This window comes from Centroberyx affinis, unplaced genomic scaffold, assembly GCF_046629955.1.
Source record: "Centroberyx affinis isolate AG114_WGS23_722 - 3 ecotype Tasmania unplaced genomic scaffold, CSIRO-AGI_Caff_v1 ptg001655l_1, whole genome shotgun sequence".
NCBI classification, from domain to species: domain Eukaryota; kingdom Metazoa; phylum Chordata; class Actinopteri; order Beryciformes; family Berycidae; genus Centroberyx; species Centroberyx affinis.
The window spans coordinates 2014-73106 of NW_027280085.1; the positions used below are offsets into that span (position 1 = coordinate 2014).

General features: G+C 41.4%; 5 protein-coding genes across 8 annotated transcripts; 3 read left to right on the forward strand and 2 right to left on the reverse strand.

Annotated features, from left to right (window-relative positions):
• Positions 1 to 11731: 11731 nt before the first annotated feature.
• Positions 11732 to 18299, reverse strand: LOC139651414 (cyclin-dependent kinase 9). Its single transcript, XM_071528316.1, has 8 exons — positions 18232 to 18299; positions 17977 to 18090; positions 16896 to 16977; positions 16171 to 16261; positions 15121 to 15287; positions 14463 to 14634; positions 13908 to 14056; positions 11732 to 13770 (listed from the first exon to the last, which is right to left on the reverse strand). The coding sequence occupies exons 1-8, from the start codon at positions 18273 to 18275 to the stop codon at positions 13405 to 13407; spliced, it is 1185 nt and encodes a 394-aa protein (XP_071384417.1). The 5' UTR covers positions 18276 to 18299; the 3' UTR covers positions 11732 to 13404.
• Positions 18300 to 19406: 1107 nt separating this feature from the next.
• On the forward strand, positions 19407 to 29862 carry LOC139651412 (folylpolyglutamate synthase, mitochondrial-like). Its single transcript, XM_071528315.1, has 15 exons — positions 19407 to 19556; positions 20649 to 20777; positions 20928 to 20981; positions 21074 to 21138; positions 22148 to 22262; positions 22770 to 22847; positions 23282 to 23343; positions 25395 to 25497; positions 25624 to 25701; positions 25854 to 26001; positions 26241 to 26324; positions 26969 to 27119; positions 27369 to 27444; positions 27588 to 27654; positions 28229 to 29862. Exons 1-15 carry the CDS (start codon positions 19407 to 19409, stop codon positions 28603 to 28605), a joined length of 1737 nt encoding a protein of 578 aa, XP_071384416.1. The 3' UTR covers positions 28606 to 29862.
• Positions 29863 to 31305: 1443 nt separating this feature from the next.
• LOC139651411 (S-phase kinase-associated protein 2-like) lies at positions 31306 to 41592 on the forward strand. Its single transcript, XM_071528314.1, has 10 exons — positions 31306 to 31385; positions 32134 to 32378; positions 32493 to 32604; positions 34298 to 34441; positions 35627 to 35761; positions 35873 to 35971; positions 36092 to 36219; positions 38285 to 38336; positions 38875 to 38982; positions 39852 to 41592. Exons 1-10 carry the CDS (start codon positions 31306 to 31308, stop codon positions 40069 to 40071), a joined length of 1323 nt encoding a protein of 440 aa, XP_071384415.1. The 3' UTR covers positions 40072 to 41592.
• A 1444-nt stretch (positions 41593 to 43036) lies between these two features.
• Positions 43037 to 50466, reverse strand: LOC139651410 (NAD kinase 2, mitochondrial-like). 4 transcript variants are annotated; one of them, XM_071528312.1, is made up of 12 exons: positions 49684 to 50466; positions 49039 to 49127; positions 48850 to 48938; positions 47963 to 48044; positions 47290 to 47373; positions 45873 to 46003; positions 44931 to 45024; positions 44622 to 44717; positions 43744 to 43799; positions 43577 to 43630; positions 43350 to 43473; positions 43037 to 43261 (listed from the first exon to the last, which is right to left on the reverse strand). In XM_071528312.1, exons 1-12 carry the CDS (start codon positions 49912 to 49914, stop codon positions 43123 to 43125), a joined length of 1269 nt encoding a protein of 422 aa, XP_071384413.1. In that variant the 5' UTR covers positions 49915 to 50466; the 3' UTR covers positions 43037 to 43122. The 4 variants fall into 4 exon arrangements, with proteins under 4 accessions (XP_071384413.1, XP_071384412.1, XP_071384411.1 ...); XM_071528311.1 differs by having other exon boundaries at positions 45864 to 46003; XM_071528310.1 differs by having other exon boundaries at positions 44622 to 44765; positions 45864 to 46003.
• A 13387-nt stretch (positions 50467 to 63853) lies between these two features.
• Positions 63854 to 69474, forward strand: LOC139651409 (excitatory amino acid transporter 1-like). Its single transcript, XM_071528309.1, has 9 exons — positions 63854 to 63992; positions 64123 to 64260; positions 66591 to 66795; positions 66922 to 66964; positions 67541 to 67821; positions 67914 to 68147; positions 68250 to 68444; positions 68549 to 68683; positions 69264 to 69474. Exons 1-9 carry the CDS (start codon positions 63854 to 63856, stop codon positions 69472 to 69474), a joined length of 1581 nt encoding a protein of 526 aa, XP_071384410.1.
• The last annotated feature ends 1619 nt before the right edge of the window (positions 69475 to 71093 follow it).

Here is a 71093-nt window from a genome sequence, read left to right on the forward strand (position 1 = left end):
TGAGTATCTGAGAATTTACTGTTGTTCATTCATTCATTCATTCATGTTCTCTGCCCGCTTAGTCCTCTTCAGGGTCACATGGGGGCTGGACCCTATCCCAGCATGCCTTGGGTGGAAGGCATTGAGACACCCTGGAATGGTATCAAACGGAGAAATGAGAAAGGCTTGATGACATCACACGTTGCCTTGGATACAGAAACTCTGCTGTTTCATGGGAAAGCATCGATTGGGTGATGCCACGCTTGATTACATTTTTTGGATGCTTCCCCAGTGTCCTCATTTATCGACGTCACTAACTGTTGCTATGAATTATGGGAAATGTCTCATAAAATTGAATCTAATGAGCACGAAATGTAGATTATGCATTGTGGACACAAATTATGTAGCCTAATGTATTTCTCTTACTTTTCATGCACAGAGTATATGTTTGCATCGTAATACATCATGCTCATTTCAAATTTTTGGATTACAAAATCCATAGACTAACATTTCAGGTATTAGCCAATACTGGAAGATGGCTCCGTTTCATCACTGGCCGCACCATATGCGCACACACACGCGCACACACACACACACACACACACACACACACACACACACACACAGCAGCTGCAGCAGGCACTAGATAAATGATTTTGAAAGACTGGCCCTGGGCATTTGCTTCTTTAATGAATATCGCTCACTACAATCTAAATGCTGACTTCTAGCATCAAAATATTAATATTTACAATATCTCCTTGTTATAGCTGCCCATCCTTCCTCCATGTCTTTTCTCTCTCAGAGAGGTGAAAAAGAGAAAGATGATACTATCTTCTTACTCTCTTTTTTACCAAATCCTGAACCCAGTGCACAGAAATGTCCACAGATCTTTGGAGCAGTGGATGCTTAATCCATAGAAAAGCCCCAATAACCATAAATTTGCTGCGCTTGAGTATCACTGTGTGTAATCAGAAACAGTTTCCAAACTTTTAACCACATTAAGCATTGCAGTTGCAGATTGATTTCTGTATTTAAGGGGAGTATAGAGTTAGAAATGCATTTTTTATGTCAACATTTAAAACATACAGTATGTTTCAGTTCTTCAAATGAGCCACAAAACCTCCAAAAGACCTGGAATAATGTTCAGTAAATCTTTTTCAGACTGAGAAATCTACAATATAAATCATCCACAGACTTCCAAATAACTCTCTAACATGTGAATGCATGATCCTTGCATACCTGCTTTGAATCAGTAGATCCTGCATATGATATGACTGATTATCCATAAGAAAATCATAAGGCCAGAAACAATGTGATGTTAATGTTCAGGCGAGAATAAGAAGAGGGGAATAGGTGAGGTGAGTGTGGAGGGTTACGGGTTTAGTTTAGTTTAATTTAGTGTAGTTTAATTTATTTGGACTTATGAAAACAAACGACAAGTGAAAAGCATATATAAATAATAATAAAACCTAACAATAATACATTAAGAGACTTAAAGAAAGAAGGGGAAAGAAATGTACATGTGCAGGTGAGGTAAAAAGCCCAAGATTAAGTTTCAAACAATGAGAGTTCATTTAAAGTAGAACACAATTACTGAAATATAGTTACATATTAGTATTTAGTAAACGGGTACAACAAATATGAATGAATCATCCAAATCTCCAGGAGCTCCTACGATATGTGTTCATCCCATGGAGATGCGCATAAACCCCAAATAAAAGATACGTTTATCTTCCCCAACAATACCGAACGCGTACATACTGAGCGGTTCAGATGCATTCCCCCAAAATTCTGTCTCTGAAAAGTCACGCCCCCGACAAAAGGCCAGCCGTCCCGCCGGCCACCAAGAGGGCACTCGGGCCGATAAAAATCTGCACTGACATTTCCCTCTCTCTTCTATCTGAAAGAGCCCAGGACTGACATTACAGCCTGAGCGTTTCAAAGGCTCCCAGTCTTTACATTCGGACCAAGGCCCCTCTCTCTCTCTCTGGGGACGCCGGCTTGGGGGGAAAAAAAATCGTATAAAGAAGGAGATGACAAGGAGCGTCTGAGACCTCAGAACGCGTCTCAACAAAGCGGGGGGGGGGGGAGGTCGCAATAAAGAAGGGGAGCTGCGATATAGAAAAAGGCGCGACCTCTGTGACCTTGCTTGTAAACTCAATAATCGCAAAAACCTGTGTCGTCGGATAGGAAACGTCCAAAATAGCCCAGAGGTAAAAAAAAAGGCTTTTTAAAGATTTTAAAGTTTGTATTCAAGGAGGAGTCGAGTGTGGCAGGATTCAGAAACCGGGTCAAGCCGTGTCCACAAAGCAATATGTTTTGATGTGTGTGTGGCAGAGGCTCTAACCTTGCTGTAATAGGTAATACTGACCCCAACACAAAGCTTTACTTTTACCCACATGACACTCAAGACTATATCAGGCTCTCTCTCTGTTCTTCTCTGTTTGCTCCATGCTGCCCCCTGCTGGTAGAACACCAAGGAGCCAATCCAGCTGAGATCACCCTTAAACTTGTCATCGTCCACGTTCATGTCAGCTATTATATGTAAAATCATAAAAATATATGAGATGTTTGACATAATCGGAAACTGGGGGATCTCTTTGCTCATTTTATATTCAGTGAGTTCAAAAAATATATCTGTTGTTGAGTTTTATGCTTATCTCTGTTATTTTTCTACTACTTCAGACCCATCTAGACTGTCACATATCTAATTCCATATATACCAAGTGTGTAATTTAAAGTAGCATTAAATCTTATATGCTGCTTATATGATTAGAAATTTGATCGTCTATCAAATAACCTGCTGACAGACGTCCTAGTCAAACTCATAATCCATCAATGTGAATCAAGCAATTCAATTTATTTATAAAATTCACTTCCGTGTTTCTGCCAGGCAATAACTTTCCAATGGGTTATCTATTTTTTGTTATGGCAGATCTGATTTGAGTTCTTAGTTTAAAGTCAGACTTTTTTCTGAGAATTCTGACTTCAAAGTAAGAACTCAAATACATTATTCACATGTGGGCCTAATCCTCTTCTGTAGGTTTAGAAATGTCATAACTGTCTGATGACTGGCTGTTTGTACAAAATTGAATCAACTCCCAAGCCAAACTCCCACCGAGACACACTGAGGCTCACAACCTCAAACTGATCCTGAGTCTGACCATCGGCCGCAGCCTCGTTGTCGATCTCATTTGCCCTTTACTTCTTAGAAGCTGGGATGACTTCTCGGTGTTAACAAAGTTTGCAAAAAAACAACTTTGTAAACAAGCGTCTTAATTCAATTTCCATGTAAGTCATATTTGTTTGAGTGGTTGGATTTAAAGTTATACATGCATCCATTTTCACAGCCTGTTTCATATTAGCATCACACTACTGGACTTGGCATTGCTTGTCATCCTTCTCTTCCCTAAACAGCTGCAGACATTTACTTGAAAACATAATAAAGCGTATTATTCATATCCTGAGACCTCATGCATTTGAAAATAAAATCATAAAACGCTAACAAAGACAAATTTCCATGAGAACAAACCTATCCACTGCCTTGTATTTAAACCTAAAATGCATGCTGGCGGTGCCTATATTGGCGGTGCCTATGTTTTATACTGTTCATTTAAATCAATGTTGTTGCTGGATTCCTGCATTTAACAGTGTGCATTTATCTTGTCCCTCTTCTTCCCCTTCTTTCATCTCATCTCAACTCAATCCTTCACTCAAATTTTCCCCTCTTCACTCTATACCCCCACTATTCATTCATCTGCTGTATTGCTTTACGGCACAAAGGGAGATTGCTTTATGGCACAAAACAGAAAGTGGGCGCTGTTCTTCTGGTGCAAACAGATCTAATGCTTTCCGAGTTCCTGGCAATGGCAAATGCTAGAACAAGGAAAAGGCAGATGGAAAAATAATTTCCAATATGTTTATCCTTTTTAGTAAAGATGCAATATCGTTTTTTTGCAGCAGGAAACAACAGGGCTTATGGGAAATGTGGTCATTCGCACTGACAATGCCACTGGTGTGAGACAGAGGCTACCAACCGTCTCCACCATGGTCTCATTTGTTTATGGTAATTATACCAAGATATCACAATTATGATTTTGACCATGATAAATCGATGTTTATAATGCTACATGTAGCACCTTTAAGAATAAAGAATAAACCACTGCTTTCTACTAATTTATTAGTCTAAGCCAGTGGTTCTCAACGTGGGGTCCGGGGACCACCAGGGGTCCCTGAAGGGGTTCCAGGGGTCGCCGGGAAATTGATGAATTGTTAAACTTCACCATTATTTCATTTATAAGAAGTTAACACAGTTAGAGAATGTAGAAGAATGACTGTTTTGATCATAGTTTCTCTTTTATCTCTCTACCTACAATACAGATAGACATGGAATTCCGGACAAAATTATATCCAATGGTAAATATATTCTCAGATTTGGGTCTGAGAGACAAAATCTCATCAAATAGAGGTCAGTGGCTCTCATGTGGACTAAATTAGGGGTCCTTTATATGAAAAAGGTTGCGAGTCACTGGTCTAAGCATCGTGTGTTGGTCAGGTGGAGAGACGGGCTGTGGCCCTCTGCCCCCCCCCCCCACACACACAGAGCAGATGGAGCGCTCAATAAGAGTTTATAACAGCAGGGGGCAGCGCAGGGAGAGAGAGACTCGGGCCAAATCCAGGGCAAGAGGAGGAGAGGAAAGAGGGAGGTGAGGACAGAGGCAAGAAACAGAACAAATATGTGAAATATGTTTAAACTATGAAAACGAAAGTGATTGATTACTATTACTGTTCCAAGATCAATCTGAGCATGTCAAATAGTTTGTGCTGTACAAGCAATTTAAAAGACGTGGTGTAATATTTCAGATTTGTCTGAAAGGGCAAAGGTGTAAATAATATATAAAATACAAATCATATATGTATAATGTATACAGGAATATACAGTATAGAATAAAGTCGCCAATGACTTTATTCTATAGATTGACTAGTGAAGTTAGGGGAGACCGGGGTAAGACGAACCAGTGGTTAAGTTCAACCACCCCTGTATCCTAGCAACGGTAAGCAATAAAAGTCATGGAATATTGAGTTGTTGGATAATATTGTTTACAAAACACATTTGCATTTAGTTTGCAGCAATGTCCATTTAAAAAAAAATTGGTTTTGCATCTTTTATTTTCAAGACTTTTCAAATAATGTTACTTGTAATGTCAAATAATATCACATTTAACTCAGGTTGGTTTGCAAAATGACATGCAAGAACATTTTAATACTGTTCTACTGCACTATTAATGTTATGACATAAACTATTGAAAAATAAGCCAAAAAATAGTTTTAATAAAGATGTTTTAAAGTGACAACACTGTATCCAATCTCATTTGACATAGAAATCGTTTATTTGTATTTTATTCAGACTCCAACATGAATAATTCAGCGGCTCAATTTACCCCCTTGCTTGGATCAACCTACCCCCACTCTGGGGCAAATTGAGCCAAGGGACCACTTTTTTTTTTTTTTTGTAGTTTCATTCTTCTTTCATTTCGTTTTGTCAACATCCTGAAATATTCGTGGAAGTATTTGTTCTCTTACTTCTCTCATTTTTCAACATTTTAGTAAAAACTGGCTCATCTTACCCCGCTCTCCCCTATATCGGATTCCAGTGTCTTTAAATAATGTAAAGAGTTATAAGTGATGTTATGAGTTTTTCAGAGTCACTCCATTAAATACCCTTTATACACTGGTTTGACTGGGACCATATTAAACCTGATTCAAGTCTCAGTCCTCTAAGTCCTTGAAGTTTCATGTTAAGTTTGATCTAACTTTATCTTTTGAGTTTTAGCATGTCAAACATACAGTGACTTTCATATTACGACTATAGTTCGTACAGTATGTGCTTGTGTGTTTATCTAAATCTGTGTGAGGGACAACTCACACACACACACACACACACACACACACACACACACAGAGCACCCCAGGAATTTGACAGCTCCAGAGTGTGTGCCCTTTGATTGATGAGCCCCGTTCCCAATGTTTTTTCATCCAAACCAGTGGGAGTCTAACTGCCTCGTGCATTTTAATACCAAACAAAACATTATCCGGAGCAGTCCCACCGCTGACTCCCTCTCCCCTGATTTCATCACTCATCTCTCCGCCGCGCCACATGACTCCAAGAGACGCAGAGAGGGGTGTGTAGAGATGGAGGGATGAGAAAGGAGGGGGGGGGGGGGACCCGAGGATGGAGGGCAGGGGCCGTTAGAGGATGGTAATCTTACACACGGATGCGTGGCTGCGGGGAAATTCCCAGGAGTTTTGTGGAAACGGTGGTCTTATCTGTTATTGGATTAGCATCTTTGAATTTGTTGTGAAGTCTTGACTTTTGGTGTTTAGATTTTGTGTTGTTTCACTTCTGATCGCTGTGAAATGGTAACTGATGCAATATTTATAACCAAAATATGAAAAAAATAAAGAAAAATACCCACATAAGGTGTAAATATGGACATAAACTGGGATGTAATAGAGGATAAATCTGCCTAAACTCAGTTTATCCACATTTTTATTTGCAGTTTACCACCTTTTTAAGCCTGACATGAATCTATATCTGATAAACTCATAGTATGCATTTTATGAAGTAGTATCAAACTGATATGAATTGTGAGAATAAGGTGTTTTAAAGGAGCAAAAGTATGAATTAATGCTTTTCACAGGCTCCAGAATCTCTCAGAAATACTGAATCAATGTAAGCTCTAACTGATTTTTTTCTACAGGCAAAAAAGATAGAAAAGATGATTAACTTGTCCCCTCGTTACCATAATATCTGGCATATTAACCAGTTCTATTTTTGATAGATAACTGTCAGATGCTGCTTGGCTGAAACTGTCACTCTTTCATTTCTTCCAGTTTTTCCTTTATTTTGGGCAGACACCTCATGCTGCGACTCTGCTGGTCGTCTTCTCAACATGGCCTGTCTGCAGTATCAAAACCAGGGAAGTTCTCTCTCTAGGATTTCATTAAGTCAGCGGTTCTCAACGTGGGGTCCGGGGACCACCAGGGGTCCTTGAGGGGGTTCCAAGGGGTCCCCGGGCAAATTGATGAATTGTTAAACTTCAGCATTATTTCATTTACAAGAAGTGAACACAATTAGAGAATGTAGAAGAATGACTGTTTTGATCATAGTTTCTCTGTTCTCTCTCTACCTACAATACAGATAGTGATGGGATTCTGGACAAAATCATATCTAACAAAGGGGGTCTGTGGCTCTAATGTGGACTAAATTAGGGCTCCTTGATAGTACTAAAAAGCCCTAGGTTTTTAGTATTCATGTTTTTTGTTGTGGTGAATACACAGATCGAGTCTCTCTCCCTAAAACCCATCTCACCGCTCCACTTCAAAGCCAGCCTCTCCAACCCTGCAGAAAGGCGTCCGGCGGGAAAAAAAAACGGCATCAGTAACCGTAAGCTGCCATTAGCTCCCGGCAGCTCTCTCTCTCTCGGCAGATGAAGTCCGCCCTCAGGAGTGAAAAGCAGAGGAGAAAAAGGGTCTGGAGAGCCGCTAATGGCTCGATGTGGCCCCCTGACTGTGTTCATTTCAGAGCAACCCGAGCTCATCCTCTCCCTACTGGGCGGGCTAATGCAATTACACCCCCGCATCTGCAGGGGGCTCCCTCTGTCTCTATCCTGCTCCCTGCGTGACTTCATATGTGTTTGCGCGAGCGTGTACGAGTCCGTATGCGCACGCGGGTGTGCGCGCGCGTGCGAGTGCGTCGGTGCGCAGGGGGAGAGGTAGGCAGTGGGATTGGTAGGTCTTACGCTCGCGATTTACGGTTAATCAATCATCGCGCCGCCTTAATGACACCCTGCTGCTTCCCTAATGTCTTCTGGCAGAGGCGGCCCGCCGCTGGCACGGAGCTCACGCAGGCACACATATGGCCGCCTCGAGTGAGTGACAGGACCCCTTTTCGCGCGTGGTGCCCCCGCGCGCGCCGGATGCCATCAGCCGCGTACAGCCGCCGCTGGCTAGGGTTGAAAAGGGGGGGAGTGGGGGGGGGGAGAAAGAGAGTGATGGAGAGAGCACGAGAGTCTCCCTCCCGCCTGCCAGAAGTGAATCTGTCAGGAACGACGCGAGTATAGTGATATGTGAGGAAAGTGTTACCGTGCTTGGCAAACACCTCCCGCCAAAATACAGTGTGAAAGCGAGTTCATTATCTTGTTTCAAAATTAGCATTTGGAATTTGGATGCTGTTGTGAATTAGCTGTGTTTCCTGCAGGCATGAGTGACACCTGTGCTTGCTGTTCGTGTGTATGGGGGTACAGTTATTATGACTCTAAAGCAGTGATTCTCAACCCTTTTCATATGAAGGAGCCCTAATTTAGTCCACATTAGGGCCACGGACCCCTATTTGATGAGATTTTGCCTCTCAGACCCAAATCTGAGAATATTTTTACTGTTAGATATGATTTTGTCCAGAATCCCATGACTATCTGTATTTTAGGTAGAGAGAGATAACAGAGAAACTGTGATCAAAACAGTCATTCTTCTACATTCTCTAACTGTGTTAACTTCTTGTAAATGAAATAATGGAGAAGTTTAACAATTCATCAATTTGCTGGGGACCCCCCTGGAACCCCCTCAAGGACCCCTGGTGGTCCCCACACCCCACGTTGAGAACCACTGGCTTCGACGACCAACAGAGTCGCAACATGAGGTGTCTGCCCAAAATAAAGGAAAAACTGGAAGAAATGAAAGAGTGACAGTTTCAGCCAAGCAGCATCTGACAGTTATCTGTCAAAAATAGAACTGGTTAATATGCCAGATATTATGGTAACGAGGGAACAAGTTCATCATCTTTCTTGCTTTCGCTTGTTTTCCTTTTCTTTTTCCTTTTTTGTTACTTTGAAGAAAAAAAATCAGTTTAACAATTCATCAATTTGCTGGGGACCCCCTGGAACCCCCTCAAGGACCCCTGGTGGTCCCCGGACCACACGTTGAGAACCACTGCTCTAAATGAAGGACGAAACGTTGTGATTTTCAGTTTTCAGAAGCAGAGTTAATTACGACTACAGCATTGAGCACCAACACCTTAACCTACCCCACTACCATCAAAACTGATTACACATGATATCTGTTCATATGTCACTTAAACCTTGGCATCTGTTACAGCATATCATAATATGTTGTAGTCAATATCAGTATCAGTCCACTTCAGTAGCGATTAGTACCGGTCTAGTTGAGACCAACACTTAAAGGTCCAATCTGTAATTGCTTTATGGTAATCCACTACTGGCTTCATTTACATATTTATTTAATGGATTAAAGGCATTTTTTCACTCTAAAATTAATTAAGATGACAATACGTGACAGCAAGTGATGAGCACATGAACTTTTAGGCTGCAAAAGTTTTGTTTTCATTTGTAATATTTGTACATACTGGGCTATTGAATGATGATGAGTTACAAAAACATTATTTTCCATGTAAAATACATACTCTTCAAGAACATATTTGAATGTACACAAAATTTAAATAGTCAATATTGTATTTTAAAGGAGCCTACATGCAGTTTCATTACATTACATCCTGTGTATAAAAACCATGTGGCAACTAGCAAAGACAGCTGACACAGGGGAATAGATCCCACCTGAACTATGTAGCTATAGTATCTAAGGCTGGCTCAGTATGTCAGTTACACCCTCAGATGCTTAGAATGGGCATTAGAGGAAGAAAAGCCCTTAACTCTGAGGGAGCAGGCTGATAACAAGGAAACAACCAGGGAGAGCACATTACTAGAAGAATAGCAGAGAGGAAGGAGCTCCAGGTGTGATAACAACTTCACAGAAAGAAGAGCAGCTATGCAGAGACTGGCTTTATCATCTACTGTATATTCCCTATTGATTTGCATTGTGAACACGATTGTGTGGCACTCGGTCCAGCCACCAAGGAAACTCCATACCATGACAAAGTGAGAGGTCTTAACTAATCATGTCACAGCATATCTTTGGTAGCAGCAAAGTCAGTCACCCAAGTAGTGTGTGATTGTTGGTACAATACAGCTTCTGAACATCTGACCATATGAATGGATGTTTAAATGAACTGATATTCCCCTGTAAGTTTGTTCTGACAAGACTGACTCAAGGACCAACTGATTCAAATTTTTCAAACCTTGTAATTGTGGTGGTGATGTTCACTTTATTTCTTATATTTCGTGCACAGAATTTCTATCCCTATGCAGTTAATAGGAAAACACTTTTTTGCATCACTAATGCATAACATAAGTGTCTTCTCTAGCCTGCGTGTATGATGATTATGAATAAATCGCAAGTATGATCATAATCGTGGCATCTGTGTTTCTTTTAAATATCATTCGAGTATCTTAATCATTGTCATCAACCCATGACATATAGAAATATGAGAACATGTAACAGTTAATGAGAAGTAATAGAAATCCACACAGCAGAACAAAAGTATCAAAGTACAAAACATACAGAAAACCTGTTCAGATGTGTGTGTGTGTGTGTGTGTGTGTGTGGATCTCAGTTACAAAGAATTCGGGGCTTTTGGCTCCACTTTCCTCTGAACAAATGCAAAGTATGCGGCCCTGCGATGTCCTAGAGAGGAAATCTAGATTGAGGGCCCTTGTGAATCTCAAACCTCCCAAACTGCCATGGCACTTGGCCCCTAAACAAACCCCCTGAGCCGGGTTCACAACCTCGGCCCGTGCTTAAAACACCACGCCGTCATCTCGCATCTTTTGGGGCCCCTCTCACTCCGCACAGATGATCAATACTGCCGTCTCCATGGCGAGGAGCTGGGAAAAAGTCCCATTTGCATGCAGGCGGCTGCGACCGGGGAAGGGCCCCCCCCCATCTGTCCGCCGGAGCGCTTCCTAATTTATGTTGGTTGTTGGTTGTCGTCGTTGTCACATCCAGCTACCCCCCCCCCTCTCCCCCCTCTCCCCCCTCCTCAGTAGAAGTGACAGCGGAGTAGCTCTGGAACTAAAAGAGCAATCCATCATCTGTTTAGAGCTCCAGTTTGACACACAGGCTGGGAGGAATAAAAAAAAAAAACGATGGGCCCGAGGTGATCCATGTGACATTATGTGCAACTTAACAGATACATGCATATTGACAAATGAGTCTACAAGCCTGCTGTTCATATGGTTTTCAAATGTTTTCACTGCTGCGGATTTAGTAGGATGGGAGAATTAAGGCTTTGTTTCATTGCAACAAGGATTCTCTATTTTCTCTAGTCCTTCATACAAAATACATGATTTCTGCTTCTAAAATCAGTTCAATACTCCTTCAAAGTTCCATGGAATTTGGCCATAGTGGCGCGTACCTTTAATTAATGCGGTTTCTGTCACTTAGAAATGGTATTCAGTGTAATTATTTCTCTTTCATGAGTGGGGAGAAGGCAAATCAGCACTAGACGTTTCTGTGACTAGTCATTTGTGAATGACAGATGACACACCGCCCCTGAACGTGTTTTAAACATTCGCTACGCCTGCTAATAGGGATAAAGAGCTAAAATATGCGGACAGAATGTCTAAAGCTTTTCCCTTCGTTTTATTCTCGCTAGAACTCGAGCAGGTATTTTCCTATGAGATTTGTTAAGGGTGGTGACAAGTAGTGATGTAGTGCAAGTACTGTATGTCTCCTATTTAATAGGATACTGCCATCTACTGGTGGGAGTTCATCAGTGTTTCACACACTCCAGAAGAGTCTCATGTATCTACAGGGCGTCCAATATACCCACAACAGTGACACGCTTGTCTCTGGCTTCAGTGAAGTTTATTTTCCTATCAGATGTAGAATACAAAAATAGTAGACACCATTATGATCATACAAAGGAAATATGAAAAAAAAAAAAAAAAAAAAAAAATCAGCCACATTACAAAACCTGAAGACAGTTTTAACTGACTGTTGTGTAGGGCACAGTACTTTTCAATGAATAATTCCAGGTACCTGGTGTTTTAAACTTTTGGACATTTGTCCATGGTGTCCTCAGCTGCATATCAACAAGCTGGATTTTCCACTGAGTTTTACCCAACTTAAAGTATTAGTTTCATTCCCAATTCCAGAGCCAGAACTAACAAGTCGATCTAAACGATCTAAAGTCACTGAACTTGAGTCTTGCGCTTACTTTTTAGGATGTGCATCCCATATGCTCCGTTTCATAGTAATCCAAAAATCACTATGTGAATGAAGAACAATTTAAAGAACTTTAAAGAACACCTTCAAACTTACAAAACATTGGTCCAGTGTGCGAGGCTGAAATCACCACTCCATGTTATGCAAATGCAACAGTATTAAATAGAGATGCATCAATGATTTTTGACTGCTGATGATAATTCTGAGCATTATGGTCAAGTTTTTATAACATGTTACATGTGAAATTCTCAGATACCCTTATTTAGTCAGGTTTTATCTCACAGCAGTACTGGTATCGGTGTATCCTTCACTTTAAATCCTGTTATATCAATGGATAGAGGATTAGGATGCAGGCTCGGAAAAGAGGCAAAACGTTTATTTTCTACCCAAAGACACAAGTTTTCTTATATTTTTAGCCTCTGCAGACAACACTCATATTCATGCCTGGCAGGCAGACTTCAGTGTTAACGTAGCAGGTGGGCAAATGGCTAGGCTGAAAACTCATGAATATCAATTCAAGCCAGAATATTCACAACTACCGATTACTGCTTTTTAATAAGGAGCTGGAGTATGAATATTTGTCTCTGCTTCAGTAACTTCACTAGAAGGAAGCGAAGGAGAGTCAGAATGGTATATTTCGGTATGTAGCTGAACAGCAGGGTGGCACAGTGAGCAGGGAGACCATCCACCACCCAAAGGCCCCTAGTTCAAACCCCTGTCATCCACCCTGCTGAAGCTTCCTCCAGCAACACTGAATCCCTACCAGCTCCAGGCTGCTGTTCTGTAGCTGAGCCTGACCTCTGACCCCCCCGTGGAGGAGAAATGTGAGGAGAGAATTTCCCTACAGGGTGCAATAAAATATCACATCACTGTTATCATTATTACCTGCTAGAAAAAAAACAAAAACTGTGCATAACACTGAAATACTGACTGCACATGTGCTCCAAATTCTATGGTCCTCTCCTCGTTTAACCCGGAGCAACATCCGTCCTCTTTCGGACAGGATCGGCCGTGCAAACAAACATACAAGCGGCCAAACAAAAACAAATGAGGGGAACACGCTATTGAAACAGTCCTAAGTCCAAGCTCTAGCAGAACACTCTGAGTGGCCAGAGCAACAAAACAGAGCAGAGCAAGGTAGGAACAGTGAACAAAAAGCCTGTAGAGACGTCCCCGCTCCAAACAGAAATGAACGCCACAGCTCCCCCTCCACATCAGGCCGGCTGGATGACAGAGTTTGTCATTTGTGGCGGAGCAAATGTCTGTTGGTCTTTCCTTCCCGTTCCGCTAAAACACGCGATCGAACTCCGTCTGACTCGTGGTGGCCGGGTTTCTGTTCTGGTTGGGCTGCTGCTGGGGCATGTGGCCTCTCCGGCGGGGCGGGGCCAGATACTCGAACATGGAGGTGTTGTGGGTGGAGAGCATGTTCTTCAGGTCGGACGGCATGGGGTCGGACCAGAAGAAGTCGTGGTTGAGCGCGTCGTCGCTGTCCGTGCGCTGCGACGGGTCCAGGACCAGGAGCTTGTCGATCAGGTCCAGGGCGTAGGGGTCTTTGACGTAGGCTTTGAGGCGATCCTTCACTTTCCGCTTCTGGCCTTTAGGCAACTCCATTTTCTGGTAGAGCTCGTATTTCTTGTCCACACCGGGCCAAACCTGACAGAAGGAGAACACGGTTCAGGATACATTTAAGCATGAACACAAATCAAGATGTAAATTTTTAAAAAGGATGCATTTCTAAGCACAGAGTCATTTCTGAGGTAAAGTAATGCAACTTCAACTTCAAATCTTACCTCAGCGGTGATGGAACCACAAAGCTGGCTGATCAGAGTAAGCTGGTGCTGCTCTGTGTTCCCCTGCATGATGGGACTTCTGGTCCACATCTCCGCCATGATACAGCCTGCGCCCCACAGGTCAATGGGGGGGCCATAGTCTCGCTCGCCTACCAAAAAAAAAAAAAAAACAGGCTTTATTAGGGACCACATGCACAAGGGTTGATCTAGAAACATCTAAAACAATGGTCCCAAAAATGGGGTCTGGGGACACAGAGAATATACAGTGGCTGGCAGAAACAAAGTCTGGGAACAGGTAAAGACCAAAGACTGTATATATACCAAGGCGTTCAAATGTTATCATCTTTAAAGTTACTGCCAATTTTACATGCATTTAGAGGTTTGCGTCCTTGATTACTCACAATCATTTCTATTCTACAAGTGCAATGGAAAGAGTGGTCAAAAAGAGCCTGCAATCTGCAACCAGGACAGACCACATTGAGCTAACAGACCACGGTCATTCTGCCAGGCTCCATGTGAAATGAGCTGCCGGGCCGAGGCCAAGTCGTCTCTTACCTAGCAGCAGCTCTGGCGGTCGGTACCAGAGCGTGACCACGCGGTTGGTGTAGCGGTTACCCTGGCTGTTTTTAGCCAGGCTGAAGGCGCGCGCCAAGCCGAAGTCGGCCAGCTTCAGCACGCCGTCTCTGGTGATGAGCACGTTGGCTGCCTTCATGTCCCGGTGGAGGATCTGGGCCAAGAGAGGGGCGGCAAGTCAATTTATTCTGCTTTAAAGAAACTGACGTGAGCTCAAATACAAGTGCTGCTTTATGGTGCATCAAGGTTCAAAAGTAGAAGCTCCCTGGTGTCCGAGGGATCTTAAACAATTCCGTATTTGAAGGTTTAAAATCTTCTATAGAGGTGATTTGGGAGCGAGAGGAAAAACCTGTCTCGTTAAATCTGGGATGCCGACTTGATGTTGAGTAGGAGATGCAGTGTGCCACCAAACGGAGCCATATTCTGGCAAATCCCAAATAATTAACACTTATTTCAGTTGTGAGTAAAACAGATGGCGTCCTTCTGCACCAATGAGAACAACTGAATAGAGTTCAGCCAGTTCAGTGTGAGCTTTCTCCTTGCACAAGCCACAAGCTAGAGCATCAATGCCGTCTTAAATCTATCAAAGACCAAAAAAGAAAGTAATTCCAGTGGGCCGTCACCTTGGGTAATGCCTCACCTTGTTTCTGTGGATGTAGTAGAGTCCGTTGAGCAGCATCTGCATCACCTTCTTGATCTCTGCCAAGGTGAACTTGACGTTGGCGTTGCTCAGCAGCCCGGCCAGGTCGTGCTCACAGAAGTCAAACACCAGGTAGATGCTGCCTTTGTATCTGTTGAACTGAGTGGCTGGCGGAAGGATAGAGGGGAGATGAATGAAGGAACGGGTCTACAGACTAAACCGATGAGAGACATGTACACACATTCACAAGTCGAGAGTTTTTAAAATAAAAACAGATTACAACTTCAATGCATTTTTTAAGTAGAGAATATATACATGGTTAGAATTTATATCAGTATATCAATGTGTATAGCAGTGTTAGTGCTTAAAGAGTTTGCATGGTTGATGAACTGCAGTAAATAAAAGGCTGAAAAAATCACCCTATTCTGAGGACTGCACACACATACTAATGACTGACACTGTCTTAACCTCAATGTTTACACTTCCTTTGTTAGTTTATGCATATAAATGACCCTTGGCAGTGAGAAGTCTGATGAAGGTCCAATTGACCAAAGTGTCACATTTAACTCTAGTAGCATGTCTGCAACAATATATTGGATTGCTTTTGTGATTTCTTGGTTTCTCTGAAAATTAAGAGTGTCAAAAGTTAGAAAAACCATCCTAACATTTTTTGGCACTCAGTTTTGATATTATTTGGTTAAACCTAAAAAGCACAGAATACAAAGATTGCGCTCGGTTCGATTTTTGAATCAGTAGAGTCAAAACTAAGGAGAAAGTAGACTGAAGTGTCTGGTTAAAAAGTAATTTAATCATTGTGTTCGTGCAACAATGCATAACAGCGTACTTTGATCTGAAAGTTGTACATGGCAAGCAAAATGCATGCAGGTAGGAGGGTGTAGACACACACACACACACACACACACACACGTAAAAGCCCCTCGCAAACAAATCACAAACGAGTGGGCCAGAGCAGTGATTAAGAAATACAAAGACACACAAATAAATTGACTGCTGTAGCAAGGTCACAGATTGGAGAGTTGTGACACCAACCTTTGGTTCGGCAGATCTCAATCAGATTCACCACATTCTCATGTTTCAGCAGCTGGAGGATCTTGATCTCTCTCAGAGCTGTGATCGGGAACTGGAACGAAACAGCCAGAAGGCAAAGTCTATCAGTGACAATACACTAGGGCTGGACGATATGGTTGAAGTCAATATCAGGATAATCATAAGGATTTTTTTTCGATATCGATATAGATGACGATATGGCTCACATAAGCGAAATCACGTTAAATAATCAAATTAATGTTCATCATATTGAACCGCATAGTAATGTTTGGTGTGATGTCAAACTAAACTGAAATTTTCACATAATATTCCTACCATACTTCATTTTGTCTGAGTTTCTAAATAAAATTAGCTTGTTCTCATCAGTTCAGACAGCAGAATTGTGCGTCTCGATATCCCAAAATCACCACAATATAATCCCACTGAAAGACGATAAACCATAATATTGAATTATCGTCCAGCCCTGCTATACACTAACACAAATTCAGCATTTTGTTAACACTTATCCTTGTGTCAGCAAAATTACGTATTGGGATAATTTTCACAGGGTATGGGTGGGGGGTGTAACATTGGCAGTAGGGACGCACCGATATGTCACACACTTCTAGAAAAAAAGGTCACAAAAATGCCATTTCCACAATCTGACGAATATCGGCAGTAAAGTGCATCCATAATTTGCCCATGAACATTTCTGAATGGTCTCTTACCCCTTCTTTCTCATTTTCCATCAAGACCTTCTTCAATGCCACCTTCTTCCCAGTCGTTCTGTGCTTTGCTTTGAACACTTCCCTGTAGGACAGAAATGCATCACAAAAGATAGCATTTAATAAAGCGGTTAGCCTCTGCGGTATTAAGCTAAATATGTTAGTAAATATTCTTGTGACTGAGTAGCAGATTTTGAGCATCCACAGTTAGAGATAAGAAGAAACTATATAAGCTATAGTGTAAACTACTTAAGTAAACAATTGCTATTTAAACTAATTATGTACATTTCCACTTCGATATATGCTGTATGTGGATTGGAAGTGATACTGCATTTACACTTTGGTATGAGTGTGGCCAAATGTGTCTCCTAAAGTGGTTTGGGCAATCATACCTTGTACAATGACTTAAGACTATTCAGTCCTCATTTTGACAATGTAAGCCACTGAATACATAATCAAAACTGACCGTCTTACTTATCAGCAAACCACTTTATTAGGTACACCTATCATCTGTTGCTATGGTCCATTTATCATAAAGGCCAACAGCTTGTGTGTTGTGAGATGCCCCTATGCACACTACTGCTTTAAAGAGAGCTTTTAGTGGAGCATTTGTGGCCTTTCTGTTAGCTTGAACAAGTCTGCCCATTCCCTCGCTGTCTGGAGGAGCAGCTATTCTTGTTAACGAGCAGGTGTGCTTAATGTGGCCGGTGAGTGTACACTGACTGACGTCACGTTATCTGGGCTAGTTGTGCCCATAAGACTAGGAAGAAGCAACTGGCTAACCAGTTTTATAGGATGAAATGTTACCAAAATGTGCTACTTGGTAGTTTAAGTTAGAACCTAACGATTTGAAAGTATTAAGTTATGTTTTCTAGGTATTTATGTTTGTGTGTTCAGGTATGTGAGGGGGAAGAGAGATTATGAGAGGATGTGTTTGTCTATGTCTTTGTTTACTTATTCCTCGTTATCAGCTATGCTAATGTTAGCTGCAGTGAACCCAAACCTAGCTAATGCTGGTTGTACGAACACACAACACGCATTCGTGAATATTTTCACACGTTCAGGTGTTTAATAAACTGCTCACCCAAAGGTCCCCTGGCCTATTTTGGCCAGTTTTTCGTATTTGGAGAACTCGTCACAGAAAGGAAATTCAACTCCATCGTAGTATTTGGACATTATGGCGGCCTCCCGGTCGGGCCTAAAGAGAAGACACTTTTAAGACTTCATTCGAAACCATGACATTTGCGTGAAATTACGGTTGTATACAGAACATGACACTAGATGATTAAATCAATGAAAAACACAAGGTTTATAAATATATATGTATATATATTCATACTTTTCAGCCCCGCCGCTGGCGTTGCTAGTTTTCTCTCGCTGCATCCTTGTAGCTCTCCACGGTGTGCTGCCTTCACGTGCACCTCTCAAGCCCCTTTGACTGGTCGGCGTCTTCAGGTGATTTTGGTTGAAATACAAACAAAATAGACCCTGTAACAAAAGTAGTTCTGTGGTGTCATTTTAGAAATAAAGCGACACAAAGTGTGCTGCAGCACACTGAATAAGATAAAATGTGTGTCAGCTATTAAATTGGTGTTTTAATTAATTCAATAAAACAATGTGTAACAACTACAAGTTCAAACAAAGAGTGCAAATAGAAACAGACAACACTAATTATGTATAATAATAATAATAATAATAATAATAACAATAATAATAATAACAATAATAATAACAATAATACATTACTTTTGCCATACGTTTTTGACAGCTTCTATGTGCTCTCTCCCGTAGTCACCTCTTGATAACATATTGTCAAAGAAAAAAATCATTATTATATCCTGTCATTATGATGTTTCCCGGGTGTGTTTACCACTTTGTCGGGTCGTACTTCATAGGTCCTTGGGTCCTACATGTGGGTAAATTACGATACTTACAATAATTAAGCGTAAATAGTGATATTTCCGACAGCACTTGAAGGCAGCAATAACACTCGTGCGAATGATGGAAAACAGAAGAAAGACAGCGCCTTCTGGCGACCTGGAGGAATAATATCAACTACAAAAGTGATCATCATAGGCAAGCAACCACCGATCTAAACAAAATCAGTAATATTTTCAGAAGAAAAAACATCAATTTATGCCTTTTCTATCCTCATATAATACGTCAGTTTTGTACTACTTACTGTGATGTGCACTATGAATTTATCTCATTAGGACTTTCTTTATGTTGATACTAAAAATAGAAGTGCTGATGATACTCTGAAATTATTGTTGGGCAAATATCACACTCAGAAATCTAAAGCAAATATCTCATTCGTATCTTTCTTATTGGCAGTGTAGGTATAGTGTGTATATTGTATTTTGTAAGGTAACATTAAAAAACAAAAAGTTGAATACCACTTGCCAGAGGCTCTGCCACTTGCAGGAGGCAGGAGGAGGCGTGTCGTGACGTCATCACGCCTCTGACAGGAACCGCCCATATTTGGCTGCGCCTTCCCGTTACAGCACGAGCCCCATGATGGTGTGCTTGGCGCGCTTGTGGCAGCGGGGCTCCGTGTTTGCCGCGCGGCTCCGAAAGCAGGACTGGACGCCGAAGCTGAGCAACCTGTCAGTCACATACTACAGCACCAAGACTGCGCCTCAGATACCAGGCATGGAGTACCAGGTACACGACGCTGCTGACTGCCAGCTGCTCCACAGGCTGCTCGGGATGCTAGCGAGCTAGCTAGGCTCCGGCGCTAGTTTGACAAGTTTATAACATAACCCAAGAGTTAGTGCACAGTTCCCAGATGGATGGAAACATGGCTGACCGGGCCACATGTCGCTGCACAAACTTCAGTTCAGTCGGCAGGTTGGCCGGTGGTGTCTGGTGTCAAGTACTATGCTAAGTTAGTTGGTGGGCTGTTACATCAGAAGCTGACTGTACGGACAGTCACATCACACTTGAAGCCCACTTCTCTCCTAGCACGTTATCAAAGTTCAAGTTCAGTCTGTTAACACGTGGTCTGAGAGCTAGTAGGTCAATTAAACCAAAATGTTTCTGAAGTAAAGTTCACCGTAGTAGCTCAGAAGCCAAGTCAGGACAACGTAGCAGCTGTCAAATTGGTCTCATCTCTTCTATGCTGTCGTGTTTTTCTGTCAGAGTGACAAAGCGCCTGCTCAGTTCTTGTATAAACTGTTATGTTTGCCTTTGTACGTTATGGGAGTTGTTGGCAGTAGAATTCGTTTAAGAGCTCGACTTCTGTCGTTTGGTTTAATCAAGACAAGCGTGTTACTGTCACGAGACCCTGGCTTTACTTAACTTGTTACAACCTGTTACTGAACATCCAAATGAAAATGGTAACAGTGCCAGCCTCGTTAATGTCATGGCTGAAGATTTATACGAATATGTCCAAGACTATTAAAATGATCTCATCTCTTGCGTGTTATTATTATTATTTTTTTTGACTGACTTGACCCCACTTCATTCTTGCATAACAGGTTATCTTTCTGTCAAACCTTATGTGAGTTATGGGCAATGAAAAAACTATTATACTTTCAGACGGCCACAGTCATGTTTGCTGAACATGCAAACCCATGCAAATGAAAATGGTAACAGTGCCCGTCTTGTTAATGTTATGGTTGACTTGTGTGTTGTACAGTAATGTGCCAAAGCCTGTTAAAGTGCATTCTGATGCAATACCAAGTCTGTCTGCAGCCATGTTGCAGGTCAAGCATGCTGCGATCCTCAACATTGTACTCTTTGGTTTTGACACAGGATGCGATTTGCACTCTGAACACGCTACAGACCAATGCCAGCGCCCTGGAGCAGGTCCGACGGGAGCGGGGGAACCCTCAGCTCCAGCTCCAGGCCATGAGGGGCTTCCTCGAGCGGGCCGGCCTCACAGTGAGTTTGTTATGGCAGCTGTGATATTTGTTCAAGCATCAGCTATATTACGTAAGAGTATTGCTGGTCACTGTTGTGACAGATGGGGTTGTTATTGTCTTTAGTCTTATCTGAAGTGTGTGTGTGTGTGTGTGTGTGTGTGCGCCAAAGGTTGAGGAGCTCGATCACCTCAATATCATTCATGTGACGGGAACAAAGGGCAAGGTGAGTGTTATAAGTGCTATTGTGATTGTAATTGTCACAGCAGCTGTATGAGGGTGGCACCTAAGAATTTGTTGTCATTGTCAATCTTTCAGGGGTCAACATGTGCTTTCACAGAGCAAATATTGAGAAGTTATGGCTTCCGTACAGGATTTTACAGGTAAAACTGCATTATTATATTTAGTATTTGTGCAGCACATAAAAATGTTCAAGATGCCCCAGATTCTTCAATTTACATGGTGACATCTAAGTCAAGTTTATTTCCACAACAGTACTGATGTTTAATTTGATAAGCTTAATCGGTTTGATATCGCACTGAAGAATACAGAGAGAAGCTGCAATTTCTGATGTCAGTTTTGGGTAAAAAGAGAATAAGATTAGTTTTGCAGCTGGGATTCATTTTTGCCTTTGACCCAAACGATGGGGGAGAAACAGCCAATTTAGATAAAGGAATATATTACATTTGTGTTAAGACAAGAGGTCAGAAGATTAAACATGATGTAATTGCACCTTTGAACAACCTGTCTTCTGCCATATGCTGAACTGGACTATTCAGCAACAGCACATCACCTGCCTCACAAGTCCAAACCACTCTAGGAAAATAGCTTGTAAGATATTTGGGAGCCTGGTTATCGATAATCTCATGCACATTGTGGAGCCTAAGGTGGCTCGCTCCGTTTCCCACAGGTTTAGTTTAGTTTTTTTGGGAAATGGCGTTTGCCTACATCTTCTTGAGGGCCGATACCCAACACCACCCCTGACTAGTCTATTTTGAGAGGCCTGAAGCTTCTTCTTTAACAGCATAGACGGCCCTTCATACCATGACAACCTGGCGTAATCAAAGTGACATCGAGCCACACTGTTTGCTAAGGCAGTCCTTTTTCCAACAGATGAGACCTCCTAGCTGAAAACCTTGTTCTGGCATTGACCTTCCCTAGAACCTTCATGGCCATACTCTCCAGCCCATACTAATTGTTCTGTCGCCCGTTCCCACCCTTAATCCCCCCCCCCAAACAGGATTATTGCCTGAGAGCCATGTAATATTTAAGAGCTTATTTCTGTGCAGTCGCGTGATTACTTTTTATCTTTTTATATGAATGCAACATAAGTAAAATGTGGCTAAACAGACCTTTTTGTTTTGATTTCTAACAAGTCCTCCTCGTTTGCAGCTCCCCACATTTGGTACAAGTAAGGGAGAGGATTCGAATCAACGGGCAGCCCATTGGGAAAGAGCTCTTCACAAAGTATTTCTGGCAGGTTTACGGGCGGCTGGATGAAACAAAGGTAGGTCATGTGAAAATGCACAGAGATATATTTTTTTAAACACAATACCTTCTCATTTTTATAAAGTTTGTTGTTGCTTTAAATGAAAATGGAAGAAAACGCTTCATGCTAGGAATTAAACTAACTCATTCACTATACTCACACAGTTTAATGGTTCAATTGAGTCATTTTTTCTAGTCAAAAACAAATGCCAGCCATCCCAAAAGGTGATTTCACTGGCATTTTACTTAATCCTCAAACATACTATTTTCATGAATGGCCTGAATTTAACTTCCCACTGCTGTCTAGTGTCTGTGCCTCAGGTTGTCAGATTGATAAATTGAGTCCAGTGAAAAAGTGTGACCTCATGTCATTAGACGGAGCATGTGCCTCATGTGACATTGTTCAAATTACTATCACCCCGTGTCCCTCGTGACCGCTCATATATTTTGGCCACATTGCTGCTCGGTTGCCTTAATTGTTTGATCAAAACCTTACTGCCACTTTCTGACCTTTGACCCCCCTCAGGATGCCCATGGGGGGACGATGCCCGCCTACTTCCGTTTCCTCACCATCTTGGCCTTCCACGTGTTTCTTCAGGAGAAGGTACATCGGCAGGCTTGTGTTGTGATTTTCAGTCTTTCATCACTTGCTTCACTGTAGAGCTCGATGTAGCTTCAGTTAACCGGGAGCGCTACTGTCCAATACACACACACACACACAGGGCCAAAGCTTGAAACCAAACACTGATTAAAACACGTCCTTTCAACACAATAACAAAGCAAACAGTTAAATTCCTTTATTGTCCCAAAGGGAAATTGGTTATGCAGTCAGGTTAACAAAAGGTAGAAACGACATGGAACAAACTCTGTATAAAAGCAGAACAGATAAAAAAAACAGAAGCAACCACAATGGTTATGCAGTCTCACTTAAGTCCACCTGAAGAACTGGGTTATGGATTTTGTTTACTAAGACAAAGAGCACACCATTTCACCAGTTGGTCTTATTTTTAAAAACCTTTCTGTCTTCCTGTGATTTAGGTAGATTTAGCTGTCATTGAAGTTGGGATCGGTGGAGCGTACGACTGCACTAACATTATAAGGTAAGATTCCCCCTTTAAATGTGGACCTCAGTACATAGCTGCTGTTGATTGTTATAATCACTTACGGCCTCACATTGTGAATTTGAGTTGTTGTCCTTTATGTTCTTGGTCAGATATTTTATTCACACTCAGCTTAGACTTGTCCTCAAATGACTTCAGACTCGACTCAGACTCCAGATTAGTGACTTGTGAACAATGAGCCTCTGTAAAAGACGCGTGTTGATGCATTGTATAAAAAAGACTCTTATCAACCCCCCACAGATACATGATGGTCACTTTGTGCTAGTACAGTAAAAGTCTTACTTATTTCCCCTTTAACATACAGGCTTCATCATGTGCTTTACTGTTACCAACTCTTCACATAGTGTGGAACAGCTGGCTGTCTATTTCATTCTCTTTTTCCATTATTCTTTTGCAGACAGACTAAATGTAACACACATTTTTTATGATTTGTAATATAATGTATCTGTATTTTTTTCCTTATTTATACTTGCATACAGTTCAACAGATGTTAACACAAGATATACAGAAATAATAGTAAGCATTTCAGGACATACTCTTCTTTTTGTTACACTGTCGGTTGCTCAGTCCCAAAATGATACCTACTCTCTATAAACTCACTATAGAGTACCATAGACACACTAATAGTAATACTATAGGAATATTATAGTGATTTTTCACACTGTTCTCAGGCTGTATTTTAGCCTGCCTGTTTTTTTCTCTGGGCTTGACTGCTCTGTAGCCTAGTTTCTGTGCCCATGAATGAATATATAGCCTAAAGTAACCTTTTTATTAGTTTTTCCTGATTGAAGCCACAGACTGAAATGAAAAAATGTGGTGTGTGACTGCCACGCCTTCTCAAAGTGCCCAGCTAGTCGCAGCTTATCACAAATTGCGTGTTGTTTTGCTTGTCCAACTCCAGTTAAAATAATCTTCTAGGGCTGGGTATCGTTAAATTGTTCAACATTTATATCTTAAAATGACATCTCATTACGGGATAGAGTATATGATTTTCTTTGTAACATTTATGCACCCTGTTGGCTTTTCTCTATAGAATGAGACCATGCTGAGTTGGTTGAACATTAACAAAAATGACTTTTCATTTTATGAATCTGGCATTCTGAAGCTTTTGATACCATTTGCTACCCTAAGATCAATGCTGATACCAACCATCTGCACTGTATCATTTAGTAACTTTTCCTTTCTATCCTATAAACCTTTAATACATAAACACCATTTAGTGGATACTTTATCCAAAACAATAACGGGTGTTGGAAATCTGGGCGTCTGATCAAGGATCCATCAAGTTATCAGTTTGGCCAAAAGTTTACTATCCTGTTGTACAAATTAAATTACTTGAAGGTTGAAGCTCACGTTAATCAGTTTGCCCGCTCAATGCTCCTTTCTCCAACATAATATCCCCATGCTGAGCCCCTTGGCCAAAGTCCAAAACTCTACTGACTACTGTACCGTGCCTAAAACACTTTGAGTTCCACTGCACAATCACAAACATGTTGAACAGTAACACCGTTTTATCCCGCAATGCAACTCCATTAACAAAGAGAACTCTATTTTTTCTAAAGACTCCCCCTGATTGGTTGTAAGCAGGAAGCTGGGTTGAATGCAAATCTCCAGGGACAGCTTATAGGCTTCACAGGCCTGGTGGTAAATTCAGGAGATACTTTTTCTCCAGTCCAGGACTATCTTGTTAATATCGGCTGAGGAGCCAGTCTTGCTGTACCAAATGGGGAAAAGAAGTTAGTTAAATATTATCTGCTCAGGTTAATGTCTGCAGGTAGGAGCTGGTGAAAACTCCTGCATTTTTGAGGTTCTTTTATTCACATTAATTAGCTTGTGACACTAAATGAAATGTAGATGCATATAAATACTTTTGGAGAATCATGATGATCTCTGGGAAGTGCAGTGCAGTTTTAAAATGAAGTATCTAAACTGAAATGTGCTGTTGCATGACCCAAAACCATGTATAGGCTTTATTACAACCCTTCTAACAATGTTTTTTTTGGTTCCCTCTGTCTGTCTGTCACTGGCAGGAGGCCGTGGGTGTGTGGCATCTCATCTCTGGGCATAGACCACACTCAGATTCTTGGGGACACCATTGAAAAGATCGCCTGGCAAAAAGGTGGCATCTTCAAGGTGTGTTGGCAGTGTGTCCAAAAAATACTCCTTGTCACCCTTTTGTATTTATTGCTCTGCTTGTTCAAATTCCTCTGTAAAAGTCTGCCATCCCCTTGGCTGCTAGTCATGTACATGTGTTTTCAGCCTGGGGTTCCTGCCTTCACCGTCAAGCAGCCAGAGGGTCCGGTGGCTGTGCTCAAAGAGAGGGCCAAAGAGATAAGGGTGAGTAACCATGCAAAATAGTAAACAGTAAACAGTTTTTGCTCTTATAATGACATGGATTAGTTGGATAGAATTGGCTTAATTACAAAGCTTTAGAACATAGCCCCCAGCTACTCTGTATTATTTTAACACCACCTTACCTGTTCTTTCAGTGCCCCCTGTGGGTGTGTCCAGAGCTGGAGGACTACCAGGTGGACTGTGGACCTTTGCGTCTGGGCCTGGCAGGGCAGCATCAGCGCTCCAACGCCACTCTGGCCCTCCAGCTGAGTCACACCTGGCTGCAGAGACGATGCCTACCAGGTGGGATGGGAAGGCCTTAACAATATGCAACTTTTTGCCTTGTGGCAGGAAGTGTATTGTTAGTCAAAGCCAAAGCTATACTTCTGCATATTGACCAGTCTGGCCGAGACACTTCTCCCCTCTGCTCCTCTTCCAAAATGAAAGTGTTCTGAGGAGGCAGCTAGAATGGCACAATGACGCCACCGCCATGTTGACGCCAACACAACATAATAAGCAGTGTCATCATCTTCTCCCAACAGACAAAAGCTTTCCCTCCGCCAATGTTGAGAGTGCAGCGGTGCCTCAGGCCGCTCGCTTCAAGCCGAGCCCCATCATGGTGAAAGGTGAGTCCTGAAGAAGAACGCCTTTTGTGTACATTCAACTGTTCTAATCTCATAGGCTGTGAAGTTCAAAACAAAGTCAGAAATGTACTGCCAATGCCAGATGGATGACATGCCCACACTACTAATGTTCTGTTGAATGATGTAAAATGGCTCCGATTTTTTAGGCATTTCGACCGCTTTCTTGATATAGAAGTTGAAACCTTTTTTTTTGTTGTTTGTTAAACAGTGACTGGCCGAACACCAATGACATGTAGAACGTTTATCGGCCAGTTGATCGGTGCATCCCTATTTTTAATGTCCCTTTTAAAATAGCCATGCAATAAAGGCTTTTTCAGTATTTTAATAATAAGTAATAAGGAAGAAAATTCACTGCTATCGATGTTAAAAAGCTCTCAACCTAATTTTGCTCATGTCGGTATGCTCAGGAAAAGCTTTCCCCACTGCCCGCACTTTGCTTTGAGAAAAACCACAACACAAAACCACAACCACCTCATCCAGTAGTTTGTAATACATTTAGAGCCAAGACGCTAGTGGTAATTGAGGTATTTGTGAACCAGGGTTTAGAAAAATATATTGTTTACACATCGTTTCATTTATTGTCATGAAGGTGAATGGGACAATATACATTTGTCTTTGGTCTCCAGGGCTGGCGGACACAGAGTGGCCTGGAAGGACCCAGACGCTGAGACACGGTACAGTCACCTACTTCCTGGATGGAGCTCACACCACCCGCAGCATGCAGGCCTGCGTACACTGGTTCAGAGACACCGCAGCACAGCATGAAAGAAAAGCAAAGTAAGCGGCCCGCTTTGTCTACACTCTTTACTGTAATTAACCTTCTCTGGTGTTTATACCTGTACACATGATGAAATTTCAAGTGTAAATGGGGCATTTAACGGATATGATTGGCGATGCTAGAGCACTTCCACACTGAATGCCGGCCCTAGCCTTAGCTATCCAAACACTTTTATAGATGGGACTACACACTCACTGCAATCAGCTAAACACGCACCCCTATATGCAACTGTTGTCTTTCTGTCATAGTGGACCTGTGGCCAGAGTTTTGCTCTTCAATGCCACAGGAGAGAGAGACTCAGCGGCCATGCTGAAACTACTGGTGGTGAGTATGAAAACTGCTTTCAGCAATAAACAGAAATATGCTATTGTCTGAGTAACTAGTAGGTAAAATCACTGTTGTACCATAAGACTTGTTCTCTTTGCGTTTTGCATTAGGTTTCCATTTTATGTTTTTCCCTTTTTCAGCCATGCCATTTTGATTTTGCTGTGTTCTGCCCCAACATCACTGAAGCCATCGCGTCATGTAATGCAGGTGAGATTATTGTATCAAATCTGTCTGGTAGGAATGTGCTGTGCTAGAAAACAGCAGGGCTGGACCCATATATGGGGCTGATATTGGCTTTTATTAAAAATTGGTTAGGCAGTGTCATCCAACTCCAATATGATGGATTTTCTGTCTTTTTTATTTTGTAATGTATTAATAGTTCACTGGTTGTCTATGGGTAGTCAAATTGAAAGCTATTGAATATCAGTACAGAATATTGGCTACTAGCAGCTTCAATCTAAAAATATCGGCCTTCAAAACCCCATATTGGTTGAACCCTACATCAAAGGCTTGTTAAACCATGAAAATCTGGTCAATAACCTCTTAATGAATATCTGAATTGTTTGATATGGCATGCCTTTATAGATATAATCCAGCACTTCAAGTTGTAAATTGTGTATATCAGAGGAATCTTATCTGTGATTTCTTGTTTCTGCGATAACAATGGTGCATTTGCCTTATCACAACAATGTTATAAGTCACTGAACTTTTGTAACACTATAATCTCATTTCTCAACCTCTCCCCCACACACACACACACACACACACACACCGCTCTCAGACCAGCAGAATTTTAACGTGTCGGTGGAGAACATGCTGACCCGCTGCCTGGACAACGAGAGGAGCTGGCGTCTGCACAACTGCATGGGGGACAAGCCCGGCGCCCAGCTGCTCATCCGGGACAGCCTGCCGCTGGTGCCCGAGAGCAAAATGGACACCCTGGTCTTCCCCTGCATCCTCAGCGCCCTCCAGTGGATCACCCAGGGAAGGGACTCTGTCCTGGCGGACCCGGCCAAGAGAGTCATCCCGGTCAAACCCAGCGTGACGGCCAAAGCGGCCCCGCTCCGCGAGGCCACCGAGGTTCACGTCCTCATCACCGGAAGCCTCCACCTCGTGGGCGGGGTGCTCAAACACCTCGACCCCTCCTCCGCCAAGTAAACGGACCACGCTTTGGGAATTTGTGGGTTTGAATGGGTTAAGTAATGGCTGAGTTCTGTGCTTATTTATATGTACACATCTTCCTCGAGGGGAAAAATGCGTATTTCTCCCGGGATAGATCGTTTCTCGTGGTACTCGCTTATTGGACGGTCATCGGTTGCTGTGTCTCCTGGGGGAGGGATTTGTTGCGTAACCCCAGGTCTCGGTAGCCTCGCTGTTAATGATTTACGCCAGGATCCAGCTAGTTTAGGCCAAGACGGCTGCGGGGCTTCCGCAGGCCCGCAGCTCCACCCAGAGCCTTACGGACGATCGCACTAACTCATCAAAGTCTTAAAGTCTTTACTTGAAGCCGAATCTGTTTACATGAACTGCGGAGCGTACGTCAGCGTACCTCCCAGTGTGACCCGGGTGAGCCAATTGAAATTGTGTGTGCTTCAGTAGAGTGCTGTGCTTTAAAAAAAATGTTTTCCTTGGTTGACAGAAGGCCACAACGACACATCATCGATGCCATTTGATGATGAGTAAGATTTACATTTATACAGAAAACGGCAGAGAAATGTGCATCAGTGAATGCCGCATTGACTTCAGATATGCATTTGCTTTGGTTTTTACGTATCAACGTGGAACACTCAACTATTAGAGAACTTTTTTTACATGAATTTTTTGTAATGAAAGCCATTTTGCACAGTTTGTACTTTATTTTGTGAGTATATGACAATTTGCTTCATGAATATTTGACAGTGCTGTGCTTCATACACAGCATACTCATCTGTTGGTTGTAGATGTGTAAATATTCTTACACAAAGAATTGATGTTAGCATCAGATATAAATCATTTTAAATTAAAGTCATGATCTAATTAGATTTGCACTTAAATTATATTCTATTTAAACGGCAATAATTAATTAAACAGCATTCATTAAAATTTGCATTAACTGAATGCAATGCATAAATCCAAATTAGCACACTGCTTTTTGTCACCAGTAATGGTAATCCTTGAAAATGAATTCAAATCCCCATACAGTTGTAAAGTGTAGTTTATGTATGAAAGGAAGATGTTGAAAATGTGTAAAAGACACTAAGTCTGTGTTATGTGTGTGTGTGTGTGTCAAGGAGTAGGATGCTTATCTGAGAGTGTTTGTCTTCTCTGCTTGTGAAATATCTTTGTCATAGTGGTAAATCCAGTGAAGCTAGCAGGAAGTTCCTTGTCACCTCCGTTCACCCTGTAGCCTCAAATGAGCTTTGTAATTTAATAAAAGTACATGTACATTCTTTTCATGTTCATGTGTGTTTGTGTTTTGCTACCGAATCAAGCCACAAACAGCAGTGACTTCTTACTTTTGTCTTACACATAGTCTTAAGATGAGAGATCTTTATCAATCTCAGATCCTATACATGAGGTGCTTTATGAATATAGGCTCGTAAATTTAGTCAGCTTTCAAAAATGATGAAATGAAACGTTTCTAATTATCAAAATGCAGAAAACAAACATCTAAGAGAATTTATATAAAAAACTGGTGCTTAAGGTTTTGCACAGTACTGTACATTGTTTTATTTTTTGTCTGACAGTGTATGATGGATATTTGTGTTGATATGGCAGCAGTTTTAAAATTATTTCACCAGAAATTCTTGAACATCAGGAGTAACACCCGAGGCCTCTATGATTTCTCATTCTGACCAATGTCATGTTGTACTCCAGAACATGCCATTTCAAGTCCTTGAGTTTCACCAGACAGACAAGAAACTGAGAGTAATTGAGAACTCCTTGAAGTTAATGTTCAAGTGAGAGTGTGAACCCTGCTGTGACTGATGATATTTTATCATCATCATGATCAATTTGGAGACATGAGCAATGAGGTTTTAACAGCATTTTGGAGCATAAGAATGAGCATATGAAAAACAAAATTGTAGAACTATAAAGAGGTGAGGGGCTTTTGAAATTTCCATTTAAAAAAAGCTATACATCTGCAACTGAACGGGAAACCCTGCTCCCTTCACACTACATTCAACTTATCCCCGATACGTTCCATTAATAAACTCTATTAAAAATGGCAGTTTGAAACCTTGCTGACCGGCAAAGGTACATACCCCATAAAATACGACAAAACACCTTTTCTGAATCTTTGGGAACCACTCTTCAATTCGGCATACATACAACCCACCAAGCAGCGCTTCTTTCGGCAACATTTCAACTTTTAGAATTGTTTGCCTCTTATTCCCACAGTCGTCCTCCACCAAAATACACGAAGGGCGCTAGCGAGCATTGTGAACCACTTTTAAACATTGAGATTTTATTTAAGTAGTATCTGCTTGGTGGGTTATATGTATGCCGAATTGAAAAGTGGCGCCTATAGATTCGTAAAAGGCCTTATATCATATACTATCAAGTATGTAGGTTTGTCGATACGCGAGGCCATATTAAATTGCTAGATTTTTAAACTTAGTTTGGCGTGACGTTCTCTCTACAACACCCAATTTCAAGTATGCTCATGTATTCATTGTTCTTCGGACTAGTAGTAATTCGTTCGGGAATCAAATACTTTAGCACTTTGTTTTATTCATGTATTTTCAAATAATAACTGTTCATTTGTGGTGATGGGCATACAGTAAAAAAGCCTAACTATCTCTACTGTAACCTCATATTGGAATCAACCTGCTGGTAGATCTGAGTTTGGTTTGAGTGAGAGAACACGTAGCAGGCATGCGCCAGTGTGACGTAGGCACGGCACGCCCCCGGATGAAACGCAGAGATAGGGCGTCCCGCCGCTGCCAGAGAGCAAGGCGCTGAGTTTAAAGAGTCCCGCTTGGAGCTCTGTAGCGAAAACAGTCATTTGTTTCATTTGTCTTTACTTTTATTTACTTTAATTCTGCACGGAACTGGAGGAGATGTCACAAGAAAGGTATGGTTTGGATTGTTTGTCTTTTACCTGGATAGCTTAGAAAGTGCCATCCATGTTGATATGGGACAACACACCACACTACCGACTTCTGTTGTGTAGCGAAATCCATCAGTTAACGTAATCTCTCTAAACCCATTTCAAATGAATCGCAAATTCATAGTCTTGTAGTCGAGATTTCAACCCGTCTATTAATCATTACTGCTGATTACTTGGCGGATTCGTTGAAACTCGACATAGAGATTCCGCGCTTTCCTCTGTGGCCTGTGTTTATCTGTATATGTCCCCCTTCCTGGTTCAGTGTAGAGTAAACTACCGAATTAAACTGTTAACCCGACAGCAACCCTGTACGCATTTTTTGTTAGAACTAGAAATGAAAAGGAATATCTATATCTTTTTCCAGTTAGAAATTGCGCGGTCACCTCACGAGCGGCTGCTTCAATATGGCGGGCACAGTTGACTAGTTTAGTTTTGTGGCTCGTGCGTAAGCTTGAAGGAAGCTAGCTATCTTCCCACTATTAGCCCAAATAACTGCCTTATTGTTTTGGAGGGAGGCAATATCCAATAATTTCGTATACTATAAAGTGTGCGGGTGTTTTTTTTTTTTTACCGGTGTCTCCTCCGTCTAGCAGGCCGCTACAGGAGCTGCCCTGTATCAGTCTCCAGGGCTCCATGTGGTCCCAGTCCCGGAGCATCAAGCGCAAGTCGCGGGGCTGCCTCGGGGAGAGCCTGGCCACGGAGAGCACCCCCACCGAGCTCATCCAGCAGTGGTCCCCGCGACACAAGCACCAGAGGGTGGCCTGCAAGGGGAAGGAGAACGAGGGGGGCCAGTTCGTGCTCGCCAGGCGGTCCAGGAGGAAGAGGGAGGCCATATCAGGTATTCATGAACCAAATGAGCATGGTTCACCTCTTTTAAACGGTGGCAGAATGTACTTTAAGAACTGTATTTCTTTGCTGATTTTTTTTTTCCCCTTGGTGTTTTCCTCGCCAGGCCTGTCGTGGGACCACCTGCCCGATGAGCTGCTTCTCCGGATCCTGTTCTACCTCCCTCTGCAGGACCTGCTCAGGATGTCCCTGATCTGCAAGCGCTGGCATCGTTTAGTGTAAGCTTTGAATGACTACACTGCACCAGTTATTTGAACTTGCTTTAAAGCAGTGGTTCTCAACCTTTTTCATATCAAGGACCCCTAATTTAGTCCACATTAGGGCCACGGACCCCCATTTGATGAGATTTTGTCTCTCAGACCCAAATCTGAGAATATTTTTATTGTCAGATGTGATTTTGTCCAGAATTCCATGACTATCTGTATTGTGGGTAGAGAGATAACAGAGAAACTATGATCAAAATGGACAAAATAATGAAGTTTAACAATTGATCAATTTGCCGGGGACCCCCTTGAATGCCCTCAAGGACCCCTGTTGGTCCCCGGACCCCACATTGAGAACCACTGCTTTAAAGGATGGATGATGGCAACAATCTAAAACATCAGTGTGGTAAACGTCAGGTTTTGGTTGTCAGTCCCTCAGAATCAAAGAGCGAGGGCTTCTTTCTAGAGCCGCCATTTTGCACCGAGAGAAAGTTCAACAATCATACAGGGAGAAATCCATCGTAGAAGAGGAGAGAGGCCAATTTCTCCACTGATAGTAGCTTCAATAGACCAGAATGCAATGCATTCACAAGTGAAGTCGCATGTCAAGTGCAAGACAGTCTTCATTTGAACCGCCACATCATGGCATTGTTCTCTCTCCTCTCTCACTTTTTCTCAACTGGGAAAAACTGACCACGCTATCACTCTCTCCACCTACACATATACAGCACAGAGAGCCCTCTTCTCTGGGGTAATATATTGATATTGTGATATGAGACTAGATATCGTCTTATATTTTGGATATCGTAATATCATGATATGGCATAAGTGTGTTTTCCTGGTTTTAAAGGCTGCATTACAGTAAAGTGATGTAATTCTGAACTTACCAGACTGTTCTAGCTGTTCTATTATTTGCCTTTACCCACTTAGTCATTATATCCACATTACTGATGATTATTTATGAAATCTCATTGTGTAAATATTTTGTGAAAGCACCAATAGTCATCCCTACAATATTGTTGCAATATCGATATCGAGGTATTTGGTCGAAAATATAGTGATATTTGATTTTGTCCATATCGCCCAGCCCTATTTCAAGCTACTTACAGTCAGTTAGTGTAGAGAGTGATACAGATCCTCTCCAATGGTGGAAGGAACGCGAAATTGTCTTTCCAGCACTGAGCCACCTGGCAAAGAAGCATCTTTGCATACCAGCCACCAGTTCCCCTTCCGAAAGGGTTTTCAGTTGCAGTATATTTTAAAACAGGGAAGGAAACCCTGTCTTTACATTTTATTTTGACCACAGTCTCGTTTTAATAAAAGTGCTTGAGACATCTCACATGTGGCTTTGACTTACAACTGAATATTTAGCCCACTTCCTGGAAAATACAGAGATATATATCGTGTATCGCTATTCAGCCTAAAAATACAGAGATATGATTTTTGGTCCATATCGCCCAGCCCTACTCTGGGGGATGTGGAAAGGCATTCTGGGTACTGTAGGAAATCACTAACAAGTAGAAGTAGACGAGGCAGGTTGAGGGGAAAGTAGATGCACCGAAAAGTAGATTCCAACACTTCCCACACAAACTGATGATTTATATCAGTGGAGGAGAATTCTTCAGTCCTCCTCCACTGATCCATTATCCACTGATCCACTTTCTCCATTACATTATGCGTCTAACAAGCGGCCCCGTGTGCCCGACAGGTTTGACGAGTCTCTGTGGCACAGTGTGGATCTGGAGGGGCTGACCCACACGGCTCCTGCTCTGGAGCAGCTGCTGGCAGCCGGGGTGCGAAGACTGCGATGCCCCCGCGCCTTCATCGAAGAGCTGCAGTTTGCAGGCCCAAGGTGAGTCTGGACTACCTTCCACCTAGTGATGCTGGGTTCAGGCTTCATTCTGTACGACCCAGGGAATGAACAGGTGAAGTCTTGTGTGCTTTACGAACCAGTAATCTCTTAAAATAACCTTACATTTGAATTAATTTACATGAATTCTCCCCTTAGTTCATGCAAAATCCCCTTAAAATGAATTAAGGGAGTTATTAATGGAGGGGACCCCATCAAAACCACCTTAAACACCCCTTAATTTTTGACTCCTGTCTAATTTATTCAGGGAGGCAGGAACTTTCAATTAATAATTTGTTAATACCCTGTAAAACAAGCACAAAAGGCATGAAAAATCCCTTAATTAATAGTGTTCCTCAATCAACCCATGACTAAATCCCTTATAAACCCATGACACTAACCTTACTTTTTTAAAGCTGTGTTATTTTTAATGGAGAAACTAAGGACATTTCAGGGATCAAATGAAGGGGTTTAGTTTTGTAGTGGTGGCAGTGAATATGCTTTTTTTTTTTTTTTTTTTTTTTAAAGATCAACATAAATGTAACTACCGCTCAGAAATGTCAAAGGATAATAATGATTGTAGCCCATTTACATGTAGTTAACATTTCCCCAAATCATTTTGCAATGCAACGTTTACTAAATTTTCATAGTTTTTACAACACAAAGTTTCACTATGAAACCAAACCCCTTCATTTTATCCCTGAAATGTCCTTCATTTCTCCATTACATAAACATTAAGTATCCATTAACAATAACACAGCTTTAAAAAAGTAAGTTAGTATCATGGGTTTATAAGGGATTTATTCATGGGCTGATTGACAGAGACACTAGTAATTAAGGGATTTTTCATGCCTTTTGTGCAGGTTTACAGGGTTATTAAGTAGAAATTAATGGAAAAGTTCCTGTCTCCCTGCATTTTACATTCAATTAGAAAGTAAGGAGTCAAAATTAAGAGGAAGTTTAAGGAGGTTTCAATGGGATCTCCTCCATGATTGACAGGAATCGCAGCGTAACATAACGCAGCGCTGAGATGAAAACACTCAACTCAGCACAATGAAATAAGGGGGAGAACAGAAACTTTGACCAAACCAAGTGTGTGGAAGTTGTTTCTTATACTGTACAAGAACGGCAGCAAATGAAGACGATCCCTGATCTCTCCCGACTGTGTTCTTCCGCTCCCTCCCTCAGCCCGGCGCGGGTCGTTCAGATGGACCTCTCCAGCTGCACCATCAGCACCTCCGCCCTGGAGAGCGTCATGAGCCGCTGCACGCTGCTGGAGTGCCTCGGCCTGGAGGGCATGCAGCTCTCCGACCACATCGTCCAGTGAGTCTCGCCGTTCGCTCTGTAAATTGTACATACCGCAGGCATTTAAGGGGTTTTGAGTTTGAAAAGAAACACTCTGATTCGTTGTCTGTGTCTCCGTCTGTCCCACAGTTCTCTAGCTAAGAATCCAAACCTGGTGCAGCTGAACCTGAGCGGCTGCTCCGGCTTCTCCGCCGACTCCATCGGTGAGATGCTCAAGTCCCTCTCCCGGTAAGTCGCGTTTCTTTTTTTCTTCTGTGGCAATCCAAATAATAATCCAGGGTTTTATACATCCCCCCCCGCCCCATCTCTGGAATGTACTGACACAGAGCGTGCTCGTCTCTCACCCAGGATAGAGCAGCTGAACATATCGTGGTGTGACTTCAGTAACGATCATGTGAAGGAGGTCGTGGGTAATCTCCACAGCAGCGTGACGCACCTCAACCTCAGCGGTTACAGACAGAACCTCACTCTAGAAGGTGAGTAGGGGTTTTGGTATCAAATCAATTGTGATTCTTCAATTGTGTCTTGTTTCTAACGCCGGGTTCAGACCGCAAGCGTAAGCGCCGCGAAGCGCCGCGAAGCGGAGCCAGTTTCCTTTCGGCGCCCATGTTAACCGATTTGACCGTTCAGACCGGGCGCGCCGCGCCGCGCCTCGGCGCGGAGCTCCGCGGCCGGCTCGCGATCTGGAGCGCCAGTTTCGGCGTCTGGTCTATTTTCTCCGCGAGCCGCGGCGCGCATTTCACAGGAAAACGCCATAGAAAACACTATAGATGGTCATATCTCCATTATATCACCACAGAATCACAAATATATTAAATGATCAACTTACCAGGGTCTTCACTGTTGTTGTTGATGCATCAATCTGCACTGATGCAAGTTTTAAATGCAACACATTGTAGGATGATGATCTATCTGGTTTTGAATTATCACTTGTCTTTTGAAAATTGCGTCTGTTATTGAGTTACCACAAAAGTAAACAAGGATACATGTTTAAGTTTGTTTATTTACAGGCTACTTAATTTATATATGTAGGCTAATTATTTAAAGAGATAGAGAGAGGGGGAGAGGGAGAGATCTAGGTCCCCTAGGCTTTCCTAATTATTGCCTGATCACAAGTCACGACTCTTGCTGAGAAAACAAACAAATAAACGTGACAGCTTTGATATGAGGGAGTTTGTGAAGAAAGGGGGAAATTAAGAAGATGGAAAATATAAAGTTCATCCCTGATGTGGAAAAGTCCAGTGAGCTGTCAGCAGTGTTTCTACAAGGACAGCAGTGAACAGATGAAGCTTTGGTGGCTGTTGGAACACAGTGTGAGCAGCTACAGCCTGTTTCCACGGGGTTTTCTCCTCCTGTAGAGCAGAATCGCTTGGTGACCGGCGCGGAGAAATGCGCGTCTGGTGTGAACAGCCAGGCTCCTGCTCGCACGTAAATTGACGCTTCGCGGCGCTTCGCGGCGCTTACGCTTGCGGTCTGAACCCGGCGTAATGTGGAAATGTGTTGTAGGGTGTGCTTATGCATTAGTCGTATTTACAGTTGTAACCGACTTCAGACGACTGACAAAAGCCTATTCACCTCTAGGGACAATATAGTAGGACATGCCAGTCGCCTTTTGGCCTTCTGCAACCAACTGGGAGACAAAACACCTGTGAAATCCATCGTTATGTGTGTGATGTAATGCATTTTCAAAATTGGATAGGATTTTTAATGTCTTCTAGTGTGTCCACAACCTATTGTACATTCATCAGCTATAGTTAACACATTAACATTTTAACTGACGGTTTGAAAAAGTCACTTGATTTGTTGCTAGTCGCTTGTGGTAAAGAAAGTCGCCATGGGGATCTGAAAAGTCGCTAAATCTAACAACAAAGCTGCCAGGCTGGCAACAGTGAAGCAAGGGTTAATGTCTTTTGCCACAAGGTGGCGCCAGATAATTCGATTAGAAATCAAAATGGACCAGACTTCTCGACTGCCGAGTGATATATGATTAGATGTGAAAGAGGTAACAGACCTCAGAATATGTTGATTGGCTAATCAGAATTGAGTATTCGACATGTAATAATTGAGAAACAATGGGGGGGTGGCAGTTCACAAGTCATTATATTGATATAAATACAGGAGAAAAATAATTAGGTCGAACTTAGAAATTGGATTCTCCAAGAGACTCCTGGAAACATTTTGAGACCAGACAGATCTTCACACTAATCTCTTTGGACGGATAAAGACCGTCTTTGTTTATCTTTCTTTATCTGTCCTAAGATTTGCAATTAGGGCCCATCAAATTTGGAACAATTTACCTGAAGAAATATGATTAGCAAATCCATTTAACGTGTGTGAGTGACTAACAAGTGACAGTCATGAAATCAATGCGACAGCCCTGGGCATTCAGGGTGTGGCTCAACCATGTGGTGTGATAGTACTAAACACGCTGTAGAGAACATACTGTATTTAAACTCAGGCTTTAGACCGTTCAGACTGTCTTTGTCAGCTCACATCTGTATTGTGATTGATCTCTAACGGCCTGACATTGTCTCTTTACAGATGTGAAGGTGCTGGTGGCGAGATGCCCTAATATAGAAACTCTGGATTTAAGGTACGTTCCTGTTTGGAGCGCCTCATGGATGTTTGACTAGTTATTTATCAGAGGTTTTCCCATTGAGATTAAAAGTTTGTCTGACAAACAGAGAGAGTCCGAAACATTCATAAGCTGCTTGTAATTATGATTTTATAATGGGTTATAGCTATATTTCAGTGATGATATTATGCATCAGTAAGCGTCATGCATTCTTATAAGCATGGGTATGATGCAGTTTGATTACATATTTATTGTAGAATTGATCAATACTACACTGGTTGTTTGTTGGAAGACCTTAACTTGAATTGATTCTAATGTGATATTTTCATCAGATTCTACAAAAGTGTGCATGAATATGTTTTTATTATTATTATCCAGGGTTTCCATGGAGAGTTTCAGTGTCCCATGTTGGTCTAAATGCTGTTTCAGAGGCTTTTCCACCCTGACAAGAATACAATTCTGGGGAAAACAGTGAATGCTTGAAATGTTTTGGAATTTTTTGGCATGAAATTGATCACATTTAAAGATATTGAAAACTGGTTCATGTGTGTTGCAGTGACAGCGCTATGCTGATGGCTGATAGTTTCCCCATCATCGCACAGCTGAAGAAGCTACTGCACCTGTCCTTGAGTCGCTGCTACCAGATTCACCCAGCTGCCCTCGCGTAAGTTCCTCCCTCGCTGTCCAACACACACCATCCTACGGAAGAGGATTAGGGCCACGTGTGAAAAATTTGAGTTCTGAGTTTAAAGTCAGAATTCTTACTTTTTTCCCCCTCAGACTTTTTACTTTTTCCCCCTCAGAATTCTCACTTTTTCCCCTCAGAATTCTCACTTTTCCCCTCAGAATTCTCACTTTTTCCCCTCAGAATTCTCACTTTTTTCCCCTCAGAATTCTCACTTTTTCCCCTCAGAATTCTCACTTTTTTCCCCTCAGAATTCTCACTTTTTTCCCCTCAGAATTCTCACTTTTTCCCCTCAGAATTCTTACTTTTCCCCTCAGAATTCTCACTTTTTCCCCTCAGAATTCTCACTTTTTTCCCCTCAGAATTCTCACTTTTTTCCCCTCAGAATTCTCACTTTTCCCCTCAGAATTCTTCCTTTTTTCCCCTCAGAATCCTGACTCTTTTTTTCTCAAAACTCTGACTTTTCCCCCTCGGAATTCTGACCTTTTCTCAAAATTCTGACCTTTCCTCAGAATTCCGACCGTTTCTCAAAACTCTGACTTTTCCCCCTCAGAATTCTGACCTTTTCTCAAAATTCTGACATTTCCTCAGAATTCTGACTTTTTTTTCTCAGAATTCTTTTTCCCCTCAATTCTTTCTTTTCCCCCCCCTCAGAATTCTGACTTTTTTTTCTCAGATCAAATTTTTTCCTCAGAATTCTGACTTTAAACTCTGAACTCAAATACATCTTTCACATGTGGCCCTAATCCTCTTTTTCCGTACCATCTATACCAAAAACAGCGTACCCTTATTTGCCGTGTTTTCACTTCACCTCTTCACCCAGTACGTCCTATTCTTCTCATTCCCAGTGACTTCAGCGAGACGTTCCCCGCCCTGCGGCTGCTGGACGTGTTCGGGCTCGTGCACGAAACCCACCTGCGCTCGCTGAAGAAGGGCGTGCCTCGCATCTCCATCAACTCGCGGCCCTTCTCCACGGTGGCCCGGCCCACGCCCGCGCCCTGCGACCGCCTCGTATACAACGAACGCGCCATGTGGGGCGCGAGGTGTCGGCTGAGGTTCAAGTCGTAGTGTAGTCGCCGCGGTTTTTATCATGAGTTCCAAATATCTTGCAGTATTTCGACGCGCGTAAATGTTTTCGTGACTGTTGGCCATCGACAGAGACGTGTTCCGGCGACTCCTGCTGCTACCGAAGATGTTTTATTTTGCGTTGGTTGGCATTAATGGTACAAAAGGTCCGACAGCGGACAGGTCCTTTTTTTTTTAAGTTTTCGAAATTTAAATGTGGAGATTTACGGAAGAGGGTTAGGGCCACGTGTGGAAAATGTATTTGAGTTCTGAATTTAAAGTCAAAATTCAGAGGGAAAAAAGTCAGAATTCTGAGAATTCTGACTTTAAACTCAGAACTCAAATACTCAGATACTCCCTTTTTGGCACTAATCCTCTTCCGTAGCTTTTGATGTAGTTCTTGTTGAAATGTATCGACAGAAGCTTTCTGTGGATTGGTGTCATATTGTAGGTTCTAAAAAAATTTGTTAATTTAATTATTTTGTAGGGGGAAAAAAAATGGCAGAAACTTGAATTTACCATCTGATGTAAGATGTGTACAGAAATGTGGTGGGACACTGATAATTCCTCAACACCAATGTGTCACCAATGTTGCACCTTTTTAATTATTGTCCTACATTTTCATAATTCTGATAGGAAAATCTGCTGTTCTCAATCATCATCTGTAATAATGGCTTCCCATTAGAGAGATCAGTTAATTTCAGTCGATCAGTAATGCTGTGAAGTGGAGCTTTAATGTAAAATGACGTGTCTAAATCTTTGAATTTCCAACCAGGTATAGATATGAATGTTATACCACATTTTAGATGGTGTGAAAGAGACACTACATTTGTCAACCAGGCTTAAAAATTGTCAGACTGTGTTGACGTCAGTGGATTAAATTAATCTTTTTAATAGATTAAGGTTGCAGAAATGTGTTTCCATCCAGTTTAGGATTATTCAGTATCAATTTTACCTTGCATACCCCAACTAGACTAGTACCGTATTGTATTGAAAAATTAAGAGTTTCTGTTACAGTGAGCTCTATTATGTCAGGGGTTTACATCTGTGAAGTGTAGATCTGTAGTGGGGTCGGTGCTGTATTGTGCTGTTTGGTTGAAATATCAAACAGACAGACTGGACTTGAATTGAACAAGAGTTCCTCTCGAGTACTGTTCATTTCCCTTTAAATAAAAGTCGTTCAGTCTTACTGTACAGCTCTGCATCTTTGAAAGCAAACCATTCACATATGAAATACGAAAAAGAAAATTTTTTATATTGGTAGTGTCTTTTGTTTATCTGAGCATGTTTTACATTTTCAATCTCTTGATGTTAAAATCCTCCATATTAACACCATGAACCTGAGACTTGGCACTGATGTTAGCTCACATTCCTGTGTGAAGTTCTTGGAAAATCTTGATGTTTTCATTCACTGATGAATTTGTTGTTTATGTTTTATTATTGGAATGTACTGCTGTATTAATACATCCAGTGTTGTGTTGTATTACATGTCAAGGAGGTGGAGTAAAAACACAAAAGCATTTCTTTGTGATGCCACTTTTATCTGATCCAAAAACACAAAAAATAGAGCAACATATTTGACAGAAAAAGTCGCCACATAAACAGGGGGTTTCGTGAGACATCCTTCTTTTGGCACTCTGTATATTCCACTTTCTGATCACTTTGTAAACTAGTCCTTGATAAATGAACAGCTTCTGGTTCAGAGTAAAGGGTAGGGGGGGCATTAGAGGTGCACTGACACAATGCTTTACTGATTAAGTTCATTACAAATTACAAATCTCTAAAAAAATATAAAATTGGGGGGGGGGGGGGGATTATTTGCCGAGAATGCTATATCTTAAAGTTGTGTTCGAATCAAACTGCATCCTTCCTTCTACTTTTGAATATGAGTAACAAAAATCATTTTGGCATCACCGAAGAGCATTGCTCACGCATTTGGCTCTTCGTGTTGGCGGGCTTCACTGATTCAGAAATATGTGGTTTACTATTTTGTTCATACCACCTACAGCAAAACAGTCTTTGATTTTCACTCGAGGCCAAAACAAACTGTAGCGTCTGTTTCGGGGATATTAAACAGGCCCAGGCACATGCTGATTGGCTTTCAGTAGCACTTCCAAAGCTGATCTTCCTGTCTTGCAAGAGAGTTACAAGACAGACTTCAAACATTTAGCAAAACATTCTTTTGGTATGGAGTTCTCCGGTTTGTAGTGCACGTCATTCTTTCCTCTCCGACTCATCTTTTGTTACACCAGAATGGCTCAAAACGCTAGCAAAAATATCATAAGCTATGTTCCAAAAATATCTTTTAGTCAACAAACGGGCTATTACAAATAACAGCCATTGTGCTTTCAGTTCGCCGTCTACATTGCTTCCAGAACAAATTGGCACCGTGACTTTATGAAAATTACCATCACCTTCAATCAGTTTCTATGATTATATCTCCTAAGAGATGTGCATTGTCAAGGCAAAGTATTCATTTCCATTGGCAGCAGGTCAGTAGAAGTCACTATTCTGACTGAAGGGGAACAAAGTCTAACCTGAAATGGATACATATTTACAATAACTTAAATATAAATATGCTTTCCATTAATATATCTCTTTTTGCCTGATCTTTCTTCTGCAAAATAGTCAACAAATACCGACAAATACCATGAAACCTTCCCAAAAAAATAACTTGAGAAACGTCTCATGACTTGTAAAGTAATACAGCATGGTCATGGTCATAGTCATTAACAAATACATGAAATGCTGCCCAAGCTTTTACATTTCTAATGGAAACAAACTGCAGATAGTGAGATGATAATAATAATAATAATAAGCCCCACAAAAAAAAAAAAAAAAAAAAAACTATAGTAGTAATACTCGTGTGATTTGGTAAATAGCAATGCACAAAGTCATACCTTTCCTTCAGGTATATAAAATGCATAAGGAAAAATATACAACAGTCATGGATGTTAAACACACGAGTGCTTCCCTTTTCCCGAAATCCCTTTTAAACGACTTTACTGGTGCGGGAAACCGGTGAGTTTTTTTGGGGCGGAGGGTCCTGTGCTGTCAGTTTTCCAGGACCACCGTCCGGAGCTGATCCTCCTCGCTCATGCTGATCGCGGCGATGGCCCCGTCGTTGAACTCGAACGAGGTCCCGCCGTCCACCACCATGCAGGCGTCCCAGCACCGGGAGCGCACGCACACCCTGCGGGAGTAGGACGCGTTTTTTTTTTTTAAAAACGGACACAGCCGCTGGGACAGGTGTTAACGGACATTTTGGAATCTCGACTCACTTGGTGGCGAAGCCTCTTTGGCGGCTGCTGGAGAAGACTCTGTTGACGATGGGCTCCCTGACGCTGAAGAACAGCCGCCTGTCTTCCGGACTGAACACCAGAGACTCGTTGTATTCGTCAGTAACTGAACACAGACAAGAGAATACGGAACATCAGTTCAAAGGAACCCACCTGGAATAAATGCACAAGTCACAAGAAACAACAAAAAGCAGGATTACGGAACTCACCTTTTTCAATAAATTCACGACTAAGTGGGATATCGAGACCGGTTTGTGCCTTTCCTGAGAGAAGAGATGTTTTGTGAGTGTCAGTGGTATCAGGTGGCAGCTTTAGGAGACAAACTACACCTCAACACCAAACATGACATGGGCAGCCATGTACATACAGTACATACCAATTTTTAGAACGTCCTCCACCGCTTGTTCGGCGAGTTTGTTGATATTATACGACCTGTGGGCACCAAGAGAAAAAAGACGAGTGAGGAAATAGTAACCATCAGAGCGAAACGCTTTGCTCAATGGGAATAAAATTTAGCTTTTTCTATTCATTTTAATATCAAATAATCAAGCAAACTTTTTCCAATCAACCGACCAATTTTCCGATGGCATTACGCCGACTCTAAATCTCTCTCTAAAAAAAAAGTGCACTGAAATCCTTTAAAGTTCTAGAAGGGTTCTTAAATACATATTTTTCTATGTTCAAGTTTCATCTAGAATTTACTCATATCGATTGGTAAAGGCATTGTGAAATGACGACACTATCTATTTTGCTTTTTGGCGACACTATCCATAGTTGGTATCCAACACGAAATTATTCAATTCTCTCACAGCTTTGTCAAATTCAATTCAGGCAACCATTATATAAATGTAGATACACACAGACAATAACCTGATTGCTATGATTCTCCCTACTGAGGAAAACTATTAATGATTTAAGATTAGGCTATAAGTTTTTAAACAAGTAACAGAGGCTATTTAAACAAATTAACCAGCTCCACATCTGTCTCAGCCTGTATTTAAACTTTGATAAAATCTATTACAATTCCCATAATGGAGTATGTAGGAATGATTTAAGATTTTGACTATGGAAATTTGATTAATAACATTCGAATAACTCTTCAAACTACAACAAAATAGACAACAAAATAGTTGTAAACTGATGGTCCGTGGTGTTTATTCTGCTTGGGAGACCCACAAAGTCTCAAACCTAGCAGACACACTAGCATCACATCACAGTTTCTGTTGCATATACGCCGTATGTCGTGAGGTGTACCAGGCTTTAGATCCCGTCCCTGTGCAGATGCTGAGGCCCGAGCTCTTCTGCTTCTCCCATGGGCCATCATCCACTGAGATCTCATAGTAGGAAGCCCTATGGAGCGAGAGGGTGAGATGGGGTTTGAAGGATTTACACGTCACCCTGTGTGATGGACAGAGATCCGCTGATGAGTGCTGGAGAGATGTGGCGGTGAAAGGGCTGGGGGGGGGGGGGGGGGGGGGGGTTAATGAGGGGTACAACACGCACACACGGACAGGTCAACACACACAGGTGGGTTTAGATGGGAGTTACGTGCAACAAGGGTACCTGGAGGACAGAGACTCTCCGATGAAGATTTCATTCAGGCTCCTGACAGGGAGCAGGCTAGGCTTGGAGAAGCTGTCGTTTGGTGTTCCTGCCCCTGAGAAAGACAGCTGGGTTAATAGAAGAACTGGTAGTGAACAAATACATGAAGTTACAGATAAGTCCAGTTAAGTGTGTTGGGTCCAGATTAGGGTTCAACCGATGCAGGTTTTTAAAGGCTAATACCGATATTTTTGGACCGAAGCTTGCCGAAAGCCAAAACTTTGGCTTTGTAAAAAAAAACACTGGGACACTAACTCTTCATTGAACCCCAGGATAAAAATAATAATAAAACTACTACTACTACTAATAATAATAATAACTTATTCATATATACTTGTATAGAATCTAGGCTTGGGCGATATCTGAAATTTAACAGCGCGATACTTTCCCACCAAAATATTGCGATATACGGTATTATATATATTTAGATACTTTTTTTTCAGTTTTTTCCCCTATTTATTTTTGAGGGGTATTTCATTTTATTTCTTCCAAATTACATCATATTTCTAAGCGATAATAATAATAACAATTATGAACAGTGTAGAAATTTTATCTTACTATTAAAACATTGGAGGAAAACGGCCATTTGGCATAATATCGAATATCAGCCCAAGCCTAATGGAATCTAAATAATTTCAGGTTAAGGGCTTCCAACACTACAATACTGATCAAATCTACAATAAATACGTAATCAATCAAACTGCATCATATCAGAGGTGGACGACGCTGACTGAACCGGATCAAATTTCGAAGAAAAGGCCGATATATCAGCCCCCATATATCGGTCTAACCCTAATCCAGAAACTTCAGCTGAAGCAACAGGAAAACAGACAGGAGGACGGAGACAGACAGAAGGACGGAGACGGCTACACAGGACGGGTGGTGGAGGCGTACTCCGCTGGCTGTCCATGGTGGTGATGCGGTGGGCCTGGTTGTGCTGCTCCAGGCTCAGCTGCTGCTCGTGCAGGTCCACCGGCGTGGGGTTGATCCCCGTCCCCTCCAGGTGCAGACGGATCCTCTGGCGCCACAGCCACCTGGACGAGGAGGAGGAGGGGGGGAGGGGAGAAGAGGAGGGGAGGAGAGGGAGATGTTCATTAAAACCCCCTGGCTTTCCACAGAAAAAAACAAAATCAGAATCCGTGGGTCATCTGTTAAAAAGTCTACGGTGAGAAAAAGAGGGTTTCTAGAATATTCTGCAGGCTTATGTAACAAAGTTAAACATATTTCATGAAATTGTTTTTTAATGAATCCTCCTATGTTATGTTTTTTTTTTTTTTTTTATGGATCAATCATGTGATTACTGTACAATAACATAAACTATCCTAACATGATCAACTTGTTGCTTAATGTGTAAAAGTATAATAAAAATTAATACAAAATAATATTAAGGTACTTATTATTTTATTCATTTTTAAAGCTACCAGGAATATAGATTTTATATATAGATTTTAAAATTGAAAAAAACAAAACAGAATTGAAGTAGTCATACAATGTAATTCAGTGGTTCTCAACGTGGGGTCAGGGGACCATCAGGGGTCCTTCAGTGAATTCCAGGGGGTCCCCAGCAAATTGATGAATTTGTTAAACTTTCATTTCAGCATTATTTCATTTATAAGAAGTGAACACAATTAGAGAATGTAGAAGAATGACTGTTTTGATCATAGTTTGACTGATATCTCTCTGTCTACAATACAGACAGTCATGGAAAATCATATCTGACAATAAAACTATTGTCAGATACGTGGCAGGTCCGTGGCCCAAATATGGACTAAATTAGGGTCCTTGATATGGAAAAGGTTGAGAATCACTGATGTAATTCAGGTTGATATGAATCAAATATGGCAAACTACATAATACATTTACCCTCAAATGTATTTTAATGCAACTCAAAAGGACCCACTTCTAACTGTAAGCATCAAAGGAACTTTATCCAATAAAATGGATAAGTGGACATAAAACAGTGAAATAACCTTTAGATCAGCTATAAAACTGCACCATCTATGCTGTACACCTTTCCCTAATATTGATTGTGAATACCGAGTCAAAACCGGTTAAGAAGCTCAGATTTCTATCTAGGGCCGTCGATAAAGAATTTATTATTTTTCCATAGTGCGATGCATTTTCAGCGACGCAATCTTGTCTTTTGAGGCATGTAGAGAGAGAGGGAGAGAGATAACAGAAACCCAGGCATGACTGTGCTCTGAATCGGTTCTTCTTATCTGACAGTTGACCAGCAGGAAAGCTAAACTCCACGGGCGGCTTCGCTCCTCTTTCCACATAAACAAGAAGAACTCGCTTTAGTAAAAAGGTAAATACGCACCTGAACTCACCACGACTGAGTTTCTCCAGTGCCTCTGGGAAGGCGTGTGTGTAGCGGACAGGCAGGCACAGGTGACCCTCTGACCTGCATGTGAAAGGGAGGAATCTAATGAATTCAGCTGGCTGGAAGAGGGCGTTCAAATCGGAAACAACATGGAGCTCCAGCAATTCCTGAAATTTCTCCACAAGTCCTTCAGCAAAAGACACTGCAATGGAATGTAGTCGTAATAATAATGTTTTTGTGTATGGTTCTTTTTAAGGAAACCAAACATTAAACTCAATACATTAAAACAAGAAGGCATCAAAAGATAAAATATAAGTATAAAGGGTAAAAAAAAAAATCTAATAGTAAAAATAATAGGATGAAAGGCATCACATAAAAGCAAAAGTTTCAAGAAGTGATTTAAAACACGAGTGGTTCTCAAACTATTTTTAGGTTATATAAACAGTTGCTTACACTTATGACTCATGATTATGAACATATACAAGACGTTTCTGGATGTCTTTGGGAATTTGTCATTTCCAAGACTTTTCCGTGACAGGAGTGCTGACAGATGCCTCCCTCATGTTTTCCCCCCTGCTACTTTGTAAATAGGAAAATCAGCTGATCCATTTGTCCTTTATCCATTTAACCATTCAAGCCCTTCCCCACACAGCATGCAGTGTGTTTTTACCTCTCAGGGTCTGTGTTAACTCCAACAACTGGTTTGTCCTTGCTGAAAACCTTACTAGCAACAAGTAGCATTGTCCCGTCACCTGACAAAACAAACTGCCGTTAGAGGACTCGTATTGTGCATTTCCATTTTGTTGCCTGAGGCTTTTGTTCATGTGACTTTACGCCCACTGCATAGTGAGGAGGTCCTGCTCATTCTGCACATCATGTCTGCACACAACAGCTAATAAGGACTATTCTTCTGTTATTCATTCAAGGAAAAATTGTCTTTTTACTGAGCAAGGGAATTGTGATAATAATCCAAAAAATACTGCTCCTCCCCCTTCTAGGCTACTACAACTAATAATAATTATAATAGCCCATATTCTCAAATACAACTTTTCTTGGTAGTTGGGAGGGACCAGACATGATAGGTCTCATATTTCTAATAACAGAGATATGAAACAATATTACAAGTAGAAAAGGCTGAAATACAAAAATTAGTAGGGCTGGGTGATATGGTTGAAATCAGTATCACGATAATCATAAGGATTTTTCTCAATATCAAGATATATATCACAATATGGTTCATGTATGCAAAATCACGTTAAATAATCAAATTAATGTTCATCTCATTGAACCGAATGGTAATGTTAGGTGTGATGTCAAACAAAACAGAAATATTCAAATAATATTCCTACCATACCTCATTTTATGAGAGTTTTTAAGTAAAATTTGCTTGTCATCATCAATTCAGACAGCAGAAATGTGTGTCACGATATTAAAATATCTTCATATCATCACGATATGATTCCACTGAAAGATGATAAACGATAATATTGAATTATTGCCCAGCCCTAAAAATTAGCAACCCTCAAATTAGCAACAATCTGACCCAGGAATCCCTACCTCCAGCAGAGATAATGGTATCTGCCCATCGCACCACTTCTTCATCATACTCTCCTCTCTTCACGACTCGCACCTCGATGCCTTCTCTCCTGCAAATACAGAACCACAGAATAGTCTTCCACAAACTGTATTCCAGCAGTATGCAAACCCCCCCCCCCCTGCAAGCTCTCGGGAATGACTATATCTTACTGCAGGCTCTTCACAATGTGCTCCACGTTGCGAGTGTGGATGTTGTGTCTCTCCAGAAGGCCGCTGTAGCTGGAGCCCTTCATAGCGAGCTGCAAAACACACACACACACACACACACACACACACCATGAACTGATAAATTAGGTGAAAGGGAACACTAGTGTTTGTTGTTTCTTTAGCCTGGGGGAAACAACCAAAAGCTAAACTACTAAAGCTAGGAATGGGACACTATATCGAAATTCAATATATCGCAACACAAAAATGTGACAATATATACCGTGGGGCAGAAAAATGAATCGCGATATTAGCTCCATTGTATTCTACTGTAGCAATAACAAATGAGACGGCTTGCCCATCACAATTTCACAAGCTCTCCATCCAAATTATATTATTTACACTTTGTAATTACATTTTTAAAATGTTGTTTACATTCTAGCAAGCCAATGTCAGCACTAGAAAGATGTGTCTCAGAAAAAAACATAATTCTGCTCAGTCATACTTTGTTGTTATTTAACTTTTTATTCGTTACATCGTATCGTGGTTGTATCGAATCGTGAACCGCATATCGTATCGTGAGATAAACATATTGTCCCCTTCCTAACTAAAGCCTGTGTGTACGTGTCACAAGTATGTCTGAAATCTTACCAGCTGTTTTAAATCCTCCTCAGAAAGCCCTGCGTATCGGTACCGCTGCTGTTCAAACTCATATCTTGTCGTCTTCGTCACCACCGCTACTTTCTCTGGTTTGAATCCAGCATCTGGCCGTGATGTAATATTTCTCACCGATGCACGGAGCGGTACAACGGAGCTTCCATAAAACAGCGAGACCGCTCGACTCCCGAGGCACAGAAAGTTCACCACGCAGCGACGACTCATTCTTGTAAATAAGGGCAAAACTATAAAAAAAAAAATAAAAAAAAAATCAATCCGTTGGCTAGTGAGAAGTCTCGGAGGGTCGTTTACGGTGCTCCTGTTATGTAATTGGCATGTTGGTTTATGACAGCCGGCTGGCCAGATGCAGTAGGGTCCATTCACTCGACTCGTTGGATCGAGATGCTGCTAGTCACACACCCAGCTGTCAAGGAAGGTCACCAGGTCCACTCACTCTTTCCCTTCTCCGGCAAATTACCTATCAGTTTACAACTCAGTGGGACTACTTTCTGTTTCAAGCCCGTGTATTTCCTCGGACGCTTACCAAAACGGCAAGAACAAATTAGCAGTTATCTAACTAGTTGGCAAACCTTACTTGGTTAGGTGAAGAGCTACCAGCTTAGCTTACAAAGCTAAACTTAGCTAGCAGCTTGCTCACAAGTGGTGACTGGCCGAGCCTCCGCCGCTGAGCACAATCACATTATCCAACTGGATTTACTCTTACACCCGTCAAGACGAAACTTAAGTCAAACCTGCCACTTCCCAGCGGGTTTTAAATACAAGGTAAGAGGCATGGGGAGGTAACTTGAAGAATAAACGACAACACGGGAGTATGGCACGTATCCTCGTTGTACGTAAGCGACGTAAGGCACGTATACTCTCATCTGATTGGCTACGTAAAACGTGGCTGTCAACGCGAAGGGGCGCATCTCTGACGTTTTGTTTTGGCTGGACCTGCGGTATATGCTGCGTTCAGGCACACGCGAAAGACGGGATATGACAACTTCTTAAAAACAATACTTGAAAATCCTGTTCATCTCAATTGCAAGTGGTAAACACTACTAGAAGTAGTTTATACAAGCTTGCAGTTGCAAGAAATATGACAGTTCAAAGCCATGGCGTCGGTTGAAGGAAGAACTGGTTACATACAGTGGTTAAAGGCCACCACATTCAAATGATGGGACTGCTATAAATGTCAAGGCCTGAATATCACCATCATGTGGGATGTTTTTAAATAGTCTGTCCACATCAAGCGTAACCAATATGGTGTCCTTGGTGAGGGGGTCAAGGGATCCCGTTATGGGAACCATATGGCCTGTACCTTTTATATAAGACAGGAGCTGTCCAGATAGAGGTTTAATAATATAACCAATAAAACTGGAGATGTAGAGGTCAGCAAATCTATCACGGGCATGCATGAGGATTTGTGAAACTGTTTTAAATCTTAGGAAGAGATCAAAACACGGAAGTCCTTGGACAGCAAAGACATTATATTCATGTTTGGTGATTTCTCCTGGTGAAAATAAAAAAATACAAACAAATACAAACATCTATCTGTCTGTTTCACAGTTTGAATAAATAGAAAGATACTCTGTTATTCTATATTTGCTTTGGCAAAAAGTTCATGATCATTCCAAGTCACAGTAAGTTTAGTTATTCAAAAATAAGCGCACTGAAACAAGAGTATTTGTATAAAAATATATATCTAAAAGAATAATAACTTAATAGTGCTTTGCCTGCCTAATCTTTCTCTCTGTTCGTAAACATTTACCAATACACAGGATCTGATGTTGCAATCCTTTGTGCCATAATCCAACGTGAACATTCATATAGAAGCCACATTAAAATGACAAAAGATGCACTGACCCACAGATGCTCACTATAGAGGACACCAGGCTCTGCTGTCATACATCTACAGGATCATCACCATTCACTAGTTAACTAATCTAAATGTTACAGTATTGAGTGTGTGAGTCCCATCACAGATCTTTTGTTGTACACTTAGGTTGATCCCTACTTCCCAAGATTACTCAGTGATTTAAACTCAGTATTGATTTCAGAAAGTTGATGAGAGGCAAAAGAAAGTTCTGGCAAGTTTCTACCGCAGAAAGTAGTAAGAAGACACTCCAATAACCTATAGGCTTATTATTATTATTATTATAACCAGTAGTTTCACAAACTAGAACAATTTGCCCTGATCTGGTCCTCATTTTCATTACTTTTTTTTTTTCTTTTTTGCATTTATTGACAGATTTATGTACAAATAATAAAGCAAGAATAACAAAGCATAATAACTGGGTAAGACACGATTGAAGAAAATAAATAAATATCAATAAAATAAATTATCATTAAATAAATAAGGAATAATAATAGAATACATTGGTTATAATAACTTCTGTAGACATAGGCTTGCCTGGCCTCTATTTGAAGAAACATTTTAATTAGTGTCTATTATTTGAAAGTAGTAAAATTACATAAAATATTTTTTTATACGCAGTGCAATAAAAACACCCCCAGTCCTCAGCTTTGTTTCTGAGCTTTAAGAAGTCCTAATAAACATGTTGAGGTATAATGAGGCAGCAGATGGACGTGGGGCTATATAGTTTATAGTTTATAGTTTCAGGTTATCAGGTCCAGTTTTAGTTGGATCAGTTGGTTCAAAATGCAGCTGCCAGGCTATTAACTAGAACTAGCCGTAGGTCCCATATTACCCCTGTTCTTGCATCACTCTACTGGCTTCCCGTAAAATACAGAATAAACTACAAGATCCTGTTGAGAACATATAAGGCCCTGCATGACCTTGCCCCCAGTTACATTTCTGATCTCCTCGTTCCTCATTCCACTTCTCGACCACTTCGTTCCTCAAATCTCGGCCTTTTCTTTCCATCCCCCGCTCCAACTGCAAGACGAAAGGTGACCGTGCCTTTGCAGTTTTAGCCCCAACCCTCTGGAATCAACTTCCCCAATCTGTCAGATTTGCTGAATCTTTGAACTGTTTTAAGCGGCTTCTAAAAACCCATCTTTATAGGCAAGCCTTTTTAGAGATCACTATCCCTGTCGTATGTTTTTGTTCGTTCTACTTTGGTCTGTTTCTCATTGTGCTGTGTTTTATATTGTAATTTATTTAGCTTTATTTATTTATTTGTTTATATTTTTTGTGTGTGTGTGTGTGAAGCACTTTGTAACTGTGTGTTTTAAAAAGTGCTATATAAATAAAGCCTTACTTACTTACTTACTTATATGTAATTTGGATATCAATAAAATTACATTTCATGCTTGTTGTTGACTCACTGGTTGCAGATTAATCCGTGCATACATTTTAGCCAGTGATAGTGCTGTTAACATGGAGGAGAATGACTTGTTCTCACTTTATTCTGCTTTATTCTGCTCAATTTTGGTTTTAAAACACAATAGGTACACGTATAAGGTGTGAATCAGTGTGTGTGTGTGTGTGTCCTCTCCTGAGTATGAGATGAAGAAGATGGCAGGGCTGGAGCAAGCTGCTTCTCTGAGCATGCTCAGTTCAAGCAGCAGAGATCTTCCACTGTGTTGAATCCAGTATTGTTGAAAAGGGCAAAGGCTTTTTGCAGGCTTTGTGCATGTATGTATTTACATATAGGAATGGACCTATGTAAGCATGTATGTATACCTACACTGATATGAAACATATATTACTATTCCTTCATATTATTTGTGTCATAACAGTTAACTGTATTGTATCTTCCTTGAAATGAACAGCATTATCTCAGCATTATGTCTTGAATGTAAAATGTACTGAATCTGAGGTTGTGTTATGTACAGTATCATGTGTATGTGCTGTAACACTGTATTCACCATGTCTGTGCACCATGGCCACCAGGACAAATATACATATACATATATACATATATATGTACATTTATTGTATTTGATGATGAAAGTGATTCTGAGCCTTTATATGGCCCAAGGCAACGCTCCCTGTCTTATGGCTCCTTTGAGATATTGAGCCTCTAGTGCTTTTCTTCATTTTCACCACATAGTGTCATCAATGTCATTCTGTACACCAGAGGCAACTTTCCTCTTACAGAACACTGCTTCTAGATGGAAGAAAGAAACTCATTCTTTCCTATAGGATTCACCACATGAAACTTGGTGGTCAATAGTAATAACATTAACCTATTATTATTATTATTATTTATTTTGTATTATAGCCTAGATGTGAAATAGTAAATACTGTTTATTACAATAAGATGTAGCTACACACCTCCACCTCCACAATTGATGCCTTACATTTATTAAAATATTAGGTTTTTCAACAAATTGGATTAAAGTGAATGGAATATTTAAAAAAAAGCTATTAACCTCACATTATTTAAAAAAATAAATATTCCATGACGACTACTACTACGACCAGTCAGTCTGGAAAACGGACTCTTAGACAAATTAGATAGAGTGGCTTCATTTAGGGAGTTGTAAATATCTTAAGAGAGAGAAAGAGAGAAATATTTATATTCCAAGGATTTCAAGATAACCAGTGGAGAGTCAGACTTCCAGTTAGCCAAAACAAATGAATATGGGATGTCAAGTTCAGAGGCATCATCCAAAGCAAGCTCTACTGTCCTGTAAGGCAGCGTCATTAAGACTGCAGGCCGGGGTGGTGTGCATGGTGTGACCCCAGAGGTTCAGGCCTGTCTCTCTGCAGGGAATACAGTTTACTGGGCATTTAGTGGGCCATCAAAACCACCACAGAGGCTGTAGAGAAGGCCTCAGGATGGCACTAGACATATCACTCTGAAGCCAGAGACGGATCAAGCTCAGCCGGGTCTCCTGAGCGAGCTTGTCTGATTTGAAAAGAAACCCCATAATCCCAGGTTACATCACTCATCATGTAAGATAAGATAAGATAAGATAAGATAAGAGTAGAGAAAATATGTACTATTCCAATGTATTGATTATCATGAGCTCATCATGTGCTTTCATGTACTTTCCATGCGAGGGTTTTTGACTGTCATGCATAGACAATGGAATGGGAATGGGAATGGTGCAGTTCTCTCACAAGGGTCAGACTAACCAGGCTTATATCTTCAAGGACAGCCACCTGCATCTGGATGTAATGGAATTGAAAAGAAGGCGGAACACAAGTCAACAACTGTATAGTAGGTGCTGTTTGCAGGAATACTAGTCAAAATTGACGAGACATCTGGGACTATGGTTGCCACGGGAACAACACATGCATTTATCTCTCTCAGGTCTTGAACAAACCTCCGTGAATCTGGTCTATTAGGCTTTAGAATTTGCATCATAGACGTGTGACAAGGGCTAGAAGTTGGCACTATGACATTCTGTTGTAACAAAGATTTAATTACTGGCCTTATACCTTCTAACGCCTGAGGTGAAATATTGTACTGTCGCATACAAGGTAACTCTGCATCTGGTTTTAAAGTAACTCTATGTGGTGGTGCCGAATTAACAAAGCCGGTTTGATTAGCATGTTTAGACCAAAGTGTGGCAGACACAGTAGATAATACGATGGAGGAGTATAGCAAGGTTGAGGAGCTGGTGTCTGCTTTTCAAATGTTACTGACACGGTGTGTGGTGTAACTGATAAGACACAACTTCCATCTGTCAGAATAACTAATTTCCCTTGGGGTAAGTTAGCTGATGTGGTAACTGCATTGTTCTGCATACGTTTAACCATTATGCCCAATTCACATTCATGGCCTAAAGCCACCACTAATGTGACACTAGGTACAGAGTCACTCACAACATAAAGTGCCGACTGTTCCCCTCAGGACCAAAATAGATTTTGCCTGTCAGCTGTAAATCAGTTTGTAGGGACACATGAAGTTCTACCATTTGAATGTACTCTGTGTCCACTGCTCCTTTAAAGAATGCTGCTGTGCAATGCAATTTAGTGAGCGGGCGATATTGTAACAAATCTGGGCCTAGTGCTTGGTTGAGTTTGGATATAGCCTGGATAGTTGCAAGAGGAAATAGACTCACATCCAAAAACACATCTTCCGGGATAGACCAATTACAATCCGTACATTACACAATGTACACTACAATACAATTTATAATACAATATACAATATGACATACAACACCAGGGGTGTGAGTGTTATGAATAATATAAATGCTAAATGACAAATGATATGGTATTGCACAGTAGGTAAGTGGTAATATGATATAAGTAGTCAACACTGACGGCACAGTGGTAGGTCAGTGATGATGCAATAACAGTACAACAGTCCAACAACTGGACAATAACTACAGTGTCTTTTGGTTAGAGGTTTGCCCAAAAATTCTCCATTGACTCTCACTTCAACACATCAACCCAGTCTGATGTCTCCAAGTGTGTAGCGTGTGTAGACTATTATGTTACCTATGATAACTTTAACTGTATTGCTTTACCACTGAGTCCCCATTCATTGTCAATGCCGCCCCCTAGCGGCACAAAGTCAACGTTACAGTGTGACTAACTAACGAACTAACGAACTAACGAACGAACGAACGGACGGAGACCGATCCATAGTCCCCCCTTTGGTGGGGGACAATGACCAAGCTAAAATTAAGTGTAACGATTGTGCGTATGACGGACATCCCGAGCCGATTCGTTTTGATGTTAGTATTTTACCAACTTCACACCCATGGTGCATCCAATCCAAAATTATCGCTACAAACAATCCGGTAAAAACGATGCTGATAGGAGAACTGTCTGAGGACTCTTGTAATATCACTATGTCTCTACATGATTTCTACTCAGCCTCTGTCTTACCTGGCCAGTGCCAACACTGGGATCCTAATGTTACACGTCATCGTCGTTCGATGCGCACATATTCCTGTCTTTGTCCTTTAATGGCTTCAAAAGGTCTATATTGGCTATGTAATCAAACTGTATATTCCACTCTTGTCCCGCCATGGGCAGGAAGATGTGCTCTAGTCTCTATAGTAATGCCATTCCGTCCATGGGATAATGACACCAATCAAATTGACAATTCTCGTGTTAAACGTAGTCCTCGTAGTCTTCCCACCTCACCAGCTGCGTTCAAACTGGTTCCTGTAGGTAACACTGATGTGTTAGGGACACACACTCAGACTAGATGGAACAGAGTAATTAGCGTCGTCGTACCACAATATGGCATTTTGGCCGCGCTGGCTCAAATAAGGGATTTGTCCTATGCGGTGGTTGACTTTGCTAATATCACCTATGATGCGATCGGTAAACTTAACACTGAGGTTAAGGGCAATCGCATGATGACCCTTCAAAATAGAGCTGCACTGGATTACCTCATGGCTGCTCATGTGTACTATTATTGGCCCAGAGTGTTGCACTGACATCCCCGATGAGACCAAAGCTGTAAGTAACGATCTGGAAAGACTCAAGAACATTATTGCAGATCTGCAGGATCATAAGCCCACATCATGGGATCCTCTGGCTTCCCTGGTTGGTTCTTTTGTGTCAACAATCATCATCTATGTAGTCTATGGTCTGGTTTTCCTACTATGTATTATTGCATTTTTCTCCTGTGTTAAGAAGATCTGTTCCACATGGGGTAGCTCCATTGGTAGCTCTGTCAGTAACTGCTGTAACCACTCCACACAGCCACACTACCATGATGGTGGCTATTCTAACTCCTAAACCCGTGGCTGACAATTTTGTTAATATGACTAATGACCAAGACTATGTTGACTATGATGGTGATGATGATGATTACACTCTCATGACAATGCTACGGTTTGTGCTATGTTTCCAACTACTGTGCATTCACTCTATTGAAAATTGACACCTTAAGGGTTTTTGTCCTGAATGTGGATTTATTAAGTTTAGATGTCCACTTGGTCTTTTACTCGTCCTTAGTCAATTGGGGGAGGAGATGTTTGGCCAGTGTGTACATCTTTATGTCTGTTGACCTCCATTTTGTTCATTACCTCCGCCAAGGAGGTTATGTTTTCGGTGCCGTTTGTTTGTTTGTTTGTTTGTTTGTTTGTTTGTTTGTCTGTTTGCAGGATTACGGAAAAATTACTGGCCCGATTTTCATGAAATTTCGTGGAAGGGTGTAGCATGGGCCAAGGAAGAACCCATTCAATTTTGGAGCGGATCCGGATCCGACTCACGAACAAGCAATAATAGCATGAACCTTGGCGGAGGTCTGCGCTCTCCGAGTGCCCTTCTAGTTTATTTTGTTTTAAATTTAACTTCAGTTGCTTGGCTGACATATGGAACTCATAAGACATATTGGGGAAGAGATTATCTGTAACCATATATCTTTATATATCTCATTTGTTTTTTGTGTATCACAACCTATATACTCATCAATATACTATCAAGATAAATTTGTAATCAGTCTGGTGTTTCTCCATTGGACACTGGGTCTGGACTTAAACAGGAGCCTACTTGTCAGAGTTTTTTTAAATTCAAATATATATTATATATATATATATTCAAATTTATATTACAGTGCTATCAATTCTGTATGAGAAAACCTCTCAGAGTGCTCTCACAATTACATTTTCCATCTTTCGCATCTGCGTCCTTGAGCAAGACACTGAACCTGTGCCTGTGTGATCACTGTAAGTCACTCTGGAAAAAATTAAAATAAAATGTAAACTATCATTGCTGACAGGCCATATTCATTAATATCGCTCACCTTTCATTCACATTGCTCATGCCAAACACCCTTCATATACTGCTGGAAAGATCTGGTGAATGATTGTTCGACAAATGACAGATGGCATTTTGGTCTGAATCATATGATAAAACTTCAAAGAATAGGAAAACTTTTTCAGGATTATTGGTCGGGTAATGTGTGGTCATGTACAATATATAGACTATATATAGACTAAGCCAAAAAGAGACAAATGTTGTTCACATCAGCACTCATATTCTCCTGCAGTCTTTGTGAATACAGGACCTGGATCTGAAGAATAAACAAAGAGCCTCAAAAAGACCAAACTCACCTGTGATTGGTAGTTGACAGATTCAGATATTTCATATGCACAGATTTTGTGTTCAGTGTTACCCTCGTAGTCATTCGTTCATTTTTAAGAACTTTGCAACATTATTTGTAACCTGACATTTTACAATCTGTCAAACTTAAAAGAGCAAGATACTTCTCGGTGTAAAATTAATTTTATACAAGGTCATCATTACATAATGTGTATAATTTACATTTTGGGGAATTTGGGTGACATTTTTAAATAGAACCACTAACAATGAGTGTAACACGAGAATAAACTTAAGTTCAGAGCCCTCGTCCCTTGACAGTGGATGTAAAAAAATTATTCCTGTGCCCTAGAATGATCCTGTAAGATAGAAAAAAATGAGAGAGTTTAGAGAGAGGTACAAAGGAAGGAAGAGAAAAGTGGTACAAGAGTGGTGATCAAGATGCTGTAGGGAAAGTGGCCAGTAGTGGCAGAGCACTGGGCATGGGACCACGACCTGGAGGTGTGGGGGTGTATGGGGGTGTAGGACAATGGTCTGGAGGTATATAATAATAAAAGATTAAACGTTATTTATATAGCACCTTTCTTAACAGTGTTACAAAGTGCTTCACAAACCAAAAAATCAAAATACAGCAGTAAAACTGAATAAAAACACTAAAGAAGGATCAGAAAACAGAATAAAAAAAAGTAAAATATAAGCAAAAGAGGACATGAATTTAACAAGAGTACCATACCATACCAGAGTAAAGTACATTGCAGCAGGGAAAAAAGGGAAAATAAAATCATGTACAACAATATTTAAGTCATCAAAAGATAAAAAGAACCACACTTTTGAGATCTTCTTGAGTTAGAAGAAACAAGACTGAACAACATTCTTAACTTGATAATTAAAACAGCAGCAAATAACACCCCTAGATTTCTAGCAGCCTACTTAAACCTGGGGTAGGCAACTTATTTTTTGGGTAGCTAAAATGCTATAGCTAGAATGGCTCGCTTGCTAAACCTTGCATCTTCCATAAGCTTAAAGGTGCAGTGTAAGGGTGTCAATCAAATGGAGGCGTATAAGTAGGGAGGAATTTAAAAAATGAGGTTGTGTTCTGATAGGATTTCCACCCTTCTTATGTGGGAAAGTAGTTTTTAATCCCTCCCCAGCAAAACCTCTTGGCTCAGGAAAAATCAGCTGATAGGCTTGTTTCAGTGTAGAGACAACTTCTTGCAGTTTCATGTTGTTTTTTACACCCAACTATAACTAAAAAAATGTAATGAGAAATACCATATTTTAGTTGGCTAAAACTATATTCAACCTGGGCCTTAAAGTGAGCTAGAATACGAGAATTTGTGGGACATACAACTGGGTGTCATCTGTATAAGAGTGAGAAAGTATAGGCTATCATATCTGCAAATGACATGACCCAAAGGGAACATGTATATTAAGAACAGTAGGGGGCCAAGAATTGACCCTTGAGGACCACCACAAGTAAACTGAGCTATAGAGGATGAGGCATTTAACAACAGGAAAGGTTCTATTAGAGAGGTAGGAACATAATAGATCAAGAGCAGAGCCCTTGAGTCCAACTCATGTTTCAAGATAGAATGGTGTGGCCAACAGTATCAAAAGCAGCACTCAAATCTAACAGGACCATCATTTGGATCATTTGTGTGACCTTAACAAGAGCAGTCTTAGTACTATGGAGAGCTCTGAAAGCTGATTGATAATTTGGAGATGGGTCTGTAAGAAGGAGGGGATCTAAATTAGGTTTATACAGTAAGGGCTGGACTATGGCATGTTTAAAACAAGAGGGAAAGATGCCGGTGGCCAAGGAACTATTAATAATCGATAAAATACAAGGACTAACGGTTGCAAGTATCCCTTTTAGAAATGTTATAGGAATAAAACGAATAAAAAGGAATTAAAACTGGAGGTGTGCAAAGGTGAGCAAGCCTAAAGCATGACGTTTGAAATGTGTAGCCCCTTTAACAGACTGAACTAGATTGAATGACTCAATATGATCTAAAAACTCTTGAGAGAGAGGACGAGAAAAACAACAGACATGAATAATGAAATAACCAAGAAAGAGTACTCTATCATATTTAGGCCTAACAAGAGACAAGAGCTCAGAAAATTCATGAATGAAATAATTTTGCATAGGAGGTCTATATAATAGGATTGAGGAGCAGGCACGCAACAAATATAATATACATTCTTCCTGTTGAGAGCAGAGGGTCTAAACAATGAGATCAATGAAAATTTGAGCCACTAACAATAGAAGCAATGAGAGAGGGACCTTCAGTGACTCAAGATGGTGAAATATCAATGTAGAAGACGGCGGGTTAGTCACACGCTTACTACCTTGGCAGTAGGCACAGGGAGTGAAGCACACTGACAGTGAACAGCGATGAGGTTATTTGGGTTAACAGTGCGAACAGATCAAACATGACTGTTATTTGAGCAGATTATGACAATTTAAAGGATATAGTAGGGAATGGTAGGAGTTATCTAATAGATTAATTACCTGAAGCTGACGGGATGATGTGCCATTTCCCACACGACACAACTGTCACTGAGAAAAACAGGAGTCATGGAAGGAGAACAGTCTCGGTGTGTATGGCTATATGGGAGTGACCTAGGGCTGGACCATGGACTGGAGGTATTTGGGGTGTAGGACTGGAGGAGTAGGACTGGAGGTGTGGGAGTGTAGGACTGGGGGTGTGGAGGTGTAGAACTGGAGGTATGGGGGTGTAGGACTGGAGGTAATGGGCTGTGGGGGTGTAGGACTGGAGGTATTTGGGGTGTAGGACTGGAGGTATAGGGGTGTAGGACTGGACGATGGCCTGGAGGTATGGAGGTGTAGGACTGGACCATGGCCTGGAGGTATGGAGGTAGTTCTGGAACATGGCCTGCCCTGGAGGTATGGAGGTGTAGGACTGGAGGTATAGAGGTGTAAGACTGACTGGACCATGGAATGGAGGTATGGGGGTGTAGGACTGGAGGTACGGGGGTGTAGGACTGACTGGACCATGGACTGGAGGTATGGGGGTGTAGAACTAGACCCTAACCCTAACCCTCTAGAGCAGGGATTGGCAACTATGTGCCATGGAGGGCTGAGAGTCTTAAGGTTTTCATTCCAACCAAACACTACAGCAGGTGATTTAATTGATTAGCACACTTTCAACCAGAGACCATGTTCGGAATGGAATACTACTCGCACTATACACCCTACAAGCATCATGTAACTCTATGGCACATGTAGTATGTTTAATATGGTAGTATCCCATTTCAAACGCAGCCAGGGAGGAGGAACTAATCAGTGAAGTCACCTGCTGTAGTATTTGGTTGTAATGGAAATCTGCAGACTCCTGGCCCTCCATGGCACATGGTTGCCTTCCCCTGGTCTAGAGGTATGGGGTGTAAGATTGGAAATACATATAATAATTTACAAGCACTAACCCCTGTGGACATCTCTGAAATTGTCCCACATTAAGCCGATTTGGATCACTAACATAAATCTACGGTTCAATAGAAATATTTCATTCAGTAATCTGACAGTTACCAGGGAATTGTGTTTGTAAGAGGCAATGTGACCTGATTTGTGGGGTATTCTTCACTAATTATATTCCGTTTCACAAGGGAATATTTTTCCATACAGTGAGGTCACTCATTACTGCACAAGTTCTACTTTTTTCAGCTAATTATAATAGTCTTTCTGGTGTGTCATTTACTCTGTGGAATTACCTTGAACTATAACAGATCCCGAGTGAGATGATGTGTATCATTTCAACAGCAGTCCAACTCACAACTCAAACCTGGTTGTTGTTACAGGTTAATGCCAGAAACAATTCTTTATCTGTGTATATGCCGTATTTTTTCTAATACAGGCTAATACAAATGGTTGAAAACACAAAACGGGAAAGGGAGGTAGGGACGCAGGGAGATAGGAGGAGAGAAGATGAGAGCAGAGGAAGACATCACAGTTTGAGCAGATTACTCCTCAATGATATAATCCTATGATGATTTACATAATAACGCGTAAAAAAGTTTTTTGATACATCTGGGCCTCACCTGAAACTGTGTCACAGGGCTAACAACGTTAGTGAGGGAGGACTCATTGCAATGCCCTCCGAGTGTCTGTCTCCCTCTCTCTCTCTCTCTCTCTCTCTCTCTCTCTCTGTATGTCTCACCTCCCTCCCACCTTTTTTTCAATTACAGTAGGTGCAAGTGAGCTTCACTTCAGCTCCGTCTCCCAGTCAGTCGCTCCTCTGAAACTCTCAGCAACTCAAGCATCAGTCCTGTACTTCCTACCTGGACCACTGCTGCTTCGTCAGCCTGCCTGACCTACCTCAACCCTGAAGTCCTCCTTATTGATTTTTAAAGGAGAAATACCACCACTGGCAAAAGGTATGTGTAAATCAACCATAATTTCATTTTTTTAATGCATTAATTATTTACCAGGGTACTAATTGTTGGCATTGCACTGGATGTTAAATAAGGAAATGGCAATTATATATTTTGAAATCAAATGTTCTATTGCTATGAACTGGATCCATAGGTGTCACGTTATCATTATATATGACTATAATTTTGATCATGTGTCTTTTGTTGAGTTTTACCATAGAAATGAAAAGGAATGTATAGGGAGTCAAGGCGAAAAACAAGTTTTCTTTATGGATAATCTATGTTTTCCTGTGTGCTGTTGTACATAAATGAATGAGTACGTTGGTAATCAAGGGTTCCAATGATTTTATAATGTCTACTGGATGAATAAAATATTATGTAGTCTAGACTAATTTGGCAGGGCATGTTAGATAGGCTACTCAAGTGCATGGATTCATGTTTTGGTATTCAGGAGGTTTTCATGTCAGTCCATCATGAAAATTACTTGACAATTTGAGATTGAATCTTGAAAAAGTTTTTTTTTCGGCTCCATAAGCACTTATATAATCCAAATGTATTGAAAGAGGACAGTGGGATATGAGTTCAAGTGTGAAAATATATAGTAATTCACAAAAAGATACACACACTATATCGTTGTAGCCACCTGTGCAGAGCTTTCTTTTTTTTCCATATCACACAAATAAACAGTCAGTATCAGAGTGAATGGCTTTGAGCGTCATGTCCAATGTTTCATCTCTTCCCCAGTAACTCTAACCAGATACGACTGAGAGAATTAGGCGGTCAGCAGTCTATGTCCACACATTGCATTTTTCCATTTGCAGTAATGGGTACACTTTGGTTTACAGGATGCAGCGCTTCAGGGAAGGCATCCACATACGCACCATGAAGGCCAAGAGGAAAGTGGAGGAGATCTCCAAAGAAGATGTCCAGGCCTTCCTGAAGAAGAACGCCTTTGTGCTCTTTACAGTAGGGGCAGTTATTGTAGGTAGGTATCCCTCTCTTCGCCAAATGGGGAAGCCTAAGACTTGATTCAGAGCCAATTTTACCTCAAATACCCTGTTGATTGTGGAACATGTTTTTTCTCTGTTTGTTACTGTCTTATATTCCCTTCGCAGGTGTTGTCCTGGGGTTTGCACTGCGCCCCTACAAGATGTCGTACCGAGAGGTGAAGTACTTCTCTTTCCCTGGAGAGCTGTTAATGAGAATGCTTCAGATGCTTGTTCTGCCCTTACTGATCTCCAGTCTTATCACAGGTACGAAATATCATACATGATCATAACTGTAAGCCTATCTGTATATGGATTTCTTATGAAATCTTGTCCTGGGTCCAAGGGTCTCTTTTTGTCCTTTAACAAAAAAAGACATAACTTCAAGGGATCTTCTACATGGCAACCGTCATGTGACCTGTGTCATGTGATCTTGAAATGCACAATACTTTCTGACTGCTTTTCTATTAATAGTTCAGACTGATCTTCCACTTTTCTACCACCCGCTAACTGCCTCTGTTCCTTGGTAGAGACACATGGGTGACTTGGGGTTCAAGAGAGTTTCATCTCAGCTCTTTTTTGTAACCCTGCTTCAAAGAAACAACTGAGTAACTGAGTAATCTCTTTAGTCCTGTAAAAGTGGATGCACCGGCTCATTTGAGGTTTCTATGGTGACACAGAGATGCACGGAGAGAGAGAGAGAAGAGTGAAGGGCGAGAGGGTTTCGTCTCAGAAGGTCCCACAAAGGAGATCAATCAAAGATTCAAACTCTGTAAGACCAACCTTGATTCTTTTTTGTATCTGGCTCAAAATCCCTCTTTCTCATATCAGGCTGGACACTTGATGCTAAACCAATTATTTTCCTCTGCAGTGGATTCTACAACATTCAGCCACCAGCTAGTTAAGCTGTAGTGTAGCACAATGACAGGTAATACATGTAGGGCTTCCTCAGTGCTGGGAAAGAGGGGATCTCCAAGAGTGGTACTGACAACTCTGTAGACACAGTTCACAGGGAGGTCATCTTAAAAACCCATTCATCTGTGTTGGCTGAGGAGGCCAACCTCACCCCCAGCTTCGTGATGAAGAGAGCCCCACTGTTCCACTAACAGACTAGACGTGTTTCAATTACAGCAAGCACTTCATCTCTGTGGCCTCTGACTGCAGAGGTTCTATTTTCATGATTTGCAGCACTGGGACGTGTCACCTCATATGCTCTTTAAGGCATTAAAGTTTCTAGCAAGGACTACTTCAAGAAGAAATGTGATTTTTTTTTTATAACAGTGTGGGTTTTTTTTTTTGTTATATTAGACCAATGTCTTCCACTCACATCTGCCCAACGTCCTGAATCAACAACTAGATGAGACATTTGAGAATTCAGTTGTTTTCTTGATGTTCATACCAGAAGGTTGTTTCTAAAGGTTTTTCAGCTGAGTGTTGTGCAGATGCTTTCATCAGCTGGTGACACACAGCTCACATAGTCACTATAGACCAATGGTCCAATTAAACTGAATAGTTCCACCGCTACTTAAAGCAACTGAGGTGTGCTACTGAAACTTCAGAAAAGAGCATCAACAGTGTATGACAGAAAGTAAAAAGTGTTTGGAAAAAAAAGGCTTTCATGAGGATAATGTAGACATCCTTGAATTACACCTCCCATTATTGCTGGACTGCAGTAATTGTTGAATTCCCATGGTTTCCCATTTTTTTAAAAACTAGCTTGTCTCCTCCCTGGCTGTTTAAAAGCGGCACTCTCCCCCTCCAATTCCAGAAAAAAACATACTAGTAATGGTGGAATCGATGAAGCGAGCGAGTAAACTTGTTAAACTAGTAAACTTGCTACCTACTACCTACTTGTCATTGTGGGACATGTAACCTTCGGCAGGAGAAAAATCTGTAAAGTGAGACTGGTAACCGGCTACACTTCTCCATAGGTACAGTTAGCTTAGTTGTTAGCATTTATGCACAGTCCTTCGCTAGGTCTGTCCTTTGGGGCCTCCGTAGTCCAGTCGCTTTGCTGTGCTTTATTTACAAATGTGTTGCGGTTTCTGTCACCCTCTAGTCAATCTCGGAACCCATCGTCTATTGGTCTGACGACGATTAGACTCCTGGGGCGACGGCCAATATTTCGGGGTTTCCTGTGCCAGCGGACATCTGGCCAAGACTTCCTCTTCCGTGCACCGGTGATTGTTTACAGTCCGATTAGCAACTTGAGATGCGAGAATGGAGTTGGAGTTGTGAAACAATCCGGTCTACGACCGGATTGTTTCACAAGTTTTTTAGGTCCAGACATTTCGGCTAATCTGCATATGAGACGTCGTCTCTCAACTCCAACTCCATTCTCGCGTCTCAAGTTGCTAATCGGACTGTAAACAATCACCGGCGCACGGAAGAGGAAGTCTTGGCCCGGATGTCCGCTGGCTACACCGGAAACCCAGAAACATTGCCGTCGCCCCCAGAGTCTAATTGTCGCCAGACCGATAGATGATGGGTTCTGAGATTGCCCTCTAGTGGTCGCAAAATTGCTTATTGCAGCTTTAATAATATGTTACTCATTGATTCATGAAGAAATAACAGAATTTCCACCTTCTATCCATCAGGTATGGCTGCTTTGGACAGTAAGGCCTCAGGAAAGATGGGCATGAGAGCCGTGATTTACTACATGACCACCACCGTCATTGCAGTCTTCATCGGTATCATAGTCGTCCTCATCATCCACCCAGGAAAAGGATCTAAGGATGAGTTTGGAAAGCAGCAGAAGATAGAGCAAGTCAGCCCTGCCGATGCCTTCTTAGATCTGATCAGGTAGCCTGCATATGGAAGTACAGTCACTGTGTGGTGGTGGAACAATGGCAGTCACAAAGTTTAACAGTAAATGGCCAACATCTAGTACCTATCACCCCTCAATCACTGTGCGATTTCTCATTTCAGAAATATGTTCCCACCAAACTTGGTCCAAGCCTGCACGCAGCAGGTGAGCTTCGCAATGAATATTTGCAACATTTGCTCTACTTTATATGCATTCATTCTTAACACAGTGAAATAACTATCAGTGTAGAGATTTCTCATGCAAACAAATACCGGGCTTTTCCAAATATACAAAGGAATCTGTCTGTGTGATGATTACAGTAGGAACAGGCTAACTCAGAATGTAAACTAAAAAACTGAGGGAGCCATTTGACTTACACTGGAAAGGATGTAAACGTCTAGTAGCAACAAAGGAGGAATCTTTGGCCTCTTTTCTCAGAGTTGTTGTGGACGAATTGAAGGTCGCGGTGGGGTCTAAGTTGGATTGGCGGGACATTGGCAGGGCAGCGACAGTGGCATGGTGATGGCGGGATAAGAGGGAGAGTCTGGAATCTGAGAGGAGGAGACCTCTAAAGGCAGGACTATACCGAGGCTTGAAAGAACGTTGGACCTTTAGGAAACAGGCATTCAACACAAAGCACCATTATCTGATTCATGAGGTTGAGATTAGTGCAGTGGTCTGTTTCAGCTCTGTCAAAGGGCACTGGTGTAACCTCGATCCCCTAATGCCCTCATCCTCCAGTTCAAAACCAAATATGGAACGCGGGTGGTTCGTCTGACGGTGACAGTGAATGACACCATCTTCAACTCAACCAATGCCACCCAGGAGATCATGGAGATCACCCGGGAGGAGGTGATCCCTGTGCCAGGTCAGGTGAACGGGGTCAACGCCCTAGGGCTGGTGGTCTTCTCCATGTGCTTTGGCCTCATAATTGGCAACATGAAGGAGCAGGGCCAGCTCCTCAGGGACTTCTTTGACAGCCTCAACGAGGCGATCATGCGTCTGGTTGCCATCATCATGTGGTAAGAACTTGATTTTCACGGAAGTTGTGTCAAAATGTGTCGCGAACGCACTTACCTTCCCCAGTAATGCGTCGTTCCTCTGCTCCCCTCAGGTATTGTCCTGTTGGCATCCTGTTCCTCATTGCAGGGAAGATTGTGGAGATGGATGATCTGACACAAATGGGCGGCCAGCTGGGCATGTACACCATCACGGTAATCATTGGCTTGCTGATCCACGGCGTTCTTATTCTCCCCACACTTTACTTTGTCATCACGCGGCAGAACCCCTTCATCTTCATCGCCGGGCTTGTGCAAGCTCTGATCACGGCACTGGGGACTTCCTCCAGGTAAACCGCATCCAGTCTACATCCATACCACACTTCAGCAACTGAATCACATTGTTCCCTTAAAATGTCCACTAAACCTGTTTCTGTCCCTTCGTCTCCCAGCTCAGCCACACTCCCCGTCACATTCAAATGTCTGGAGGAGAACAACAGACTTGATAAGAGAGTCACACGTTTTGTGTTGCCGGTGGGTGCAACCATCAACATGGACGGAACGGCGCTGTACGAAGCGCTGGCGGCCATCTTCATTGCCCAGGTGAACAATATGGAGATGAACTTTGGTCAGATCATCACAATAAGGTACGAATCAAGAGTACAGGGTAATCAATCAATTATTAATAGAAAAAATCCCAACAACAGGCACTGTAACTGTTTCATCGTATGCATGTTTCTCCATCAAAAAGCATTACAGCAACTGCAGCCAGTATCGGAGCTGCAGGCATCCCTCAGGCTGGCCTGGTCACCATGGTGATTGTACTGACCTCTGTTGGACTTCCTACCGATGACATCACTCTCATCATTGCAGTCGATTGGTTCCTGTGAGTCACTCTTTGCGCTGGCGACTTACAGTTCTAATCCTATGATATTATAAACATATGAACAACGTAATATTTGCACATACATCGATGTGCTGTGAATGCACACTTTGCCATATCTCTGCAACTGTAAGTCAAATCATTACGTGAATCGTCTCTCATTTTAAAGGTCAAACCCACCTTATCTACTACCACCTAGTGACACACTTGTCGTCTCTCCCTGGAGTCTTGTTCCACATCTTCCCTTTTGTATTGAATATTTTTTGCAATGAGTTTTAACATAGAAACATAATTAGGTTTCCCAAATTAATCATTTCAATTAGAATACCCTTCCCAGAAATTACTCAGCTAATTGGGGTAATAAGAAAAAAAACCCTTCTCTCCTTTAACTAGGATGGACCAAATATGAATGTCTGTCAAAGCTTCATGAAGACAGGCACCTTTCACACTGAACAGAATAAAGTGCAGCCTCAAAGGAATAAAAGCCCACATTTTCTTAAAGATGATAGGAGGAGTTATGAGTATCCCCCCCCCAACATGTCCGCTTATCATCCAAGCCTTTTGTTCTCTGTTTTCTTTCCAGGGACCGTCTGCGTACCACAACCAACGTTTTGGGCGATTCCATCGGAGCCGGCATCGTGGAGTTTCTGTCTCGACATGAGCTTCGCAGCAAAGACGTGGAGATGGGAAACTCGGTGCTGGAGGAGAAGGAGAGGAAGAAACCTTACAAGCTCATTTCCCAGGATAGCGATTTTGAAAACGACAAACGCCCACACAGTGAATCCAACATGTAGTGAAGTCCTTAGCATCAGTAACATCCATCAATATCACACAAGGACACACTAATACACACACGGCGACACATACATAAACTTATAACTGCTACTTTTTTGGGGGGGAGGGGGATCATAATTGTGTGATTTTGTTGTCAACATGTTTTCTCCCGCAGATGATTTTCCTTATTGTCGATATTTCATGACACTTTAGGTTCTTTTAAAGCTGCAATAAGCGATTTTTCTGATCAGTATAGGGTGACAGAAACTGCAACACATTTGTAAATAAAGCACAGCAAAGCTGCTGGACTACGGAGGCCCCAAATGACAAAGCTAGCGAAGGATAAAGGCTAACAGCTAAGCTAACCATACCTACGGAGAAGTGTCGCTGTTACCAGTCTCACTTTGCCAGAACTTTCTCCCACTGAAGGTTACATGTCCCACGATGACAAGTGAAGAGGCAGGTAGCAAGTTAACTAGTTGAACAAATGTTTTTTTTTCAGGAACAGCGAGGGAGGAGACAAGCTAGGTTTAAAAAAATTAAAAGCTACTGAGTGGGCCGGGAAGAGCTTTGTACCGGTACGGATTTTGACGCCAAGCTTTAGAAAAGAGGTGAAAACAGCAACACAGCTGCTGCTGTGTGGATATTGGTTTATATTATTATGTCTCAATGAAATCTCCACATAGCACACATTAGTTTCAGGACTGGTTATAAGGTCGGATATCGCTTATTGCAGGTTTAACCTTTGTTTCTTTATGGTCTTGTCCCAGAGGTGATGAATTTCTTACATTCCTCTTTCATCAAAAATGCCATTTGTTGCTTCTGTGCTGCAAATAGGCCTGGTAGTTTTTGTTTTGTACGTTGCTTTTCTTAATTAATATTTTAAAGTGTAATATCATATTGGCCTAGATCATTTAGACGTTGATGTGAAAGTAGGTTTTGACAGGGGATGTAAAGAAGATTTAGAAATTGACGACAGAACATATAAGCCCATTAACAAAGCACATGGCATGTTGCTGGGTACACAGCCATATAGTCATAGACTGAATGGTATAATGAGGAAATTGATTGGTTTTGAAAGTATTATGGATAACTTAAGAAATAATGTATTTAGACTTTTACCATTTTGCTACCTAGATATGCATAACTCAACTTTTTGTTAACAAATTTATATATCTATTGTCCCAACATTAGCTGGTTAATATTATGGTTATTACAGGTATATTACACAATATTAAAGTTGAAATATTAAAGTTCATACACTGGTTTCAGTAGTACAGACTCTCTCGCTTTCTGTCTCAAGCATACACACTAGTGCTGCACACGAGTACATACACACACATACACACACACACACTCACACACACACACACACACACACACACACACACACGTAACATATATTCAGGGCTCGACTGACATGATTTTCTTTTGTGAAAACAAACATAATAGTTTGAGAGTGAATTAAAACAAACAGATTATCTTTATTATCTTTTCCCTTTCATGTCAGTTGTCGGGGGTCACAGTGGTTTAAATAAACATGTGAACTGTTCCATCTGTCTTCTTTGCTGTCTTTATTGGAAAAGGTTATCATGTTGTGTCAATATTGTACAATGAATTGACCATTTGTGTTCTTGTG

Bases quoted from the DNA above. Each gene is read 5' to 3' on its own strand.
- LOC139651414 (XM_071528316.1), bottom strand. From the start codon at position 18,275: ATGCAGCGAGAGAAAACTAGCAACGCCAGCGGCGGGGCTGAAAA. The intron at 14,057-14,462 runs GTAAGAGACGAC...TTTTTTTGGTAG, and splicing joins ACCGCCAGAGCTGCTGCTAG to GCGAGCGAGACTATGGCCCC. The intron at 13,771-13,907 runs GTAAGATTTGAA...TCCTTCTGTCAG, and splicing joins GTGGTTCCATCACCGCTGAG to GTTTGGCCCGGTGTGGACAA.
- LOC139651412 (XM_071528315.1), top strand. From the start codon at position 19,407: ATGATGGTGTGCTTGGCGCGCTTGTGGCAGCGGGGCTCCGTGTTTGCC. The intron at 19,557-20,648 runs GTACACGACGCT...GTTTTGACACAG, and splicing joins TACCAGGCATGGAGTACCAG to GATGCGATTTGCACTCTGAA. The intron at 26,325-26,968 runs GTGAGTCCTGAA...TTTGGTCTCCAG, and splicing joins GAGCCCCATCATGGTGAAAG to GGCTGGCGGACACAGAGTGG.
- LOC139651411 (XM_071528314.1), top strand. From the start codon at position 31,306: ATGCGCCAGTGTGACGTAGGCACGGCACGCCCCCGGATGAAACGCAGA. The intron at 32,379-32,492 runs GTATTCATGAAC...TTTCCTCGCCAG, and splicing joins GAAGAGGGAGGCCATATCAG to GCCTGTCGTGGGACCACCTG. The intron at 38,337-38,874 runs GTACGTTCCTGT...TGTGTGTTGCAG, and splicing joins ATAGAAACTCTGGATTTAAG to TGACAGCGCTATGCTGATGG.
- LOC139651410 (XM_071528310.1), bottom strand. From the start codon at position 49,914: ATGAGTCGTCGCTGCGTGGTGAACTTTCTGTGCCTCGGGAGTCGAGCG. The intron at 49,128-49,683 runs GTAAGATTTCAG...TGTGTTTTGCAG, and splicing joins AGGAGGATTTAAAACAGCTG to CTCGCTATGAAGGGCTCCAG. The intron at 44,766-44,930 runs GTACCCTTGTTG...TCCATCACACAG, and splicing joins GGAGAGTCTCTGTCCTCCAG to GGTGACGTGTAAATCCTTCA.
- LOC139651409 (XM_071528309.1), top strand. From the start codon at position 63,854: ATGCAGCGCTTCAGGGAAGGCATCCACATACGCACCATGAAGGCCAAG. The intron at 66,796-66,921 runs GTAGCCTGCATA...TTCTCATTTCAG, and splicing joins GCCTTCTTAGATCTGATCAG to AAATATGTTCCCACCAAACT. The intron at 68,148-68,249 runs GTAAACCGCATC...TTCGTCTCCCAG, and splicing joins GCACTGGGGACTTCCTCCAG to CTCAGCCACACTCCCCGTCA.